General features: G+C 36.6%; 1 protein-coding gene and 3 pseudogenes across 1 annotated transcript; 2 read left to right on the forward strand and 2 right to left on the reverse strand.

Moving 5' to 3' along the window:
- Window positions 1-11,045: 11,045 nt before the first annotated feature.
- LOC101354067 (olfactory receptor 12-like) lies at window positions 11,046-12,127 on the reverse strand. The gene has a single exon (XM_004374058.2). It carries the CDS (start codon window positions 12,125-12,127, stop codon window positions 11,180-11,182), a length of 948 nt encoding a protein of 315 aa, XP_004374115.1. The 3' UTR covers window positions 11,046-11,179.
- An 11,858-nt stretch (window positions 12,128-23,985) lies between these two features.
- Window positions 23,986-24,931, reverse strand: LOC101354324 (olfactory receptor 12-like; annotated as a pseudogene).
- A 37,517-nt stretch (window positions 24,932-62,448) lies between these two features.
- LOC101354574 (olfactory receptor 9K2-like) lies at window positions 62,449-63,533 on the forward strand (annotated as a pseudogene).
- A 2,976-nt stretch (window positions 63,534-66,509) lies between these two features.
- On the forward strand, window positions 66,510-70,427 carry LOC101354823 (olfactory receptor 9K2-like; annotated as a pseudogene).
- Window positions 70,428-72,089: the final 1,662 nt, after the last annotated feature.

Below are 72,089 nucleotides of genomic sequence, written 5' to 3' on the forward strand. Positions count from 1 at the left end.
TGTTTATTATACAACGTCAAGGAAATCATGCTAAAGAATACAATATAGTTGACATTACCAGACTAAGTACTCACAAAAACAGAAAATGAAAATTAGACTTCAACGAAAATAAGATGCTAAGGGGCTTATTTGTTAGTAAAGCAAGGAAATCCATTTACCCATAGTGAGTTAATTAAACAATATTTGATGGTAATACACAAAGAAATGCATCCAAAGAAAATAATCTTTTTTAAGACTATTCAAAATCAACTCGATGTTACCTAACAACATCTTTTAGGTGAGAACAGTTACTCAAAGATCTGAGGACATTGGGAGCAATATCAACAGTCAGTTAAAGAACCAGGCAAATGATTTCCTTGGCTCTCAATAATTTAATAGATACTAACAATACTGCTCGGTTGTTCATTTGAGGAGTCAAAATCAAATTTGAAATAATTGAAGAAAGAGCCTCTATGAACAGTCTAGGTGGAACAACTGCAGGTGAAATTATTTTCAAAGAAATTGGGAAAATACTAATTTAGTACAACCTGAAGTAGAATATGTTATGATTCGCTTGTTACAACTAATGGTAAAAATACGTATGGAGCAGAAAAGAGGTTTCGTTGCACAAATTACTAAGTTTATTATAATGTAAGATGATTAACCAAAAAATCAAACCTTTTCCATCAAGTCAATTTAGACTTCATAGCAACCCTATAGGACAGAGTAGAACTGCCCTGCAGGGTTATCAAAGATTGGCTGGTGGGTTTGAACAGCTGACCTTTTGGTTAGCAGCAGAGCATTTAACCACTGAACCACCAGGGCTCCAAGACAACTAAGCCTATGATTATGCAATGTTTTATACATAAGCAAGTACAGTACTTTGTAGAAAATTTTAATCAGAATTGTCCATAGTAAATTTCATTCACTTTAATGGAATTAGTCATTGCCAGTTCTGTGAATTTTTGTCATAAATAGAAGCTAAATATCTTTACTTGCCCTACCATATAGAAGATTGTTGACTTAGCTGTGGCAACATTTATTGTGATATTTCGGACTCAGGGACAAGACTGATTTTTTTTTTTTTTTTAAATGAGAATAACTGCCCTCAACGACTGTTATCAAATGATGAATGACTTTGGAAATTATCTTTTGCTTTAGACTTAGTAATGTTTCCTAATAAATTCAACCTAAAATTAAAAGACAAAACAGTGTCCATATGCACATACTATACTGCAGTAAAGTCATTTGAATGATAACTAATATCTTCTTTATCTCTTGGCCAGATAATCCTAAAATATTTACTATATGGCCTTATACAAAAAACTTTTGCTGACCCTTGTTTTAAAGGAATAATGGTAGCAATGTATTCTGTGCTATGGCCCACTAAATTGGCTTTACCTTCATTAGTTGGACACAAGCAAGAATTACAAAATCCTTTTTGTAGGTCTAGATGTTAAATTGGACATATATTTCTGATTTTTCTTCCTTCCACAACTCCACACACACAAACACACACACACAGAAGTATTTTACAAGATGAAATAAAAGTTAAAAATGGAGAATAGGAAAAGAAACCACAGCTACAAAACTTCAGTAACCGAAACTGTCAGTTCAGTGGAAATTGACTTTAAATAAGGAAAAAAAAAAAGGTTCAATCCTAAATCCTAAGAATAAAATAAACATGATTTATAGCATGCAATTTTAATAACAAACAAATGCTAATTAAGTGGGGATTAAAATAATAGTTTTTGGAAATAAAATAATAGGTCTTGAAAAGACAATTGAACACGTCTGGATCCTTTCCCCACATTGTGATGCTGGATGAGTACTTCTCCTATACCTCAGAAGATTTGAGATTTATATCCTGGAAAGTATAAATGGATGGTTTTTACACATGGAGACATAAAGCAAAGAAGATGAGTGGATTTTATACCAAAAACTAAGAAATTAAATACCATATTCTAAAGATACCCCAGGACTCTTTCCTCACTTGTCTATCAAAAAGAAAGAATTAAAATATATTGAAATGCAGAATTTATAGCAATAAATGGGCTTCCCAGATTACAATACGTTCTCAAAAGAATAAAAATAATCATGTAATATGTGAAGAGATGAAAATGTGCATTTTAGTCATTCTTTCTTTATTAAGAACTTTCAAGGAGCAATTTATCAAACATATGTAGAAAGAATCAAGAAAAATAGACACACAAGTAAAATGAAAAAGCAAAAAATAAAAATATATGGAAGAAATAGACAATATAGCCCAGAAAAAAATAAAATACCCTTCTAATCCAAACAGAAATTAAACAGAAACTCAATCATTAATAACCTAAAAAAATAAGAGAAGATTTACATTCTAGGAAAGGAACAGGGTGCTATAAAATCAAACATTCAGAGAAATTTTTTTTTAGAAAAAAGCTCATGATGATTAAAAACATAACAGAAATAAGAAATAAATTTAATGAAAACTTGGGAGACAGAGTTGAGTAAATCTCAGACAGACAGAGCCCACCTCTTACCTAAAAAAAGACAGAAAACAGTGAGAAAAGATATAAATGTTAGAGGACAATTCAGTGTGTTCCAACATAAAAAAAAAGATTTCAAAGAAGTGACATGAAAACAACATCATCAACAAAGTACTTCAGAGAGTTTTTCAGAACTAAAGGATTTAACATTTCTAATTTAAAGAGCTCTACCAAAATTCTGGAGCCCTGGTTGCACAGTGGTTAAGCATTCAGCTGCTAACCAAAGGGTCAGCAGTTCAAATCCACCAGCTGCTTCTTGGAAACCCTATGGGGCAGTTCTACTCTGTCCTATAGGGTCCTATAGGTTGGAGTCAACTCTATGGCAGTGGGTTTTGGGTTTTGGTACCATAATTCAGGATCCCTGTTGGTGCAGTGGTTAAAAGCTTGGCTGCTAACCAAAAAGTTCGAAGTTTGAATCCACCAACCACTCCTTGGAAACCCTACGGGACAGTTCTATTCTGTCCTATGGGATTGCTATGAGTCGGAATTGTCTCGACAACAGCAGGTACCATAATTCAGAAAAATGGATGAAAACAGACTTACACAAAGTCACATCATTATAAAATTTTGCAAGTTTTAGAGGAAAAACATGGCATGTATTAGAATGCTTTTGATTCTTCACTGTAATACAGGAACCAAGAATATAAATAAATGAAAGAAAGTTTTCAAAATTCTGAAGTTAAATTATTTCCAACATAGAGTCTTATACCATGTCAAACTATTAATCAAGTATAAGGATAGGATTTTCAACAAAGTTCAAAAATACACATTCCACACACCCTTATCAAGAGGCTTCTGGAAAATAGGCTCCACCAAAAGAGAGACTAAACCAAGAATGTGACAGATGTTTAATACAGCCAACAGGAGAGAGACAAAGGGAATTTCAGTGAGGATGACAAAATGAGATTCCAAGATGACAGCTCTAGGACAGGTGTAGAGGACTGCAATCCAGATTGCATTATTGGGACTTATCATTGTGACTCAAGAAACAGATATATCAAAGGCACGTCTCCAATGTGCATGCTGACGTTATTTTCTTCTTTTTATAGTATTTTATTAAAGTACAATTCATATACAGTAAATTGCAAAGTATTATTGTTTTAACCTGAAGACAGAATGCTCAGATGGACTTAGCCCAGTTTCTTTCTGAACTTGACTTTTCCTGATTGGTACAGATCCTTCTCCCCACTCCACTTCCTTTGGCTTGGATCAGCTGGGTACATTTATTTTACCTCACAGACATAATTTGCTTTCATCTACAGCTAAGAACAAAAGTTAGGAAAAAAGACATAAAAATAAGAAGTGTAAAACAACACACATTCGAGACAGGCTTTGCTTACTATTTCAATTTTTAGTACTAAACAATATATTGTTTAGTAATATACACAGAGATGGTACAATTTTTTAAAAAAAAACAAAAGAATGCTTAACACAACATCAGAATAACGGTTGCTCTATCAATGAGAGAGAAGGATAAAATTAGGGATTGGCAGTGGCTTTCTGATAATAATAATGCATCTAGGTGGTGTAAATGATTAGGTTAAATGCTTGACTACTAACTGTAAGGTTGGCAGTTAAAAAGAAGAAAGAATTGTCTGCCGATCTGCTTTTGAAAGGTCACTGTCTTGAAAATGCTATGGAGTGCAGTTATACCCCACACACATGGGGTCGCCATGAGTCACAGTCGACTAAATGGCAACTGTTTTTGTTTTTTTAATCAGTAACATGAAATTTTCATATATTCTTCCCTTTATATGACAATTTTTATAATTAAAAAGCAAGTAAAATACTATCATAACCAGCATAAATATATTTGATTAATATAAGAGTCTTTATGTCTAAAAGTTGGTTGCTCATATCTTACAAAATGCGGGCAAAGTAAAACAAGGTGGAAATTCAACTTGATGCTGTTGCTGTTAGATGCTGTCCAATCGATTCTGACTCATAACAACCCTATGTACAACAGAATATAAAGCTGCCAGATCCTGCTCCATCCTCACAATCATTGCTGTGTTTGAGCTCACTGTTGCAGCCACTGTGTTACTCCATCTCATTGAAGGACTTCCTCTTTTGCGTGACCATCTACTTTTCCAAGCATGATGCCCTTCTCCAGGGACTGGTCCCTCCCGATAACATGTCCAAAGTAAGTGAGGCCAAGTCTCACCATCTTCGCTTGTAAGGAGCATTCTGGCTGTTCTTCCTCCCAAACAAATTTGTTCCCTCTTCTGGAAGTCCATATTACACAGTAAGTCCCTGATTTAAAAACGTCGGACTCACTTACAGACAGCTAGTACTTAAGAACAGACTGTCATAAAGCCTATTATATTAAAAATTTGAGTAAAATACAATGGTTCATTATAATGAACACAATGCACTACTTTGTTACCCTCGTGAAAACATTGCATGACTTTAGCAATTCTTCGACTGGAGGAAGGAGAACACTGTCTGCCATTTTAAGTCAGATCAAGTTGCCATTAACACTGTGCTGAGTGTGTAACTTAGTATTTGGCTTAAATTTTTCTCTTATTTATCCTAGTAACTATGTCTTCAAAGTGTAAATCCAATGCAAGTTCTGGTGATGCATCAAAGAAAAGGAAAACAATCACGATTGAAAATAAAGTGGAAATAATAAAGCAATCAGAAAGAGGTGAAATGCCATCGGTCATTGGAAAGCATTAGGCTACAGTCGATCAACAACAGGAACAATTTTAAAGGATAAAGTGAGAATAATAACACATGTGAAAGGCTCTGCCACAATGAAATTTACAATTATTACTAAACAATGCAGTCGTTTAGTTATTGAAATGGAAAGACTATTGATAATTTGGTTAGACTATTAATATCACTTGAATATGCCTATTAGCCTTACTTTAGTGCAAGAAAATGCTCGAAGTCTTTTCAAAGATATAATGATTTAACGTATTATTATGTTTAAGATGTTTCAGTGTATTTGTTACCACAAAACGAGGATCTGAGCTACCTGCCGCTAAAGACAATACTGATACAGGAGTGAGGTGAGCAGCAAGAGGGTTTTGTTTTATTGTATATCAATATACAGGAGACAGAAGGGAATGAGCTCCTCCAAAAGATCTGTCTCCCCGACTGGAGACTGGCTGAAGGTTTTATATGGACAGGATTATAGTTTCTCTTCCTAGTAGTCACGATTTTCATGTCTCAGATGAGTTAACCTCTTAGTGGCAATCCTTGAAGGTTATCTGGCACCATTAGTCACGATTGTCATGTTGCAGATGAGTTAATCCTTTTACTGGCAGTCCTTGAGGGTTATCAATTTGTTTTGCCACCCTCCAAGGAGAAACTTTAGTTAATCTTACTGGAATAGGAGGAGGGAGAAGGAAGAAAAAAGAAAATATCATGAGGAAAAGCTGGGACTAGTAACAGTGGGAAGCAATGGTGGTAATTTCTGTTCCATATTTGGAAGTGTTTTCTTAAGTGTTTTACACGATTATAAAGGTAAAATATATACTATATACTAAGACAAACATTTAACTAATGGATACTAAACAAGAGCCTTATGTACCTGTTCTAATTTACCTACAAATTCAACTTAAAGACAGACTTAGGAAAGGATCACGTTTATAACCCAGGGACTGCCTCTATTCAGTATTCTTTGCCAACACTGTAATTCAAAGGCGTCAATTCTTCTTTAATCGTCCTTAATCATTATCCAGCTTTTCCATGCATACAAGGTGATCGAAAATACCATGGCTTGGGTCAGGGGCACCTTAGTCCTCAGAGTGGTATCTTTGCATTTTAACACTTTAAAGAGGTCTTTTACAGCAGGTTTGCCCAATGCAATACGTCGTTTGATTTCTTGACTGCTGCTTGAACTTGTGTATGAGCAATTGATGGTCCATTCCGCAGTCAGCCTCTGGTCTTGTTCTGACTGATGGTATCGAGCTTCTCCACTGTCTCTTTCCACTGATGTAGTCAATTTGATTCCTATAGATTCCATCTAGCCATGTCCACATGTATAGTCATTGTTTATGTTGTTGAAAACATGTATTTCTGATGAATAAGTCGTTGGTCTTGCAAAATTCTTACAAAAAATTTTTTTCAAGTTGATGTATATAAAAAATAAAAACAGTTCAGAATGTGAGATAACACTGTAGCTAATATTGTGAATTTAACCAAATACACATTATTTTATTCTTCTTAGATAGGCACAGACTCTATTACACTATCATCTTTGGACCACATATGGACATCAACTATAACTGATATCTAACGCCATGGTCCCCTCTCATTCCATTCACCTGAAGTCTCTCAAAGCAATGTATTCTATTTCTCTTGCTAATCATTGTGTTGCTAACGTTTAATATATATTGATTGTATACTTATGTTTTCCTAATTATTTTTTGTCTTAGTGGGTTTTATTTTATTAAAAGGGCATCACACACAGAATTCTGAATAATTTATATATATACTCCCTGCTCAAGGAGGTGGACATCAACTCTCCACCCCTTAAGAGTGAGCTATGCTTTATGAACTAGTTTCCAAAGAATACAGTTTGGAAAGTGGAGAAGTAAAGAAATCTGGCAAATACCTCAGTCAGGTTATCAAGTTTAACATCATCAGGGATAAGCCATGTTGATAGCATTTACCCTTGATATGATGTGCTAAGAATGGCTAAGAATGGCACCTCACCTATGTGATCTTACTAAAAAAAAAAAAAAACCAAAAACCATAAACTCAATCTAACCATGAGAAAAACATCAGACAAATCCCACTTGAGAGGCGTTCCACGAAGCATCTGACCACTACTCCTCAAAACTGTCAATGTCATAAAAATCAAGGAAAGTCTAGGAACTATCACAGTTCAGAGGAGGCTAAGGAGGCATGACAATAAAATGTAATGTGGTACCCTGGATGAGATCCTGAAATAGAAAAAGAACATTAAGGAATAACTAATAAAATCATAAGTACAGAAATTAGTTTTAAAAAATTCTGTATGTAATCTTCCTGAAGGAGTCTCTGGGTGGCACAAACAGTTAAGTGCTCAGCTACTAACCAAAAGGATGACCATTCAAATTCACCCAGAGGTGCCTCAGAAGAAAGGTCTGAAGATCTACTTCAGAAAGATCACAGCCATTGAAAACCCAGTGGAGTTCAGTTCTACTCTGTAACACCTGGGGTGACCATACCATGAGGTGGAACTGACTTGATGGCAAATGGTTTGGTTTTGGTTTTTAATCTTCTGGAACTTAATTTTTTTTCCTTTAAGATATTATTACTTAGATTCACTTTTATTGTGGGGGTATTTGTAATTTATTTGTTGCATAATATTCTGTTGTGTGAATGCACAATTTTCTTCTATCAACAATCCTAATGATGAAATTTCATTTGCTTACAGAATATTTATTTTGTTAACTATGCTGTTATGAATATTCTTATACATAACTTTTATTGCACATGCAAGATATTCTCTTGGGTATACATTCAGGAGTGAAATTGCTGGGTCATAAGATACAAAGATATTCAACTATAGGAGATAATGCTAAACTCTTTTCCTGAATTATTTTCACTCATTTACAGTATAACCTGTAATATAAAATAAAACCTGTAGACCATCTGTAATTTCAACTTTATTTTTTTTCATTATCACCCCCAAGAGCCTTATTTCTGGAGCCCTGGTGGCATAGTGGTTAAGAGCTACAGCCGTTAACTAAAGGTCGGCAGTTTGGATCTACCAGCCGATTCTTGGAAACCCTATGGAACAGTTCTACTCTGTCCTATAGGATCTCTAAGAGTTGGAATCGACTCGATGGCAATGGGTTTGGGTTTTTTTTTAAGAGCCTTTTTTAGATTTTTTTTTCTAATAACCATCATGAAATTTTAATACCACAAACATACTGTACATATCTTTAAGTATATGTATATATACATAAAAATATGATACATAAAAAGAATAAGATTTTCTTTGCTCCCTCCAAGAAATAAATTTTCCCCCTTCAGGATATTATTGCCCCCATTTAGAATGCATGCTGTAGACAGACCATTTCCTCTCCAACATTGAATGGGTATAAAATGGAATTTTATTATGGTCTTGATTTGCATTTCTCTCATCACTGTTAATGTAAAATATCCTGATATGTTTTATTGACCATATTGTATGTTCTTCTGTGTTAATATCTTTTACCTATTTCATATCGCTTGGTTTGCCTTTTTCATAGATTTTACAGAAGTTCATTGTATTTTCTTGCTGGTTGTATGTATTGTGAACATATTCTCCCAGCTTTTACCTTGTCATCTTATTTTCCATAAAGCACCTAATAATGGAAAAAAATTAATTTTATTATATTTACATATGCGTATCTTTTCTTAGATAGTAGGTGCTCTTTGTATTTGTTAACAGTATTTCCCTATTGCATGATCTAAAGAATTTTATAATTCTCTACATAGAGGTGTTATACATCTTTGTAAAATTATTCCTAAGTCCTTGCAAATCTCTGATACACATGTAAATGGTGTCATCTTTCTCATTAAATATTATAGTTGTTTACTGTGGTGCATAAACATGAAACTGATTTGTATACATTAATCCACACGTCTTCTAAAACACTTTTCAGATTTTCTTTGTAAATGACCACGCCCCCCTTTTGATTCCTTATACTTTGAATTTCTATCTATTATCATATTGCATTGGCTAGACTTCTAATAGAATGTTGACTGCATTGGTGATAATTGGCATTTTGTATTTTCTCTAATTTTAAAGCAAATGATTATAATAATTTGCCATTTCGAATGATGTTTGTTCATTTAATTTGTATAAACTTTATCAAGTTAATGTAATTTACTTCTTTTCTAAGTTTACTAAGTTAATTTTCATCATAAAATAAAATTTATCGAATAATTTTTATACATCTTTTAATACAAAGTTTATTTTTAATCTTTTTATCAGTTAATGTGATGAAGGTGATTCTGCTTTTTTTAATATTAAACTATTCATGCCTAACTGGGATAATCATAACTTAGTCGTAGTGATTACCTCTGACTATGTTTAATGCATTGTTTAGGATTCAGTTTGTTAATATGCAAAAGAATAGGCCTTTTTGAAATTTATGGCATATTCACAAAAATGTATTATCTTCTCAACTAAACATGATAACTAGATTGTACCAAAGAGATTTTTAGTTAAAATTTTCTGAAATTAAAATAATAAAATTAGACATCAGCAATTAAGATATTGTCTAAATAAATTAACTACATTTAAAAAAGAAACCTTATCTAAATAGTCCTTGCATCAAAGACAAAATAAAAATCTAACATAAAAATTATTTATAAAACAATAAAAATAAGCATCAAATACGAAATTAAAAGTGAACAGAAAAATTATTTCTAAAACAATAAAGGTAAACATAATATTGAAAATTATGCAATAGATTTAAATATAACTTATTAAAATAAAAACTGAAATTAAAGTAGCAAAGCATTAAACATATGAAATCAGAAAAAAGTTAGCTAAATAATAAGGTCATTATTTTCCTCTAAATTTAAACGGACGTTGTCATGGAGTTACCCACAATACTGTTGTAATAATTTAATTATTTCATTGTCTGTGGGTATGTATACTTCCTAGTTTTTAAATATGAGAATGTTTATGCTATTTTGTTCCTTAATTAAATTTGTCAAGGATTTGACTCATACATTAGAGTTTTGAGATCCATTTCATTATTTTCAATCAATACATATGTTGTAAAAATGACCTATGAATACATAAACTGATGAGACCAATAATCATAAGTAACACTGGAAAGATTATCAAATATTTATTATTAAACCGCCAAGACCAGATAGTTTTGCACCAACTATATCACATTTATTTTTTCTTGCTTCTTAATGGAATCATTCATGTTTGGATAATTTAAGGATATTATTGATTCAATAAAGGGGCCCTGGTGGAGAAGTAGTAAAAGCGATCAACTGCTCACTGAAAGGTTGGCAGTTCGAAACCACCAGTGGTTCCGTGGGTGAAAGATGTGGCAGTCTGCTTTCAGAGAGGTTTACAGCCTTGGAAACCCTATAGGGTGGCTATGAGTAGGAATCGACTCAATGGCAGTAGGTTTTGTTTTGTTTTGTTTTTAGTGTATTGATTCAACATGTGGTACCACTCCCTGGTATAGTTATTTGGGCCATGTCAATGATTTACATTACCATAATACTTTCATTTCTCATTTGCAAAGACTGGACAGTGGCAAACTTGATTATGATTTGGATAAAACACAGAGCATAGAACATTCAAAAGTCTTTTCTTCTCTCTCTCTCTCCACACACATACCAGATAGATGGATGGATATGTAGAGATGCAGATCTATATATGCAGATATTATATTAATAAATTTCAAGTGTATTAATGTATTAATTTAGTAGTACTGTATTTATGAGTTGCAACTTTGAATACACTTAGGCAAAACCAAACAAGAACAAAAAAACCTATGGAATACCTAGACATCACATCATAAAATAATTATGCAGGAATAGGAAAAGCTAGTTACATTTTTTTTGTTTTTAAAAGGATCCCTGGTGACAAAAAGAAAATAAACTAATTTCCAAAACTTTTAGATGCCTTTAGTTGAAATAGTTTCTTAACAAATTATTGAAATTATTGTTTTTAGTCAATTATTTTATTCCACATTTTAATAGATGGTGGGAGGTCAATGAAAAGATATTTTTCTCAACAATATCCTTTTCACTGCATTTTTCACCTCTCTGTTCCTTAGGCTATAAATCAGAGGATTTAGCATGGGGGTGATAAGAGTGTAGAACACAGCTATAATCTTGCTTTTCTCTGGTGAGGAGATGGCCCCAGGCTGGGCATACATGAAGAACAGAGTCCCATAGAATAAAATCACCACAGTGATGTGAGAAGTACAAGTGGAGAAGGTCTTACTTCTACCATGGGTTGAGGGGATCTTCAGGACAGTGGAGAGGATGTAAGCATAGGAAACCAGAATGATGGTTGTGGTAGCGATGATAATGAGAACAGAGAGAACAAATAGCACAATCTCATTCACAAAAGTGTCAACACATGAGATCTTGATCAGGGCCGGGACATCACAGAAAAAGTGATCCAGTCTGTTTTCACCACAGAAATGCAAACTGAAGGTGAAACATGTTTGAATCATGGAATTGATGCATCCACAGACATAGGAGCCAACCACCAAACGAACACAAGCCTGCTGAGACATACGTACAGTGTAGAGGAAGGGCGAACAAATGGCTGAGAAGCGATCATATGCCATCACAGCCAGAAGAAAGTTCTCAGTCCCAGCAAACAGAGCAAAGAAAAAGAACTGTGTTGCACATCCTTTGTAAGAAATTTTCTTATCCGTGGACAAGAAATTGGCTAGAGTTTTGGGAGCAATGACTGTGGAGTAGCAAAGGTCTAAATAGGACAAATTTCTGAGAAAGAAATACATAGGCATGTGAAGTCTGGAATCCACCTTAATGACAACTATCATGCTGATATTTCCCACTACAATGACCGGGTAGATTAGCAAGAACACTAGGAATAAGAGGATCTGTAGTTCTGGAGATGTTTTGAATCCCAGAAGAATAAACTCTGTCAACTCTGAATAATTCTTATTCAGCTGACTCTTCATAGCTGAGATCTATCTGAAAAATGAGTGAATGATCGATCATGAAGCCTGTGGAGAAGTTGTCACCTGTTGACTCCTGAAGTTCCCAGGGAGAAAAAAAATGTTACTGGCAGAGGAGATTTTCCTGGCAACACGTCTGACAGCATAGTTTTACATTTGATAACACCAACGTACAATAACAATGTAGCTGTTTAGGTTTTTTATCCTACAGCTCAGTACGATATAGGAGAAATGGATGGGCAGGGCGGGTCTCTGACAATGAAAATTATCGGTAATTTTATGCCATATCCTAACAGCTTCACAATCAGATGGACAGTAACCAAATTTTGCCTCTTTAGAACTAAAAGATCCTACCTACTCTTTCAATGCCTCAAAGTCCTCTTCTGCCATATGTTTTTGTTAGATGTCGTCGAATAAATTTAGATTCAGAGCAACCTCATGTGACAGAGTAGAACTGTCCCATAGAGCTTTCTAGGCTGTAATCTTTACGTGAGCAGATAGCCAGGGCTTTTTCTCCTGTAGAGCAGCTGGTGGGTTCTAACCACTGACCTTTCAGTTAGCAGCAAAGTGCTTAGCCATTGCGCCAGGAGGGCTTCTTTTTTCTGCTTTAAGAATAGAGAATTCGGTGGAAACAAAGTCAGTTCCTTTCCCCACCACAAGATACATTCTTTTATATAAAAAACACTAGGAAAATGAGATTGTTGTTTCTTAAGGTAAAATGGACCACCAATCGTGGAGAAAGTCATCCAAAGGGATAAATCAAATTCTTTCCTCCTATGCTCTTTACTCATACACTTTTCTACCTCTACCTCCTGCTTCATCCACTACTAACTGTTTGCTAGCAGTTTCTAATTTGGCAGCCAAATTTCAGTGCATCTTTTCCTTTTACTATCAAAGGGATAACATCTCAGATATATGAATTATTTTTGCTTATACAAGACAACTGTGGTTGAAGTACAAGATGACTTTCCAGAACAAAAAGTATTTTTCCTGTGTAAGTTGTTAATCAAACAGAAACCATTACTGCAAATCAATTGGGGGAAAAACAAAAACAAAAAACCTGTGCTGCCTATGTTCTGCTTTTTGCTCTTTTTTTATTACTATGAAAGTTTAATTACAAATACCAAAGAAACACACTGATAAAATATTAATAATTTTTAAGATATCTGAAAAATTAAATACAAGTGGGAAAAAAGTAACTTTGTATGTATAATTCTGTGGTTCTATTACTATATTTGTGGAGCCCTGGTGGCGCAGTGGTTAAGAGTTACAGCTGCTAACCGAAAAAGATCGGCAGTTTGAATTCACCAGCTGCTCCTTGGAAACCCTATACGACAGTTCTACCCTGTCCTACAGGGTCGCTATGAGTCGGAATAGACTCGATGGCAACAAGTTATTATTACTATATTTAATTTTGGAACTAACAAAAAATATTTCTTCCTCGGAGGGAGCTTGACATCATACTTGGAGTTACATATTTTCTTTGAAATTTTCATAAAATTGCAGTAGAGTCAGAAGAAGTGAAAGTGAGTTCGCCTCTGTTACTATTTCTTTTATAAAGCCAAAATGTTTTATTGGTCAAAAGCATGGTGTCTGAATTCACATAAATCTGGATTTTAAATCCAAGCTTCATCCCTCACTGAGTAATCTTAGGTAAAACTACCATGAGTCCCTGCTTTCTCATTGGCAAAATATGGCCTAGAAACATCTACTGTATAACATTGTTGTTGTAAGGCTTAAAGTCAATGATGTATGTAAATTAAATAAAATATGTAGCTCCTGGGAAATAAAAATAATAAATAATAGCTATATGAGAGACTGAACATGGAAAAAAAAGAATTTTTGCTAAACTAAGAAAATTATCTTCAGAAAAAGTTATTTTTTAAAAACAAGTACCTTATTTGAGATCCAGCAGATTTCAAAAGAAGCCTCATTGTAGAACTAAGAAAGCTGATTTTGCTTTAAAGAAATTTTTGAAGAAAGAATAGCTTATTATAAAAATGCTTTACAATATATATTCAATATATTTAAGTATCTGAGTACACTCAACAAGTAGACATATTTACTTCTAAATCTCATTTACTTCGTTATTACTTATCAGAACCAAAAGAAAATTCTAGCCTGGACATTCAGTTTGAACCTTGAGAAATGCCTTAACTCTTTATATTGTGAAAAGACAAAACTGAGAATTCCATCTACACGTTATCTGCCATAAGTTCCTTCTGATCTAGCCATAGAGTTACTGTTATAACCAGGAAAGTAAAATTAGAAAATGTATATGAATGTGTGATCTTTTTGAAAAATGAAAAGAGCCCTTGAGATCAATTAGGTCAGTACTTGCCAAACTTCCCCAATACCTCAGCCACCTGGGGAGGTTTTGTTTTGCTCTGTTTTCAATACTGATTCCTGGGTCACATCTCACTGTTAATTAATCTGAAAGCTTTAAAAACATCTCTGAATGAGATGGGGGCCCTGGTGGTACAGTGGGTAAGAGCTACAGCTGCTCATCAAAAGGTTTGCAGTTCAAATCCACCAGCTGCTCCTTGGAAACCCTATAGGGCAGTACTACTCTGTCCTATGGGGTCGCTATGAGTCAGAATCAACTCAGTGGGTTTGGTTCTGGTTTTATGAATGAGATGAGAGTGGGAAGAGTTCTTTTTTTTTTAAGATTCTCAACTGTATTATTATGTTAAAGATGTTTTCATGCATCTGGAAGTGTTTCTTTAATGTTTTTATGCATATAAAGGTACACTATATACAAAGACAAACATTTGACTAACCGACGTTAGATATGAATCATACCTGACTGTTCCGATTTACATGTAAATTTGACTTAAAGATAGATTTAGGAATAAAATATGTTTGTAATCCAGGGACTCCCTGTATTTTGTTACAGAAGCCCTTGGAAACTAAGACAGAGGATGAGACTATTTTTCAAAATAAGCTACAAAAATATAGAACTTCCTTCCTTGAACATCTTGCAGCCTTTGCAAGGACCTGCAAACGGTAGACCAATTTTATCTATGTGAACTTTAGGCTTAAGTGCCATCAGTAACTGTGTTACAGTGATAAGCAATGGGCTTGTGATATTGATCATATCTGTGGAAGTCCCAGGTTAAGTTAATCAGTAAAAAAAACCAATACACACACAAATGAACAAAAAACTAGAAGGTAGGCAAAGGAAAGTACCAGCCTTTCTACAACTCAGACTAAAGAAAAGTTTAATTTGACTTGAAAAATAAAAGACGTACGACCAAATTTCTTATTTTGGCCAAGATAAAGGAATAGGAACCATGTTTGTCACTTGCCTAATCAACAACAACAAAAGGCAGTCTCTCTGTCTGTCTCTCTTAAGTCTCATACTCTCTTTCCTTTCTCCCTTCCCTCCCATCCTTCTTTCCTGTCTCTAACAGGTATCAACACATAGGACATTAGGCAGTGAAGGACAGTGGTTACTGAGAGGTGGGAAACAAATGTGGGGGTGAGCCCAACATTTGTCCCGGTTTATTCCATTGACAGCAATTCAAAGAATTGAAACTGTAGTTAAAAACTTTCCCACCAAGAATAGTCAATACTCATTTGGATTCACTGGTAAATTCTACCAACTATTTAAATACAAATAATAATAATAATTTTACACAATTTCTTTCAAAAATTTGAGGGGATACTTTCTAACTCATTCTATGATGTCAGTGTAATGTTGATATTAAACCAGACAAAATCTGTGCAAGAAAAGAGAGTTACAGGTCAGTATCTGTTGTGGACATAGATGCAATATTTCGAAACAAAATTTTAGTAAATTCAATCAAAAAAGATCAAAAGGAGAATATACTATGATCAAGTGGAATTTAGCCCAGGAATGCAAAGCTGGTTCAACGTTCCAAACTAAATCATTGTGTTTACCATATTAACAAACTAAAAAGTAAAAAAAATAATAATCATAATCTTAGCAGATGCAGAAAAAAAAATTGAGGAAATCAAACATTTATTCCTGATAACAACTCTCAGCAATTCTCCTCAACTTGGTAAAAGACACCTATGAAAAACCTACAGGTAATACCATCCTTAGTGAGGAAAGGCTGAAAACTTTTCCCCTAGGATCAGGAACAAGACAATGATTTCTGTTCTCATCACTTTTATTTAACATTGCAATGGAGTGATTGCCAGTGCAATCAGGAAAGAAACAGAAATAACAGGTATCTAGATTGGAAAGGAAGAAATAAAACTCTTAATTTGTAGACAACATGATTGTCTACATAGAGAATCCTGAAGAATATACAAAATTCTTCTAGGACTAATAAGCGTGTTTAGCAAGGTTATGAGATCAATACAAGATCAACACACAAAAATCAATTCTGGGACTAATAAAAAAAGTTTAGCAAGGTTACAAGATACAAAATCAATATACAAAATATTCTATTTTCAAATACTAACAATAAAGTTAGAAATTGAAATGTAAAATATCATTTAAAATATTGTTAAAATTTTTGAAATATTTAGTGATAAATTTGATGAAAGTTGTGCAAAATTTATGTGCTGAAAACTCCCAAATACTGCTTAGAGAAAGTGATGATTGTGATTTAAATAAATTGAGAGAGAATCATGTTCGTAAGTTAGAAGACTTAATATTGTTACAATATCAATTCTTCTGGAAGTGGCCAATAGATTCAATGCAATCTCAGTTAAATTTTGTAGAAGAAACTATTTTATATTATTGATTGATTGATTTATAAAAGTTTTTGTATATTAGCTGTTAAATATTTTGATTATCATTCCTTCTGGTAACCACTAAACAATTAGATCATTAATCAAAGTTGTTCCCATAGTACAATCTCCACATCCAAACGACATCTTCTGTCCGTTCTTCCAAACCTTCAAGGAGGGAATAATTTCAAAACCATACAATCTCCTCTAAGGAACAGAAAAAGAGGGAAAATTCTCCATTTTTTTTATTTTATTGTTTTGTACTTCAGGTGAAGGCTTACAGAACAAATAGTTTCTCGTGAAACAGTAGTACACATATTGTTCTATGACATTGGTAAACAACCCCACAACGTGTCAATCCTCTAACTTCTCAACCTTTTTTTTTTTTGGTGAAAATACACATAGCCAAAGATACACCATTTCAAAAATTTCTACATGCCCAGTTCAGTGACATCGACTACGCTCTTCCAATTGTGCTGCTATTCTCACTTTAGATGAAGGCTTACAGAACAAAATAGTTTCTCATTTAACAGTTAGTACACATGTTGCCCTATGACAATGGGTAACAACCTCACAACACATCAACACTATCCTTACTCAACCTTCTGTTCCCTATCACCAGCTTCCTTGTCCCCTTCTGCCTTCTGGCCCTTGTCACTGGACTACTGTACCTCATTAGTCCCATTTGGTTTTATGGGGCTGTCCACTCCCAGGCTGAATGGTGAACCTCAGAGATAACTTCACCACTGAGCGAAAGGGGTGTCTGGCGGCCATACTCCCGGGGTTTCTCCAGTCTCCTTTAGGCCAGTAAATCTGGTCTTATTTTTGTGAGTTAGAATTATGTTCTACATCCTTCTCCAGCTCTGTCCAGAACCCTCTGTTGTGATCCCGGTCAGAGCAGTCGGTGGTGGTAGCCGGGCAACATCTAGCTGTACTGGACTCAGTCAGGTGGAGGCCTTGGTAGCTCTGGTCCATTAGTCCTTTGGACTAATCTTTTCCTTGTATCCTGTTCTCTTCATTCTCCCTTGCTCCAGAAGGGATGAGACCAGTGGAGTATCTTAGACGACCGCTCACAGGCTTTTAAGACCCCAGACACTACCCACCAAGGTAGAATGTAGAACATGGTCTTTATAAACTGTGTTATCCCAGTTGAGCTAGATGTTCCCCGAGACCATGGTCCCCACAGCCCTCCGCCCAGCAATTCAGTCCCTCAGGGAGTTTGGATGTGTCTATGGGGCTTCCATGACCTTTCCTTGTACGAGTTGTGCTAGTTTCCCCTGTATTGTGTACTGTCTCACCCTTCACCCAAGATACCACTTATCTATTGCCTATTTAGGATATCCCCCACACCCCTCCCATCCCTGGTAACCAACGAAGATTGTTACATTTTGTGTGTCAACTTTTTCATGGGTTTTTGCAATAGAGGTCTAATACAATATTTGTCCTTTTGTGATCGACTTATTTCACTCAGCATAATGTCCTCCAGTTTCATCCATGTTATGAGATGCTTCACAGATTCATTGTTGTTCTTTCTCGTTGTATAGTACTCCATTGTGTGTATGTACTGTAGTTTGTTTATCCGTTCATCTGTTGATGGGCATCTAGGTTGTTTCCATCGTTTTGCTATTGTGAACAATGCTGCCATGAACATAGGTGTGCATATGTCTATTCGAGTGACGGAGAGTCTTCCCCTTTTTTGCTGACCTTCTACTTTACCAAGTTTGATGTCCTTCTTCAGGGACTGATCCCTCCTAATAACATGTCCAAATTATGTAAGACATAGTCTCTCCATCCTTGCTTCTAAGGAGCATTCTGGTTGTACTTCTTCCAAAACAGATTTGTTCTTTCTTTTGGTAGTCCGTGGGATAGTCAATATTCTTCAGTTTTTGGTTTTAGAACCCCTAGATCCCGACCAGCTCTGCACGTGCTTGCCGAGATCATACCATTCACTTCACAAATAATGGGTCCCATATTTTTAGGATAATAGTAGTTTGCAGCCCCATTTATCATATTAAAGCAGGATTTGGTTTTAAAGCTTTAGGAAATTGCATTCAGCAGTATATAAAAAGTATAGGTTAATATGATAAAGTTCCCAGGAACATAAAGTTGATTATAGAAAACCAATTAATGTAATTCACCACATTAATAGAGCAAAAGAGAAATCACATTGCATCATCTCAATAGATGCAAAAAGCAATTGATAAAATTAGGAAAATACAAAATAAATCCACAATGGGATACTATGAACCATAATTGTCCAAATTTTGTAAAAGTATGACTGCCACACGCTGGCAAGTATGTGAATTACAGTGGCATCTCATATGCTGATGATGGGAGTGTAATTTGTATGACCTTTTTGGAAACAATATATTGTAATCTTCTAGCTAAAAAATACCTTATGCTTCAGGAAATTCAATCATTATAGATGTAGATACCTAAAACCAAACAAACTCATTGCTTTTGAGTCAGTTCTGACTCACAGCAGCCCTATGGTTTCCAAGGCTGTATATCTTTTAATAAGCCGACTGTCGACTCTTTCTCCCACACAGCCACTGGTGAGCTCGAATCGCCGATCTTTTGGTTGGCAGCCAAGCGCTTAACCACTGCACCACCAGGGCTTCGTTCTGTCAAACATTTACCATTTTTTAACAAAACACTTATTTTTGCAACTCTCTTTTCATTTTAGGGTGATTATCCTTCCTCATATGCTTATGTTGGAAGTTCCTTTGGTGAAGGGGGCTTGGTCATAAAGTCTCCTGGTATTTATTTATTCAAAATTATCTTTATTCTTTTTTCTCTGTCTTAAATGCCCTCTCTCTCTCCACTCCCTGAGTGCCGGATATACAATACTTGATTTACAACTATTTAATCTCAGGATATTAACAATATCATCTCACTGTTTTCTGACTCCTATGTTGCCTTTGGGAACTCAGCTATTAGTCTGTTTTTTGTTGTTTTTTTTTTTTTGTCCCCCTCCCTCCAGATGATAGGTAATATTGTTACTGAACCCTAGAAGGTGAGTTCTGCCCAGTGCGCTCAGACCTGCCAATAATCTGGACACCAGTCTGTGAAAAGAGAAAGTAACTTTATTGCAATGTGGAAAGCAAGGAGCCTGGAGGAAGTTCCTCCGATCCGACTCTCCAAGCTATGGGGAAGCAGGGCTTATATGTGATTTGGGCAGCAGGATGGCAGCCACGAAGGCATACTGGGAGGGAAAATTCTAGAAGGTGGCCAGGAAACAGGAGGCGACATGGTTCTTGTTGAACCTCTTGCTTTGGAACAGGGTCCGGGTGAGAATTTTCCTTGTGGTTCATTCCACCTGTTGCTGGGTCCTCTGTTGAGGTCAATTACCAGTTGAAGCTGGCCCTTCTGCTTGCTTGTGGGGGCGGGCCCAATCTGGCTTGGGCAGTTTAAGGACTAATGGAAATTTACTGGCATTTGTACTGGCAGGTTACAGTACGGTGTTGGCGAAGAATATCAAATATACCATGCACTGCCAGAAGAATGAACAGGTCTGTCTTGGAAGAAGTACAGCCAGAAAGCTCCTTGGTAGCAAAGATGCTGAGACTATGTCTCACATACTTTGGACAGGTTATCAGAAGGGGCCAGTCCCTGGAGAAGGACATCATGCTTGGTAAAGTAGAGGGTCAGTGAAAAAGAGCATGGATTGACACAGTGGCTGCAACAATGGGCTCAAACATAGCAATAAGTGTGAGGATGGCACAGGACCAGGAATGTTTCGTTGTGTTGTATATAGGTTCGCTATGAGTTGGAACCAACTCGATGGCACCTAACAACAAGAGATAATAGTCATTTTTGTCTTTCATTGTGGCTTCTTCTCTTTATTTGTAGTATTCTGAATTTTCACTATAACTCTCTGAATATATTTCATGATTATTTATTCTGTTTGGGATGGTTGCACCAGCTTTCTTTTCTTTAATTCTGGTATTCCAACAAGACAAATAATAGACTTTCTTATACTATATATAATCCATATCCTAGACTTCAATCTCATGTCATCTGTCTCTTTGTCGGTCTTTGGTGTGTTTTTATAAATACCCTTATTCTTTCTTCAGTTTTGCCTCATCTGTATTTAGGTTTTCAGCTTTGTTTTAATTTTAAGTTTTAAAGGAAGTTTTTTAACTTCCTCTTTTTCTTCTGCTTTCCATATTACACTCTTTGGATGGAAGTTACTATGCATAACCTATGCTTAAGTATTGGGGAGCTATGTTTAACCTCCTTGGGAGAATCAATGTAAATTATTTGGAATTCTTCTGTAAGGGAGGATTGTCTCTTCTTCATTTATTAAAGTATTCCATTATTTATTTATATTGGTGCGGACTTGTGGCTATTTTGTTATACTTTCTAGAAGTTTTATTTATTGTTGAAATCTGTTTGGTTACAATTTTATAGACTCTTTCTTATTGAATTTAGTGTGTTTAAAGGAAAAGAAAATATTTAAATTGAAGGAAAGAGAGAAACTATAAGCACATGGAAATACTCAGGGAAGTATAAGGCACAGTTTTTGCTAAGGAGGCATTCACTTGTTATTGCAGGACACAGAAATAAATAAATATAACATAATAAATTTTAAACTGCAAAAACAGGAAGAGAAAGCATAAAATAATACATGATTTTAGTAAATGTGATTTACTTTTAATGATTAAAATGAAAAACTATTTTTTCTACATATGGGCATATAAAGTATGCATTTTTAAATATCCATAAAATTGTAATCTCATCTGTTATAATGACACAAAACATTTCCGGGGGAAAAAAAAATCTCACATGCCAGGTTATGTATTTATACTGCAAGGACAACTGAAAGATATGTATAATTTTACAAAGTGTCATGAAAAAGGAGTTATAACAATTTGTTGGGGTATAAAATTTAAATGGTAAAAAATGTAACACTATATGCTAAATATAAATACAAGGGACTTAATATAGGCTTATCCTTGTCAAAGAGTTAAACAGCAGGAAATTATTTTCTCAATAGAAAAATACAAAAAAGAGGAAAACAGAAAGAACAAAAATATTGAAAATGGTAAAATAAAGACAAATAATAATAAATGTAAATAGGGTATGCCAAAGAAACACAGAAGCCAACTAAAAGAACTTGCAGTGGCAAATCTGGAATAATTGGAGCAACAAAACACAAAGTATTGGATTATAACTCAAAGTATAAAATAAATAGCCACAAGTCCACACCAATATAAATAAATGATTGAATACTTTAATAAATGAAGAAGAGACAATCCTCCCTTACAGAAGAATTCCAAATAATGTACATTGATTCTCCCAAGGAGGTTAAACATAGCTCCCCAATACTTAAGCATAGGTTATGCATAGTAACTTCCATCCAAAGAGTGTAATATGGAAAGCAGAAGAAAAAGAGTAACATTACAGTGGAAAAACCTGACAAACACTACCTTAGCTGGGTGATTAAGGTCAACATCAACAGTAATAACTCATGGTGATAGCATTTACTCTTGATATGATGTGATGAAAATGGCACTTACCTCTATGATCTTCCTCCCAACAACCCACAACCTCAGTCTAATCTTGAGAAAAACATGAGATGAATTCCAATAGAAAGACAGTCTATAACATACCTAACAAGTACTCCTGAGTACTGCTAAGGTCTTTGAATGAAACTAAAAAACTAAACCCATTGCTGCCAAGTCAATTCCTACTCATAATGACCCTATAGGACAGAGTAGAACTGCCCCATAGGGTTTCCAAGAAGCAGCTAGTGGATTAAAACTGCCAGCATTTTGATTAGCAGCCTGAGCTCTTAACCACTGTGCCACCAGGGCTCCACCAAATCAAGGGAAGTCTAAAAACTGTCACAACCAGAGGAGCCTAAGGAGACATGATGACCAAATGTAAAATGGTATCCTGGTTGTGATCTTGGAACAGAAAAAGAACATCAGATAAAAAAATAAAGAAATCTGAATAAAGTATGGATTTTAGTTAATATATCTGTATTGTTCTACTAATTGTAACAAATATAGTATACTAATGGAAATGTTAATAATAAAGAAAACTGTGTGTGGAGTATATGGGAACTCTATGTTATCTTCCCAAATTTTCTGGAAATCTCAAATGTTCTAAAAAAAATTTTTTTTAATCAATTATATTTTATATATTGGCAATGAACATATGTACATTGAAAATAAAATATAATACCACATAGAATTGCTAGAAAACAAAATAATAGGAAATATACCAAACATATATAGGATTTATATGGTGAAAGCTAGAGAATTCTGACAAAGCAAATCAAAGAGCTAAATAAATTGGGAGACATACGGTACTCAAGGATTGGAAGAATCAACATGGCAAAGATGTCAATTTTCCCAAGATTTATATACAGGTTTAATGCAATTCCTATCAAAATACAAAAGGTATCTTTTTTAAACGTTTTTATGAAAATATACATGGAAAAGGATATTCCATTTCAACAAATCCTGCATATACAATCTAGTAACATTGTTTACATTCTTCAGGTTGTGTAACCATCCTCACTATCCCTTTGCAAATTACTCCACAACAATCAGCATATAGTAACTGCCTCCTGAGCTTCTCGTCTAACCTTTTGAGATGCTGTTGTCAATTTGATCCCACATAGATAAATCTTTGAATCAATTCATATCCTACTGCAATGCAGAAAACGTGTACTGAGAAGTATTGTTTAGATGAATAATGATACACTTATATTCCATAAAGTTATAAAAACATCAAAATTAATACATTTATAGAATGTTTAATGACACTGGAAAATGTTTTTCTATAAACAAAATGAGTCAAGTGAAAAGATAAGAATGAAAAAAATTCCTAAAGTGTGGTCCCGATTTTAAAATACACATACATGCATGTGTGTATATATAAATGTATACATATATATTAGATTTAATTTACTTAATTTATTTAAATTTAATTAATAGATACATATAATAGAAGAAAGTAGAATAAAATGCTTGAAGTGGCTGTTTCTGGGTTGTAAAACTACATTTTTACAGTATTTCGCATGCCATATACTGAGTACATATTTAGATAATAAAAATTCTGGAACTTGACTGATTTTGAGCTTGAAGTCTTAGAAGACAAATTTTGTCCACTAACTGATGATCTTAAAAACATCAGTAAGAGGATTATTTCCCACATAATAATCTCTTCACAGCATCTTTCACATCTCTATTTCTCACACTGTATATTAGAGGATTGAGCATTGGTATTATAAGTGTGTAGAACACAGCAACGATCTTGTTTTGCTGGGGTGAGGCGATGGCCCCAGGTTGAGCATGCGTGAAGAACACAGTCCCATAGAATAAACTCACCACTGCTATATGGGAACCAGGTGGAGAAAGTCTTACTCCTGCCCTGAGTCGACGGGATCTTCAGGACAGTAGAGAGGATACAGGCATAAGATATCAGAAGAGCCGTTGACGTAGCAATGACAATAAAAGCAGAGAGAACAAACAGCACAATCTCATTCACAAAGGTGTCAACACATGAGATCTTGATCAGGGCTGGGACATCTCAGAAAAAGTGGTCCAATCTGTTTTCTTCACAGAAATGCAAACTGAAGGTGAAACCTGTTTGGACTACGGAGTTAATGGCTCCACAGATATAGCAGCCTATTACCAGCTGAACACAGACCTTCTCGGACATGTGCACGGGGTAAAGGAGAGAAGAGCAAATGGCTGAGAATCGATCAATTGCCGTTACAGCCATAAGAAAGCGTTCAGTTGTGACAAAGAGGGCAAAGAAGAAAAATTGGGCTGCACAGCCATCGTAAGAAATTTTCTTTTCATTAGACAAGAAGTTGGCTAGAGTTTTGGGAGCAATGACTGTGGAGTAGCAGAGGTCTAAATAGGACAAGTTTCTGAGAAAGAAGTACATAGGGGTGTAAAGTCTGGAATCCACCGTAATGACAATTATCATGCTGATATTTCCCACCCCAGTGACCATGTAGATTCGCAAGAACACTAGGGATAAGAGGATCTGTAGTTCTGGAGGGGTTCTGAATCCCAGGAGAATAAACTCAGTCACCTCTGAGTAATTCCTATTCAGCTCCCTCTTCATGTCTGAGGTATAAGTGCAACCGGAGGGATAGAAAAAAAGAAACAAATTACGAGAATATTTCTTTTTTTTTTGGTAAAAATAACACAACTGGTGAACCAGCAGGGAAAAAGGTTTGCTTCATCATAGCATTCCCAATATTTTCCAAAACAGCAATGAATGTTCAAAGACTGGATTACTATGTGAATACGTTTTCCTAGTGAACACTTCAATTTAATTGGTTAGCCGTTCAATATACTTATTTGCAAATGATGTAGATTAGCCCTTTAGGTGTACTCTGGGAAAACAGAGATTCTAGAAAAATATCTGAAACCAACAGTTTCAGATTTTTTTTTTTTTTATTTCTTGCTTCATTCTCAGTTTTCTGCCACTGAAAGTTGCCTCTCTGACAGAAGGATATGTATCACTGACAGCCTGAGTCATTTTAGATTTTTACTGAGTGAAAATCTAGCTCAACTGATAGTCCCATTTTCTTAAAAAAAAAATGTTATTTTAGTTTTATTTATCTGCTATAGGAAACTAATATATAACAATCGTATCTGGAACCCTGGTGGCACAGTGGTTAAGAGCTCGGCTGCTAAATGAAAGGTCAGTGGTTCAAATCCACCACTTCTTGGAAACCCTATGGGGCGGTTCTACTCTGTGGGTTTGGGTTTGGTTTTTTTTTTCTTGTAGTAGAAGAAGTGCATCAGTCATTATAATAAATCATCTTGATAAATCAAAGCTTCGTCTTGTTACACATTAACCTCATATCTTTGTTTCCTCCATTATTTTTGTCCCTATGATTGTATACGGTCTTAGTGGCACAGGACATGTGCTAAAAGCAGAAGTGATTCTTGCTTATATTCACTGAACTTGATGAAATCAGGCTTTTATTGTCTTCTTTTCTTCCGTTCTTCCTCCTTTCTCTCTTCCCTTTGAATTTTGCAGACTGGAATCCAAATGGAGGGTTCCAAGATATTGGTCAGAGAGCTTTCTATCTTTTCATATATAGACAAACCTAATTACAAATACAAAGATCTATGCATGTGAATAACAGAAGGCACACAGGACAATTCAAAGATACTTATAAATGAAAAAATGTGATAAATACATATTAATGAAAACTTGAATTATACTTATTTCAGTTTATGTTATTATGACTATAAAATGTTCTTAAATAAAATACAGTGGAGAGGTAGAGAAAGAAAGTAATTTTTTATTCTAATTTTATGAATGGGGAAACTGAGATAAAAACAGATTTAAGAGACTTGTATGGATCATGAGACTGATCAGCATACCGGTTTACTCTTCAATACTTTACCATTAAACGTAAAAAAAAATAAAAACTTGACAAATTGTAAATTCAATAATTCTCATGCTATGAAAACGTCACATTATAATTTTTGTTATTGTTTTCATCAATATTTTGACATTATTTTAATGCAGTTTGGATCTATGGAAGTATATTAGAATCAACTTGGTTCAGTGATCAATTCTACTTTCTTGAAAAATTAAAGGGTAACATAGACGTTGATTTATTCTAGAAGGCAGAGGAATGGTCAAAAGAACCTCTGGCAGGAAAGATTAGTCCAAAGGACTAACGGACCACAACTACCACAGCCCCCACCAGACTGAGTCTAGTACAACTAGATGGGGCCCAGCTACCACCGCTGACTGCTCTGACAGGGGTCACAATAGAGAGTCCCGGACAGAGCAGGAGAAAAATGTAGAACAAAATTCTAACTCACAAAAAAAGACCAGACTTACTAGCCTGACAGAGACTGCATAAACCCCAAGAGTATGGCCCCTGGACATCCTGTTAGCCCTGTAATGAAGTCACTCCAGAGGTGCACCTTTTAGCCAAAGTTTAGACAGACCCATAGGGCAAAAGGAGACTAAAGGGGTATACCAGCCCAGGGGCAGGGACTAGACGGCAGGAGGGGACAGGAAAGCTGGTAATAGGAAACCCAAGGTTGAGAAAGGAGAGTATTGACATGTTGTGGAGTTGTGAACCAGTGCTGTAAAACAATATATGTACTAACTGTTTAATGAGAGCCTGGTTTGTTCTGTAGACCTTCATCTAAATTTCAATTTTAAAAAAAGAGTTTGTCCTATTGGGAAAAAAAGAAAGAACCTCTGCTGGCAGAGCCCCTCAACTACAAAACTGCATATTTTACATAAAAAGGTTCTGATTTGGACAGCACAAAAGAAAAGGAGAAATGTAACTAATACAATGTAAAAGGAAAGGATGTAGAGAATAAACAGTAGAAAAATATAAAATATGATCAAGAATGAACACTACTTCTTATGTTATTAAAAACTTTCCTATGTGTGAAGTCAAGTACATGCATGAAGAAACAAAAATATGAAAGGAAAGAAAACAAACCTTTGTTTAACAAGAAGTCTTTCTGCATTTCCTCACTGTGCAGATCAGGTTTCAATTTGCTAAGATGAACAAGTACCAGTAAAAGTTGTAGCTTATCTCTTACTTTTTATTTTTAGTTTACTTTTTCATTGATCAGACCAACAAATAGCTGCGGGGCAGATCCTCAGAGAAATTCTCTCATGGGGAGAGAAACTAACGTGGGGGACATTCCCTCTGCAGGATATTCACCAGGGACTCAGGGTTCCTCTTGCCAGCCAAGCATTTTGTGTTATAATGCAGAAAGAAAAATGAGAGAAGAAATATTAATTAGTAAACTTATCAGACATTTGGAAAGTTAGAAGGCTTCTCTGGAGGACAAATGAGCTAATCTACTTATAGACAAGAGTAATAAACACAATTGGTCAAGAAGTACTTGATTCTTCTTTTATCTTTATGATTTACACACAGGGTTACTATTTTTCATTTGAATTAATTACATCCCTTGCTTTGAGTAATTTATTTCTTACCTCTGCTGTAACTAAATCATGCTGTGATAAGTCAGGATTCACTCAGGAACACAGAAACCATTGTAATCCACACAGAAGAAAATTCATACAGGGAACAGGCTAAACAGTCAATGAAGCAAACGAAAAAATTGAAACACGTGATGTGAAAGTGACAGAGATTAGCAAGAGCAGACATTTGTACCAATTATCTATGATTTCAAGGCACAGGAGGAGGTGGTGGAAAAGATCTTCGAAGCCCTGTCATTTCTAAAAGAGTGAGATTCACACTGGGGTTTGGCTAGCAGGAGCTAAGACCAAACAGAAAAAACACCCCAAGAAGCAGATGGAAAGAGAGAGAAATACCCTCTCTTCATCCCTCTTAACTTGCCTTTGTAGTATTAAAGCAGCCATAGACAGTATGTAAACATAGCGGTGCAACTGAATCTGGCTGACCTCTACTCTAAAATAGAAAAAGATTCCTCAACTAAGCTTTTAAGGAAGAAACAACGTTAGAAGAAAAAAAAAAATCCAAACTCTCAACAGTCATGTTCTGTGTCTTCATAGAAGCTTGGTATCTTTGTTGAGTCAGTTTCTCTACTAGTAAAAGAATATATTTGACCAGTTCAGTGTAGATGGTATGTGAAAACATTGCAAAATATCTAAATATCTGGAATAACAGAGCATAGTTCTAAACTGATATACACTGAAAATATTGCAGGTTACCAAAAACTTTATTTACAAGCAAATACTGAGTTTTAATGAAACAACTATAGAGCAAGAGGACAGGAAGTCTCCAAATCATTAAATAAAACATATGTAAGCAACATTTTTATGATTTGAGGATTTTTTGTCAAGTACTGAAGACCTATGCTTTTCTGTCTTTTCACATGTCATTAATTTGCTCATTCCTATGTTAACATGACACTATATAAAATTTCTCACTTCCTTTAATCAGCCATTAAACAATTTCTGCTGCAAAATAACAACAGCGAGTGATACAGCGTGAGTCATTGGATAGTTTGTGATTCCCATCGCCATCAAGTCGACTTCTGACTCATACCAACCCAACAGTACAGAGTAGAACTGCACCATAGGGTTGCCAAGGCTGTAAATGTTAATGGAAGCAGACTGCCACATCTTTCCCCTGCAGAGCGAATGGTGGGTTCAAACGTTTCAGTTAGCAGCCAAGTGCTTTAACCACTGCATCACCAGGGTTCCGACTTGGTAATAACGATGTCTTAAACCCTTTCTGTATCTTTTATACATAAATAATGAAGAAAACCATGGTATCTCTCATTAATTACAGGAAAAGCATTTGAAAATATTCAACATCCACTTATGTTACTTTTTAAAAATCAATGTTAATGTATTGATTAGATTTTTTTCTTTTTTTTTTTTATTGTTCTGCTTTAAGTGAAAGTTTACAATTCAAGTTAGTCTCTCATACAAAAATTTATACGTACATTGTTTTGTGACCCGACTTGCTCTCCCTATACTGTGTCCGCACATTCTTCCTTTCCACCCCGGATTTCCTGTGTCCATTCAACCAGCTCCTGACCCTCTCTGCCTTCTCATCTCGCCTCCAGATGAAAGCTGCTCATTTAATCTCATGTATCTAACTTGAGCTAAGAAGCACACTGTTCACGAGTATCATTTTATGTCCCATAGTCCAGTCTAATCTTTGTCTGAAGAGTTGGGCTTGGGAATGGTTTTAGTTTTGGGCTAACAGAGAGCCCGGGGGCCACGTCTTCCAGGATCCCTCCAGTCTCAATCAAATCGTTAAGTCTGGTCTCTTTACTAGAATTTGAGTTCTGCACCCATCTTTTCTCCTGCTCTGTCAGGGACTCTCTGTCATGAGCCCTGTCAGGACAGTCATTGTCGTAGCTGGGCACTATCTAGTTCTTCTGGTCTCAGGCTGATGAAGTCTCTGGTTTATGTGGCCCTTTCTGTCTCTTGGGCTAATACTTCCCTTGTGTCTTTGGTGTTCTTCATTCTCCTTTGCTCCAGGTGGGTCGGGACCATTCGATGCATCTTAGATGGCCGCTTGCTAGCTTTCAAGACCCCAGATGCCACTCACCAAAGTGGGATGCAGAACATTTTCTTAAAAACCTTTGTTATGCCAATTGCCTTAGATGTCCCCTGAAAGCATGGTCCCCAGACCCGTGCCCCTGCTACTCTGTCCCTTGACGTGTTTCGTTGTATTCAGGAAATAGCTTTGGTTTGGTCCAGTTGTGCTGACTTCCCCTGTAGTGCGTGCTGACCTTCCGTTCACCTAAGAAAATTCTTGTCTACTTTCTAGTTAGTAAATACCCATCTCCCTCCCTTACTACCCTCGTAACCATCAAAGAAAATTGTCTTCTGTGTTTAAACCTTTTCTTGGGTTTCTGTAATAGTGGTTTTATACAATATTTGTCCTTTTGTGACTGACTAAGTTCAGTCAGAATAATACCTTCCAGATTCCTCCATGTTATGTTTCACAGATTCATCATCATTGTTCTTTATCGTTGCATAGTATTCCATTATGTGAATATACCATAATTTGTTTATCCATTCATCCGCTGATGGGAACCTAAGTTGTTTCCATCTTTTTGCTATCATGAACAACGCTGCAGTGAACATGGGTTTGCATATATCTATTTGTGTGACAGCTCTTAATTCTCTAGAATATATTCCAAGGAGTAGGATTGCTGGATAGTATGGTACTTCTATTTCTAGCTGTTTAAGGAAGCCCCAAATCGATTTCCAAAGTGGTTGTACAATTTTACATTTCCACCAATAGTGTGGAAGTGTTCCAGTCTCTCCACAACCTCTCCAACATTTATTATTTTGTGTTTTTTGGATTAATGCTAGCCTTGTTGGGGCAAGATGGGATCTCGTTGTAGTTTTGATTTATGTTTCTCTAATGGCTAACGATCTTGAGCATTTCCTCATGTGTCTGTTAGCCACCTGAATATCTTCTTTGGCAAAGTGCTTGTTCATATCCTTTGCCCATTTTTTAGTTGGGTTGTTTGTCTTTTTGTTGTTGAGGTTTTGCAGTATCTTGTAGATTTTAGAGATCAGACGCTGATCAGATTTGTAGTAGCCAAAAATTTTTTCCCAGTTTGTAGGTTATCTTTTTAGTCTTTTGGTGAAGTCTTTTGATGAGCATAAGTATTTTATTTTTAGGAGCTCCCAGTTATCTAGTTTCTCTTCTGGTTTTTGTGCATTGTTACTTATGGTTCGTATTCTGTTTATGCCATGTATTAGGGCTTCTAGCACTGTCCCTATTTTTTCTTCCATGATCTTTATCGTTTTCAATTTTATATTTAGGTCTTTAATCCATTGTGAGTTAGTTTTTGTGCATGGTGTGAGGTATGGGTCTTGTTTCAGTTTTTGCAGATGGTTATCCAGTTATGCCGGCACTATTTGTTAAAGAGACTGTCTTTTCCCCCATTAATGGACTTTGGGCCTTTGTCAAATATCAGCTGCTCATAGGTGGATGAATTTATGTGTGGATTCTCAATTCTGTTCCACTGGTCTATGTATCTGTTGTTGTACCAGTACCAGGCTGTTTTGACTACCATGGCAGTATAATAGGTTCTAAAATCAGGTAGTGTGAGGCCTCCCACTTTGTTCTTCTTCTTGTGTAATGCTTTACTTATTCGGGGCCTCTTCCCTTTCCATATGAAGTTGGTGATTTGTTTCCCCATCTCATTAAAAAATGCCATTGGAATTTGGATCAGGATTGCATTATATCTGTAGATCATTTTGGGTAAAATTGACATTTTCACAATGTTGAGTCTTCCTATCCATGAGCAAGGTATGTTTTTCTATTTATGCAAGTCTCTTTTTGTTTTTTGCAGTAGTGTCTTGTAAAGTTTTCATTATATAGGTTTTTTATATCTCTGGTTAGATTTATTCCTAAGTATTTTATCTTCTTCGGGGCTATTATAAATGGTATTGATTTAGTGATTTCCTCTTGGAGGTTCTCTTTGTTGGTGTAGAGGAATGCAACTGATTTTTGTATTTTTATCTTGTATCCTGATACTTTGCCGAAATCTTCTATTAGTTCCAGTAGTTTTCTTGTGGATTCTTTGGGGTTTGCTGTGTATAAGATCATATTATCTGCAAGTAGAGATACTTTTACTTCTTCCTTACCAATTTGGATGCCCTTTATTTCTTTTTCTAGGATAATTGCTCTGGCTAGGACTTCCAGCACAATGTTGAATAAGAGTGGTGATAAAGGGCATCCTTGTCTGCTTCCCGTCCTCAAGGGGAATGCTTTCAACCTCTCTCCATTTAGGATGATATTGGCTGTTGGCTTTGTATAAACGCCCTTAATTATGTTGAGGAATTTCCCTTCTATTTCTATTTTGCTGAGAGTTTTTATCATGAATGAGTGTTGGACTTTGTCAAATGCCTTTTCTGCATCAATTGACAAGATTGTATGGTTCTTGTCTTTTGTTTTATTAATGTGAAAGATTACATTCCCTGCATACTTGTTATAAATCCCACTTGGTCATGGTGAATTATTTTTTTGATATGTTGCTTAATTCTATTGGCTAGGATTTTGTTGAGAATTTTTATGTCAATGTTCGTAAGAGATATCAGTCTGTAATTTTCTTTTTTTGTGGTGTCTTTACCTGGTTTTGGTAACAGGGTTATGCTGGCTTCGTAGAATGAATTTGGGAGTATTCCATCCTTTTCTGTGCTCTGAAATACCTTTAGTAGTAGTAGTGGTGTTAACTCTTCTCTGAAAGTTTGGTAGAATTCTACAGTGAAACCGTCTGGGCCAGGGCTTTTTTTGTTGGGAGTTTTTTAATTACCTTTTCAATCTTTTCTTTTGTTATGGGTTTATTTAGTTGTTCTGCCTCTGATTGTGTTAGTTTAGGTAGGGAGTGAGATTCGAGAAATTTGTCCATTCCTCTAGGTTTTCAAATTTGTTAGAGTACAATTTTCCATAGTATTCTGTTATGATTCTTTCAATTTCAGTTGGGTCTGTTGTGATATTACCCATCTCATTTCTTATTTGGGTTATTTGCTTCCTCTCCTGTTTTTCTTTTGTCAGCTTGGCCAATGGTTTATTGATTTTGTTGATCTTTTCAAAGAACCATCTTTTGGACTTGTTAACTCTTTCAATTGTTTTTTCTATTCTCTATTTCATTTAATTCCACTCTAATTCTTATTATTTCCTTTCTTCTGGTGCCTCAGGACTTCTTTTGCTGCTTTCTTTCTACTTGTTCCAGTTACAGGGTTAATGTTTTGATTTTGGCCCTTTCTTCTTTTTGGATGTGTGCATTTATTGCTATAAACTGACCTGTGAGCACTGCTTTTGCTGTGTCCCAGAGGTTCTGGTAGGATGTGTTTTCACTCTCATTTGATTCTATGAATTTATTTATTCCATCCTTAATTTCTTCTATAACCCAGTAGTTTTTGAGCAAGGCATTGTTCAGTTCCATGTGTTTGATTTTTTTTTCCTTGCTTTTTCTGTTGTTGATTTCTACTTTTATGGCTTTATGATCAGAAAAGATTCTTTGTAATATTTCGATGCTTTGGATTTTGTTAAGGCTTGCTTTATGGCCTAATATGTGGTCTATTCTGGAGAATGTTCCATATACATTGGAAAAGAAAGTATACTTAGCTGCTCTTGGGGGGAGTGTTCAGTATATGTCCATGAGATCAAAACAGTTGATTGTAGCATTTAGATCTTCCGTGTCTTTGTTGAGCTTCTTTCTGGATGTTCTGTTCTTCACTGAAAGTGGTGTGTTGAAGTCTCCTACTATTTTTGTGGAGCTATCTCTCTTTCCAATGCTGCTGAAGTTTGTTTTATGTATTTTGGAGCCCTGTCATTGGGTGGGTAAATATTTACTATAGTTATGTCCTCCTGGTGTACTGATCCTTTAATCATTATATAGTGTCCTTCCTTATCCTTTGTGGTGGATTTTACTTTAAAATCTATTTTGTCAGAGATTAATATTGCAACTCCTGCTCTTTTTTGAATGTTGTCTGCTTGATAAATTTTTTTCCATCCGTTGAGTTTTAGTTTGTTTGTGTCTTTAAGTCTAAGGTGTGTCTCTTGTAGGCAGCATATAGATGGATCGTGTTTTTTTTATCCAATCTGCCACTCTTTGTCTCTTTATTCGTGCGTTTAGCCCATTTACATTCAGTGCAATTATTGATAGGTATGAGTTTAATTCTGGCATTTTGATGTCTGTTTTTGTGTGTTGCAGATAGTTTCCTTGTTCCATTAAATATTCTGTATTTTCTTTTCATCTTTTTCATTGTTGTTGATTTTGGATTTGCTGAGTCTTCATATTTTTCTTGTTTTTTATTTTGACGTGTAAGATTGTTAATTTCCTTTGTGGTTACCTTAATATTTACCCCTATTTTTCTAAGTTTAAACCAGTCTTTTACTTCCTTATATTGCCTTGACTTCCTCTCCATATGAAAAATCTATGTGTACATTTTTTAGTCCCTCTATTTTGTTTTAATGTTGTCATCTTTTACATATTGATATCTCTGTTTCCCTATTTTCAGTGTCTTAGCTTTGATTTATTTTTCTGACTTCCCTATCTGAGTTGATATCCCAACTATTCTTAGGGTTTCTTCTTTTTTTTTAATCCTTTTATCTTATTTTTCCTCAAATAAGTTGGTGTCAAGTGCTTTATCTTCAATCTCACTAGTTCTGACTTCTACTGCCTCAATTCTGCTCTTATGACTCTCTATTGAGTCATCTAATTCTGAAATTTTATTGTTCATTCCTGGATTTCTGATTGCTGTCTCTCTATGAATTCTTGCAGCCTATTAAATTTGTCATTATGCTCTTGAATAACCTTTTTAAGTTCTGCTACTGCTTTGTCTGTATGTTCTTATGCTTTCTCTGTCTTTTGATGGATTTCCTTCCTAATTTCTTGAAGAGTTCTGTATGTTAATCTTTTGTATTCTGCCTCTGGTAATTCCAAGAAATTCTCTTCCTCCAGATAATTTACTGATTTTTTATTTTGGGAGCTTGCTGAAGACATCATGGTCTGTCTCTTTATGTGATTTGATATTGACTGTTGTCTCCAAGCCATCGATAAGTTATCATAATTTTTTTGTTTTATATTTGCTTAGTGTGTTCTAGTTTCTTGTTTTGGTATGCCCAAATAGGCTGCTCATGTGCACTAGTTTGATTATTGGCACCTTTGAAGCTCTAACATCCTGTCACCAGGTAGTTAAATCTGTGAGTAAGTATGTGAGCCCAGGAGTCCGTTAAATTTTCCTGTATGGATTCAGCTCAGGTGTCCAGGTAGTCGGTCACCAAGTGTGTGGTGCAGGCTCTCACCTACAGTCCTAGACAGGCATGGGTGATTGGTTTATGTGCAAGTATCTGGCTGCAGTAGGGGGTCACTCACTGAGTAAGGCAGAAGACTGATGGTTACCCCTGGGTATCCGAAAGGAAAGCATATCCCTGTTCCCTAGAATGAGTAGGTAGGTGAGTTTTGCAGCCAGACTATGAGCACCATATGCTGTTGTCTGTAACGACTGGGGGGCACTAATTATTCTTGGACCCCTGTCACAGGTGGCTAGATTACATGGGTTGAGCCACCAGTCCTCAAGCCCTTGATGTGGGCAGGTGAGGAGCCTGCTTAATGGGCAGAGCAGTGTCAAATGTCACAAACCTGCCACTTCACAGCTGAAACAGTTGAAGTTAAACTTCAGGTATATACCCTGTTGTACTGTAGTAGTGAGGCCTTACACTGTTGAAATGGGTCCACATAAGTCTACACAGTGGTGAAAGGCATTCAAAGTCTGTGGACCCCTTACCCCTATGCCTAGGCAAAGGAGCTGTGACAACCCTGAGGTCCTGGCTTAGGGGAGATGGCAGCTTATTTTTTCCCTGTTTGTTAATTTGTTCCCTCTCCAAGTCTGGGAGAATGGCTCAGGGTGACTTCAGGGTCCTAATTCCAGCCCAGAGGACTCAGCAATCGCTGAAGCCGGCTGGGACCCAGTGCAGAGCGAGGAGAGGAGAGGTAATGGGAGAGAGGTTTTTCCCAAATGGGGTGTTTTTTTGTTTTGTTTTGTTTTAATCCCTGTGGTGTGCCACATGCAAGTACTTATCTTTAGCCACTTGAGTGCTGCTTTTCACTTGATCTGGATGACCGAGTAAACTCTTTGCTGCTGGGCCTCTCTCAATGTGGAAAACGCCTCTAAAGCGCCGCTGCTAGCCTCACCGCCCACAGGAGCTGATCCAGCCTGAAGGTTTCAGGCTCCCGCTGGGTCAGGTCTGGCAACTCCTCCCTGCTTCCGAACCATCTCTCCCTCCCCCTGCCACTCAGTCCGATTCCTCAACTTTGCCTTTGATGTTCAGGGCTCCTAGATAGTCATATACAATTGATTCACTTGGTTTTTTTTGGTCTTTGTTGTAAGAGGGACCACCGGAATTGTCTGACTACTCTGCCATCTTGGTCTCCCTGATTAGATTTTGAGGTATAATAATTCGTATTAATTTTTAGCAGTTGTTCTAGGAGTAAACAATATATATTCTTTCTTAACTTTTCATAGGATATTTACTTATTTACTTATCACTTCATGTTAACTCTAGAAACCTTACAACAATGTAGGTGTATTGATCACTTTACTACTGTGTTTAAGCTGTAATTGTCCTATGTATATCTACATAAATTATAAGTCGAAAACATAGCTTTATAATTTTGGCTTCACACAACAGTCGCATGTATTTAAAAGATAGTAAAAGATAGTAAGAGAATAAAAATTGTTTTTATATTTGCTCATATATTTACCAATCTCAGTATTTTTCATGTATCTCTACAGATCCTAGTTTACCATTATCATCTCTCTTTAACATGAAGAACTTCCTTTAACATTTCTTAGAGTGAAAATTTGGCATAATGCGTTCTCGTAGTTTTCCTTTATCAGAAAAGTGCTTAATTTTTCCTGAAATCATAAATTGTATTCTTCCTAGATACAGCATTTTGAACCCCTCCCCAGAATACACAACTTTTAAGCACTTTAAAGACATTATTGCACTACCTTCTGACCCACATAGTTTCTGAAGAGAACTACACAGTTATTAGAATCGTTCTTCCTCAATATATAATGTGACATTTTCTCTGGCAGCTTTTAAAAGTTTTTTATTTTGCTTTGTTTTTCTTTTTTTTTTTTTATTTTCTGATTTCTCTTCGGTTATGGGTATATCATTTTAGTATACCATTTTTATTTACATCATTTTATAAATAATTTTTATTTATCTATTGTGACTACAAGGAGCCCCCGTGGCACAACAGTTAAGCTCTCAGCTGCTAACTGAAAGATTGGTGGTTCAAAGCGACCCAGCAATTCTACGGGAGAAAAGACTTGGCAATCTGCTCCCATAAATATGACAGCCTAGGAAACTATGGAGCAGGTCTACTCTGTCACTTGAGGTCACTATGAGTCAGAATCAACTCAATGGCACCTAACAATAACAAAAAATTGTGACTACATATCTCTGTGTGTGTGTGTATTGGTGGATGCTTTAGGGACTATATATGTATATACTTCTCATAGTCTACCTAGAATCAATATTTTATTACATTTTTAATGTAGTTACCACCTCAGAAGCTTTATATCCTTCCCCCTTTATATTATAGTTGTCCTATATGTCAAATTTACATACATTGAAAACCATATCAGATAATATTATAATTTTTGCTTTCATCAAACAAATGTATTTTTTCTTTTTGTTTGTTTTTTGTGTTTATTTTATTTAATAGACTATCATTTTTACAGTAGTTTTAGATTTAAGAAAAAATTATACAGAAAATACAGAGTTTCCATATACTCCCTCTCCCCCAGCACATTGTTTTTTTCTATTATTAATATCTTGCCTTCATATGGTATATTTCTCCTAGTTGATAAACCAATACTGATACATTATTATTAACTACATCCCACAGTCTACATAGGTCCCTGGATGGTGCAGATGGTTTGTGCTCCACTACTAACCTAAAGATTGGTGGTTTGAACCCATCCAGCAGCACCACAGAAGAAGGGCCTGGTGATCCGCTTCTGTAAAGACTATAATCAAGAAAACCCTATGGAGAACAGTTCTACTCTGTAACACATGGAGCCTCCATGACGTTGGTTTTTTTTTTTTTTTGCTTATAGTTTACACTAGGGCTCATTCTTGTATTGTACAGTCCTATGGATTTTGACAAATGTATAATGTCATATATCCACAATTACAGTGTCATACAGAATAGTCTCACTGCCCTAAAAATGCCCTTTATCCACCTATTTATCCTCCTCCTCTTCCTGAACTCTGGGAATCACTGATCTTTTCAGTGTCTCTATAGATATGCCTTTTCCAGATGCCATATAGTTGGAAATATACAGTATATACCTTTTTCAGATTGGCTTCTTTTATGCTTTTAATATTCCCTCTTGTCTTTTCATAGCTTGATAGCTCATTTCTTTTCATCACTGAAAAATAAATAGTCCATTGTATGGATGTAGCACAGTTTGTTTATCCATTTACCTATTGAAAGACATCTTAGTTGCTTCCAATTTTTGGCAATCATAAACAAAGCTGCTATAAACATTCATATGCAGACTTTTTTGTAGACATGTGTTTTCAACACAACAACAACATGGTAAGCCTATGTTTCGTTTTCTAAAAAACTGCCAGACTATCTTCCAAAGTTGTTGTAACATTTTGCATTCCCACCATCAATGAGTAAGAGTTCCCAAGGATATTTTTTTAAACATCAGGGGACATGAATGGTGTATTATCATTTCCAAAACATTTATCATTTCCATTGTTCTTTCTTCATTTTGATGTTTCAGGTTTCATCTGGTATCACTCCCCACTTGTCCAAAGTTCTTTTTTTTTTTTTTTATTGTACTTCAGGAGAAGGCTTACAGAACAAATAGTTTCTCATGAAACAGTAGTACACATGTTGTTTTATGACATTGGTTAACAACCCCAGAACATATCCCCTCTAACTTATCAACCTTTTTTTTTTTTTTGGTGAAAATACACATAGCCAAAGATACACCATTTCAAAAATTTCTACATGCACAGTTCAGTGACATTGACTACGCTCTTCCAACTGTGCTGTTATTCTCACTTAAGATGAAGGCCTACAGAACAAAATAGTTTCTCATTTAACAGTTACTACAAATGTTGCCCTATGACAATGGTTAACAATCTCACAACACATCAACAATATCCTTACTCAACCTTGGGTTCCCTATCACCAACTTCCTTGTCCCCTTCTGCTCTTTTCTGGCCCTTGTCACTAGAGTCCTCTACCTCGTTAGTCTCATTTGGTTTTACGGGGCTGTCCACTCCCAGGCTGAACAGTGAACCTCGAAGGTAACTTTACCACTGAGCTAAAAGGGTGTCTGGGGGCCACACTCTCGGGGCTTCTCCAGTCTCCTTTAGGCCAGTAAACATGGATTTTTATCCTATGCATATTCAGATTAGTATTCAGCCAAAGATTCAAGGTGACACATTTTCTGATTTCTGGAGTTCTTTCTCAGCATTGCTATTTCCTCTCTTGTAGGTTACTTTACAAATTCTAACAACGTTGCCCTCTCTGAAATTCAACGTCTGACTGTTCAATAAGTTCACCAGGCTCTGCTTTCATGACAGTCTTCTTGCTCTAGAGTCATGGGATATACTTGATTTGTTTTGTATTTCTCAGAGATTATAGGCACTCATGGCTTATTGTACAATACATGAAAATAGTTGGTTTATATATTTTTCTCCAGTTTTCATTTTTTTGTGATGGAGGACAAGTCTAGTAGGAGTTATTCTTTCATGACTGGATGTGAAAGCATCTTAAAATTAATTAATTTTTAAATGTTTAACCATCTTTACATTTGTGGCATAAACAGACACTTCAGTGTGGTTTTATTATCCTTTATATATTGATTTATTCTATTTGTTATTATTGTGTTTAAACCTTTTAAAGTTATGCTTATGAGAGATATTTATCTATTTTCTTTTTCTTTTATGGTGGGCTCAAATACAGTTAGACAGTATTCTTTTTGTAACTATTCCTGAGAGAATTTTTGTAAGATTGATCTCATTTCTTCCTTAAATGTTATAAAATAAACACTGGTGAGGTCATTTGTGCATGGATATTCTTCATGGGAGTGCTATTAATAAAAATTCAATTTCTTTAAGAGATATTTTAAAATTCAGTTTATCTTTTAAATATTCTTTTTAAATATTTTATTTCACAAAGAGTAATTAATTTTATGATTATACATTTTGTTTATTACTTTTTTAATTTTTTAAAATATCTTGAAGTTTTATAGTGATATCCCCTTTTTAATTCCTGGTACTTGTGATTTATAGCTTTGTTGTTTTTCTTTAGTTAAGTGTGCTAGGGTTTTATACGTTTTATAAATCTTTTAAAGAGTTAATATTAATCCTTAAGGATAGTCTCAATTTGTCTGATTTTTTATCTATATTATTTTCTTTATTTGGTTTAGCTTGCTGTTTTTTATTTTACGTTATTAAGATAGATGCTTAATCCATTAATTTTTCTGCTTTTCTCTTTACTGATATTTGTATATAAGACTTTATATACCGCTTTAAGTACTTTTTCTGCTGTATTCCAAAAGTTTAGGTGTACCATAGTTTTATTATCATTTAATTGATGTTAAATTAAAATTTAATTTGATTAATTTTTTACCCATGGATATTTAGAAAGTGTTTATATTTAATGTCTATGCCTATTGATTTTCCTAGTCATCTATTTGTTTTTTACTTTTATATCAAGTTGTTCATGATCAGAGAACATACACTGAAGGATATAAATCCTTGAATTTGTTGAGTGTTTCTTTATTTCCCACTCTATTGTCAATTTTGGTAACTTATGTATGTATTTAAAAGTAGTGCAGTTATTGGAAGTTTAAGTATGGGGAAATTTATGTTGAATTCTGATAAATTTTATAGATTAAATGTCCAATACCCACCTCATGTTCTTTCTAACTGGAGATGTTGATAAGTTACAATGTCTCCTGTTGCTATGATTCTTAACATAGATTTGGTTCTACCGATTAGATCCATACAAACAGAATTTGGAAGACCAAAGTGAAATGGAGAACATCTATCTGTTTCTGTTGATTTTTTCTGCTGATTAGGAAGGTTATGGAAACATGTGGGGTTTTTATTATTTTTTTTTTCTGCAGCAATGTTAAGTATTGTGAATTCTGAGATTGCAACCTCTGTTTGCTTCCATGTATCTGATCACAGTTATGACATTGCATTTTTTAATCATACCTCTATTGGTAGACTCTTTGGGGGAATTAATCCTATATTGATATAGGGATCATTACAAGCTCATCAGCAAAGGTTCCTCCAGTCTTTCCAAATTTTATATGCCTCAATTCTCCTGAATGAATATCTTTGAATTTCTAATACCTAAAGTGTTTTCCCTTCCTACACTGACCAAACTTTACTAACACTGTGTTTTAAAAAAGAGACGCTCTGGTCCTGCATCATTCTGCCATCAGCACACTGAGAAACTTCTAGATTGATTCTAAAAAATTTGTTAACTAAAAACTAGATTTTTTTAAATCATAAGATGACAATTAATTTATGGAGAGATTTAAGAAGAATGACATTCTTATAATACTTAGGTTATGAAAAAGAGGATTGTGTCTCTAAGTGTTAATCTAGCCTTTCAATCACTCAGTAGTCATTATGGATTGAATTGTATCCCCCAAAAATATGTGTTGAAATCTTGACCCTGTACCTGTAAATATGACCCTGTTTGGAAGTAGGGGTATTCTTTTGTTGTTATTGAAGTCACAACAAAGTATGGTGGGTCTTAAACCTAATCACTTTTGAGTTACAAAAAGAGCAGAAGAGACACAGAGACATATAAGTGGAAGACACCACATGAAGACACTCACACATGGCAGATGTATCTACAAGCCCAGGAATGTCAAGGATTGCTGGCAGCTACTAGAAGCTGAAATAGACCAAAAAAAAAAAAAAAGGAACTTCCCCTAGAGCCAAGACATGAATTTGGGCTTTTAGCCACCTGAACTGTGAGAAAATAAGTATCTGTTCTTTAAAGCCACCCATCTGAAGTATTTTTTGTTATGTCAGCAATAGGTGACTAAGTCAGTAATTACTAAGGAATTTTTAAATATAGGTCCTGACCTCTTATAAAGATTTTTACTAGTGATTTTTCTATAATTATGTTGAATGTTATCTAAGGCTGGGTTATCTAAAGAAGCAAAACTACTGAAGAGTATGTATATATATATATATATAGAGAGAGAGAGAGAGAGGGAGCTTTATCTCAAGGAAATGGCTCAGGCAGTTGTAGAGGCTGGCAAGTCCACGTTTCAGCCATCAGGCCAGAAGATTCTCCTGACTCACATAGCTGAAGAGGCTGATGAACCCAAGATCAGCAGGTCAGAATGCAGGCCACTGGCTCATAGTCTGTGGAGGCTGAAAAATCCCACAGTAAGTTGCTAACCCAAGTCCCAAGAACTGGAGGTCAGGTGATGACAAGCTGGATGCAGAATCTAGAACAAGAGCCTTTCTGGAACATCCATTTATATACTGGAGGCAGGCCACATTCCCAAGGGAACTCTCTTTCAACTGATTGGCTGCTCATCACAGATCTCATCACAGTGTTGATTGCATCATTACATAACTGCCAAACTACATCATTATGTAACTGCCAAACCACAGAGAATCAAGGCTCAACCAAGTTGACACATAATCTTAGCCATCACAATCCACCCCTTGTCAACTTGGCACCTAAAAGCACCTCCTTAAACCGTACATAATCTCTAAATAAAGACAATTGCAAAGTCATACTTGTGGATAATATGATACAATTAACACACATATAACCGAAAGCGCCCTAGCTCCATTTACATCTTATATTTTATAAGTGAAGAAAACAAAAATGTTTGATGCACATATACAAGGAAGAAATACTCATAACAATTATAGTCCTCATTTTTGCAACTGGTCACGTGGTCACAGCTGGTATTTAGAACTACCTTCTTCCATCATTTCATATTCCATTTACCCTCAGCAAGCACCTCAGTTGGTCATGGTTCTTTGCCTGGTGGGGTGAGCCAAATCTTCATTTCCGAAGGGTCTGGGACATCAGTAGTCAAGTCAGAATTGGGTTACTGTAGTTTTCCATTGACTTAGTATAGTAGCATAGTAGTACTAAGAGATGCCCTGAGGGATCCCCTTTATTCCAGACATACTTTTCTTTACCTCCATTATGTAATATTGATCCAGTTTCCTCTTGGTAATCAGGATCAATCACACCAGCTAAAATGGTAATTCCTTTCTTTGCATGAAAGCCCAAAATGGCCCAATGACATTCTTAACTTCAAGTTCAAGGGTATCACTGACATTTCTACGAGTGGGAGCACACCTCCCTTTGGAACTAAGATCTCTAGAACCATAGAGCACAGGGTTTCGGGGACAGGAAGCAAAAATTTTGCTGGTGGATCACTAGGGATAATAGTAAGTGGTGCCACTCTCATTTCCACCTCTTGATTCCTGGACTCATGAATTCTGGTTATGGGAGAAACAGCAACATATATTGGACACTAGTTTAGAGCATATACAGCCTCTTGGAGAACATTGCCCCAACCTTGAAAAGTGTTGCCAACTAGTTGGCACCCTAATTGTGTCTTTAGAAGGTCATTCCATCATTCTATCAAGCCAGCTGCTTCAGGATGATGGGGAACATGGTAAGACCAGTGAATTCCATGATCATGGGCCCACTACTGCATTTCATTTGCTGTAAAGTGAGTCCTTTGATCCGAGGCAATGCTGTGTGGGATACCATGATGGTGGATAAGACATTCTGTAAGTACACAGATGGTAGTTTTGGCAGAAGCATCGTGTGCAGAGAATGCAAATCTGTATCCAGAGTAAGTGACTATTCCAGTAAGGACAAATGCTACCCTTTCTATGATGGAAGCTGTTCAATGTAATCAACCTGCCACCAGGTCCTGGCTAATCACCTCCAGGAGTGGTGCCATATTGGGCACTCAGTGTTGGTCTCTGCTACTGGCAGATTGAGTACTCAGCAGTGGCTGTAGCCAAGTAGGCCTTGGAGAGAGGAAATCCATGTTGCTGAGCCCATTCATAGCCTCCATCCCTGCCACTATGGTCACTTTGTTCATGAGCCCATTGGGCAATGACAGGAGTGGCTGGAGAAAGCAGATGACTTGTTTCCACAGAACACATCATCCTATCATTTGATCGTTGAAATTCTCCTCTGCTGAGGCCACTCTTTGGTGAGCTTTCACATGAGACACGAATATATTCACTTCTTTGGCCCAGTCAGAGAGTTCTATCCACATACATCTTCCCCATACCTTCTTGTCACCAATTTTCCAATCATATTCCTTCCAAGTCCCTGACCATTCAGCCAAACAATTAACCACAGCGCATGAATCAGTACATATCTGGCCATTTCTCCTTCCAAGCAAAGTGAACAACCAGGTGCACTGCTCAATGTTCTGCCCATTGGGAGGATTTCCCTTCACCACTGTCCTTCAGGGAGGTCTGAGAAAAGGATTACAGTGCTGCTGGCATCCACTTTCAAGTGGTGCCTGCGTATCGAGCAGACCATCTATAAACCAGGCACAAGTTTCCTCTTCCTCAGTCAACTGATCATAAGGAACACCCCATGAGGCCATAGATCCAGACTGGGAGAGGGCAGGTAATGTGACAGGAGTAGAGATCATGGGTATTTGGGCTGCTTCTTCATGCAACTTACTTGTGCCTTCTGGTCCTCCTCAGGCCCAATCACATATAGACCACTTCCTTTTAATGATGAAGTGTTACTAAGCACATTGGACAATATTACCGTGTAGGTCAAATAACACCCAGCTCATGATGGGAAGCTCAGGGCACATGGTGACTTGGTGGCCCATGGTTAAGCATTCAGTCTCTACTAAGGCCCAGTAACAAAGCAAAAGCTGTTTCTCAAAAGGAGAGTAGTTACCTGCAGAAGATGGCAGGGCTTTGCTCAAAAATCCTAAAAGTCTGTGCTATGAAACACCAACAGGCAACTGCCAAAGACTCCAAGCATCTCTATCTGCCACTAACACTTCAAGCACCCTTGGATCAGCTGGATCATATGCACAAGTAGCAAAGCAGCTTGCACAGCAGTCTGAACCTGATGCAGAGCCTTCTTTTGTTCTGTGCCTCATTCAATGCTAGCAGCTTTTTAAGTCACTTGATAAATAGGTGAGAGTAGCACACTCAGCTTATCAGTCACTTTGCTGTACTGTGGTGACTTGCAGATTGCTATGATACTGGAAGATATGCCACCGGTATTTCAAATACCAGCAGGGTCACCCATGGAGGACAAGTTTCAGCTGAGCTTCCGAACTAAGACAAAGAAGAAGGTCCTAGAGGTCTGCTTCTGAAAAAAAATAGCAAGTGCAAACCTTATGAATATCAGCCAATACATTGCTTGATATAGTGCCAGAAGAAATTTGGAAAAGAGCTACCTGGCTAAGTGAATGGAAGAGATCCATATTTGTGCCTATTCCAAAGAAAGGTGATCCAACAGAATGCAGAAATTATCTAACAATATCATTAATATCACACACAAGTAAAATTTTTCTGAAGATCATTCAAAAGTGGTTGCAGCAGTACATAGACAGGGAAGAGCCAGAAAGTCAAGCTGGATTCAAAAGAGGACATGGAATGAGGGCTATCATCATTAATGTCAGGTGGAAACCTGGCTGAAATCAGAGAATACCAGAAAGATTTTTACCTGTGTTTTATTAACTATACAAAGGCAACTGACTGTGTAGATATAACAAATTACAGATAACATTGCTAAGAATGGAATTCTAGAACACTTTATTGTGCTCATAAGGAACCTGTAGATAGACCAAGAAACAGTCATTTGAACAAAACAAGGGGACACTGCATGGTTTAAAGTCAGGAAAGGTGTGTCATGGCTTTGTCCTTTCACTATACTTATTCAATCTGTATGTTAAGGAAATAATGTGACAAACTGGAGTATATGAAGAAAGCATGGCATCAGGATTAGAAGAATTATTAACCATCTGTGATAGGCAGACGACACACCTTGCTTGCTGAAAGTGAAGAGGACCAGAAGCACTTACTGATGAACATCAAAAACTACAGACCTCAGTATGGATTACACCTCAACATAAAGAAAACAAAAATCCTCACAACCAGACCAATAAGCAACATCATAATAAACGGAGAAAAAATTGAAGTTGTCAACGTTTTCATTTTACTTGTATCCAGAATCAACAGCCATGGACGCAGCAGTTCAGAAATCAAAAGATGCATTGCAGTGGGCAAATCTGCTGCAAAAGATCTCTTTAAAGTGTTAAAAAGCAAAGACATCACTTTCAGGACTAAGGTGCGCTTGATCCATGTGGGCAGAGTAGAACTGCTCCTTAGAGTTTTCAATACTGTGACATTTCGGAAACAGATTTTTAGGACTTTCTTCTGAGGCACTTCTGGGTGGATTCAAACTGCCAACCTTTAGGTTAGTAGCCAAGGGCTTACTCATTTGTGCTACCCAGGGACTCCAGAGAACAAGGATAGAGGCCCATTAAAAGTTGTCACCGTTAGATTCTGGGAGCATGGCACTATAGACAGAAGCACCACACCATCTCTCCACAGCAAAGACCCGAAAAACTAAGTAAAACAGAGACAAACGTCAATCCTGGATTTCTAAGCATCAGTTGAAGGAATAAAGAACTCAACCAAGCACGGAACGGTGTAAGAAACTGAAAGAGACCAAGGAGAGTTACAAGCAGAGGTCCCCTATCAGCTAATACAGTACAAATATACCATCTTGGACTCCTGCTGGAGATCAGGGGACAGGGCATTTGGGAAAGCAGATTCACGGAGCTCCCAGCAGGAGACAGAGCACCCGGTAATCAGTGATACAGGCTTTCCCACCCCCAACACTGCCTCCCCGCTGCTTCACCTTTGTCGCTTCCCGTGCTAGCTGGTCCACAGCTTCCCAGCAGGCGTGGATTCCTGGTTTCCCAGCAGGCCAATTCGCTGCTTCCAGGCACAGATTCCCGGCTTCCCGGCATCCCGGCTTCCCGGAGAGCAGATCTGCCACTCCCCAGCCGGCCACAACTGTGGTGGGAGGCACCTGTCTGTGCCGCCCGAATTCTCCTCGCCCACACTGGCTGGCATCTTCAATGACATTTCTTTGTTGCTGGTATTGTTTTTTGCAGCGTTTTTGGTTTTTTCCCTGTCTTTCACCACATCCCCCTCCTTTCTCTCAAACACCTGACTCCATGTGCCCTCATTGCTTATTCTTGACAGGCTATGAAGCGCTGCTCAGCTGGGAAACTACTTCCCTGGTCCTTTTTCCCGGTCTCGGTCTCGGCGGCCACGCTGGTGGGTTCCCAGGGGGTTTCGTGTGTGTGTGTGTGTGTGTGTGTGTGTGTGTGTGTGTGTGTGTGTGTTTCTCTCTTTCTTTTTCCTTTTTTTTGTTTACTTGTTTTCTCTTTCTTTTTTCCTTTTATTTTTCTTCATCTTTCTGTTTATCATCTCTTTCTACTTACCTTCTTTTACTGTCTCCTGAATACCTGGTGCTGTGCATCATTTCCACCCCTTCAAGCCAGGCTATACTGCCCAGCTTGGGAGCTACTCCTCAGTGTGTACAGCCACACCAGTGAGATTACTGGGGGCATTTTTTTAATTTTTCTTTTCTTTCATTTTTTTTTTTAAATTTAACTATTTACTTTTCTTTTCTTTTTGTTTTTCTCCATTTCTTGGTTTCTTGTCTCTCCATGCCAATGGCAAGTTCCCTCAGCTTTTTTTTTTTTTTTTTGGCTCATCTTTCTCTTGCCTCTCTCCCTTTCCCTACACAACATAGCCCCACACATCACAACCTCACCCTTCCCCTACCTCCTGTTTATCTGCACCGTGTGCTGAACATTGCACTCTCAAGCAGCACAGGCATGACCTACTGGAACCTGCTCTGCACTGACCATGGGCTCATCTTGTTGACCCAAGTATGTGTCACAAACAACCCATCCCAGGCCCTCCCTTTCAGCTGGACCTACCCTGCTACACCATAGCTGAATGACTGGCCAGCCCATTGGACAAGGAAGTGAAAAATATCATGACCGCAGATGAGCAAACAACAAAGAACGCACGGCCCCCCTGCTCAGATGTAACCAAATAAAATGAAAAAGCAGGATGAAACAAACAAATCTACAATCAATAAATGAAGAAAATAACTACTGAATGTCCCAAAGACAGCAGACAATATCAAAACATATGAAAAAAAACAGGACAGGATGATTCCAACAGGCATCCAAAATAAAACACCAGATGACTTTGCAGTAGAAGAAAAGTCACTAGAACTACTTGAAAGGGAATCTCTAATATTCAGAGGTTTCCAAGCATTGAAGCAAAAAACAGACAAAAATGAGGAAAAAATGGATAAATTCAGGGAAAAGGAAGACAAATTCATGAAAAATACAGACAAAATTGGAAAAATTCAGGAAATAATACAGGAACAAAATTCCAAAATAAATTCACAACTAGAAATCATACAAAAACACCAATTAGAAATCCAAAAGATAAACAAGATTTCAGAAATGGACAGTGTCATAGAAGGGCTGAGGAACAGGTGTGAAACGATGGGAGACAGGATTAGCAAAATTGAAGACAAACACTTGGACACAACTTTGAGGAAAAATCAGAAAAAGAAAAATGAAGAAACCCTGAAAATGATGTGGGATACCATCAAAAGCAAAAATTTGCAAGTGATGGGAGTTCCAGAACAGGGGGAGAAAACAGAAAACACAGAGAGGATCATTGAAGAATTACTGACAGAAAACTTCCCTAATATCATGAAAGATGAAAAGCTGACAATCCAAGAAGCTCAACAAACCCCATATAAGATAGACTCCAAAAGAAAATCACCAAGGCATATCATAATCACACTCGCTAAAACCAAAGACAAAGGAAGAATTCTGAGAGCAGGTTGGGAAAAATGAAAAGTCACATACAGAGGGGAAATAATAAGACTAAGCTCTGATTACTCAGAAGAAACCATGCAGGCAAGAAAGCAATGGGATGATATATATAAAACCTTGAAAGAAAAATATTGCCAGCCACGAATAACATACCCTGCAAAACTCTCAAACATACACGATGGTGAAATTAGGACATTTCCAGATAAACAGAAATTAAAGGAATATGTAAAAACAAAACCAAACTTACAAGAATTATTAAAGGGAATCCTTTGGTTTGAGAACAAATATCAGATGACAACCAGAATCTAGGACACAAGATCACACCAGCCATATACCAACCTAGGAAATGAACACTCAAGGACTATTCAAAACCATAAGATTCACAACAGGGAACCAAAGAGGTTAATCTGCAAATAACAACAACGTCAGAACTATAAAAGATGGAATAAATGGTGTAGGTATAGAACTTTCTAATGGAGAGGAAGGCAAGGCAATACTAAGTAATAATAGACTGGTTCAAACATAGGAAGATACAGGTAAATTTCCAGGTAACCACAAAGAAAGTTAACAAACCTATTCTTCAGAGTAAAGAAGAAAAACATGAAGTCCCAGTTAAAACAAAATCTACAAAAACAAAAGAAAGGAAAAAAATCCACAAACAAAAGGAGTTCAGCACAAGAGAGTAAGAGGAAGAAAGAAATCATAAACACCACAAAAAAAGCACTACAAAATGACAGCAATAAACTCACACCTATCAATAATTACTCTGAATGTAAATGATCTAAATGCAACCATAAAGAGACAGACAGTGACAGAATGGATAAAAAAACAGGATCCATCAATATGCCGACTACAAGAGACACACCTTAAAAAAACGACATAAATTTATTAAAAATCGAAGGTTGGAAAAAAAATATATCAAGCAAGCAGCCACCAAAAAAGAGTAGAAATGGCAATACTAATCTCAGATAAAATAGACTTTAAAACAAAATCTACCATAAAAGACAAAGAAGGGCACTACATCATGATTAAAGGGATGATCCAGCATGAAGACATAACTATAATAAACATCTAAGCACCCAATGCCAGGGCTCCAAAATACATAAAACAAACATTAATAGCACTGAAAAGAGAAATTGACAGTTCCACTATAATAGTAGGAAACTTCAACACACTGCTCTTGGTAAAGGATAGAGCGTCTAGAAAGAAACTCAACAAAGTCACAGAAGATCTAAAGGCTGCAATCAACCAACTTGAACTCATAGACATATATAGAACACTCCACCCCACAGCTGCAAAGTACACATTCTTTTCCAAAGCACATGGAACATTCTCCAGAATAGACTACATCTTAGCTCACAAAGCTACCCTCAACAAAATCCAAAACATTGAGATAATACAAAGTATCTTCTCTGATCACAATGCCATGAAAGTAGAAATTAACAACAGGAAGAGCAAGGAAAAAAAATTCATTACATGGAAACTAAATAACATCCTGCTTAAGAACCTCTGGGTAATAGAAGAAATCAGAAATGGAATCAAAAAATTCCTAGAATCAAATGAGAATGAAAACACATCATACCAAAATCTTTGGGACACAGCAAAGGCAGTGATCAGAGGTCAATGTATAGCAATAGATGCACACATCAAAAAAGAAGAAAGGGACAGAATCAAAACATTAGCTACACAACTCAAACAAATAGAAGGAGAACAGAAAAAGAAGCCTACAGCCACCAGAAGAAAGAAAAGAATAAAGATCAGAGCATAAATAAATGAAATAGAGAATAGAAAAAAATAGAAAGAATCAACAAAACCAAAAGTTGGTTCTTTGAAAAGATCAACAAACCACTGGCCAGACTGATAGAAAAAAAGCAGGTGAGGATGCAAATAACCCAAATAAGAAATGAGATGAGGGACATTACAATAGATCCAACTGCAATAAAAAGGATCATAACAGAGTATTATGAAAAACTATACTCCAACAAATTTGAAAATCTAGAGGAAATGGACAAATTTCTAGAAACACACTATCTACCCAAACTATCACAAATTGATGTTGAAAATCTGAACAGACCCATAACAAGAGAAGAGATTGAAAAGGTAATTAAAAAACACTCCCAACAAAAAAAATCCCTGGCCCAGATGGCTTCACTGACAGACCAAACATTCAGAGAAGAGCTTACACCAGTACTACTCAAATAATTTTAGAACATAAAAAAGGAAAGTTTACTTCCAAAGTCATTCTATGAAGCCAGTATAATCCTGATATGAAAACCAGGCAAAGATACGACAAACAAAGAAAAGTACAGACCAATATCTCTCATGAATATAAATGCAACAATTCTCAACAAAATTCTATCCAATAGAATTCAGCATCATATAAAAAATATAATACACCACAACCAAGTAGGATTCATACCAGGTATGCAAGGATGGTTCAACATTGGAAAATCAATCAACATAATCCACCACATAAATAAAAGGAAAAGAATCACATGATCATCTCAATCGACACAGAAAAGGCATTCGACAAAGTCCGACACCCATTCCTGATAAGAGCTCTCAATAAAATAGGTAGAGAAGGGAAATTTCCCAATATAATAAAGGGCATCTATGCAAAACCAACAGCCAACATCATTCTAAATGGAGAGAAGCTTAAAACATTCTCCGTGAGAACAGGAATGAGACAAGGATGTCCTTTATCACCACTCCTATTTAATATTGTGCTGGAAGTCCTAGCTAGAGCAGTAAGGCAAGAAAAAGAAATAAAGGCCATCAAGTTGGTAATAAAGAAGTAAAACTCCCTAACTGCAGATGATATGATACTATATATGGAAATCTCAAAAGACTCCATGAGAAAACTACTGGAACTAATAGAAAGATTCAGCAGAGTAGCAGGATAGAAGATAAACATCCCAAAATCAGTTGGATTCCTATATACCGACAAAGAGAACAATGAAAAGAAAATCAGGAAAGTGATATAGCACCTAAAAAAATAAAATACTTAGGAATAAATCTAACCAGGGATGTAAAAGACCTATACAAAGAAAACTACAAAACATTACAGCAAGAAACCAAAAGAGATCTTACATAAATGGAAAAACATACCATGCTCATGTATAGGTAGACTCAACATAGCGAAAATGACAATTCTACCCAAAACAATCTACAAATACAATACAATCCTGATCCAAATACCAACATTCTTTAAAGAGATGGAAAGAATAATCATTAACTTTATATGGAAAGGAAAGAGACCCAGGATAAGTAAAGAATTATTGAAGGGAAAGAATAAAGTAGAAGGACTCGCACTATTTGACCTCAGAAACTACTATACAGCTACAGTAATCAAAACAGCCTGGTACTGGTATGACAGATACATTGACCAGTGGAACAGAATTGAGAACCCAGATGTAAATCCATCCACCTATGGTCACCTGATCTTTGACAAGGGCCCAAAGTCCATAAAATGGGGAAAAGACAGTCTTTTTAACAAATGATGTCGTCTGCAAAAAAAATGAAACAGGACCCATACCTCACACCATGCACGAAAACTAATTCAAAATGGATCAAAGATCTAAATCTAAAACCAAAAACTATAAAGATCATAGAAGAAAAAATAGGATCAATGCTAGAGACCCTAATACACAGCATTAACAGGATATAAACCATAACTAACAACATACAAACTCCAGAAGATAAGCTAGATAACTGGAATCTTCTAAAAATTAAACATTTATGCTCATCAAAAGACTTCACCAAAAGAGTAAAAAGAGAATCTACAGGCAGGGAAAAAATTTTCAGGTATTACAAATCCGACAAACTTTTAATCTCTAAAAGCTACAGGAAAACACAACACCTCTACTACAAAAAGACAAATAATCCAATTAAAAAATGGGCAACGGAAATGAACAGACACTTCACCAAAGAAGACATTCAAGTGTCTAACAGACATATGAGGAAACGCTCACCATCACTAGTCATTAGGGAAATGCAAACAAGTCAATCACAAAAGGACAAATATTGTATGAGACCACTACTATAAAAATTCATGAAAAGGTTTACACACAAAAAGAAACAGTTTTTGATGGTTATGAGGGAGGGGAGGGGTGGGGGTGGAAAAACACTAAATAGATAGTAGGTAAGTGGTAATTATGGTGAACAGTAAGACAGTACACAATTCTGGGGAAGCCAGCACAACTTGTTCAGGGTAAGGTCATGGAAGTTCCACAGACAAACACAAACTCCCTTAGGGACTGAATTGCTGGGCTGAGAGCTGTGGGAACCATGGTCTTGGGGAACATCTAGCTCAATCTGCATAACATAGTTTATAAAGTAAATGTTCTACCTTCTACTTAGGTGAGTAGCATCTAGGGTCTTAAAAGCCTGTGAGTGACCATCTAAGATACGCCACTAGTCTCACTCATTCAGGAGCAAGGGAAAATGAAGAAAACTAAAGATATGAAGGAAATATTAGTCTAAATGACTAATAGACCATGTCTTAGTCTGGGTTCTCTAGAGAAGCAAAACCAGTAAAGCATATAAATATGTAGAGAGAGAGAGGTTTATATCAAGGAAACAGCTCACGTGATTGTAGAGGCTAGAATGTCCCAAGTCCATGGATCAGGGTAGAGGCCTCTCCCAAGTCACGCAGCCGCAGAAGCTGGTGAGTCCAAGATCGACAAGTTGGAGAGCACAGCTCCCGCTCACAGGCTGTGAAGGTTGATGAATTCCAAGATCGGCAGACAAGACCACAAGGTTTCTCCTGATTCACTTAGCTGCAGGGGCTGGCAAACCCAAGATGGGCAGGTCAGGGAGCAGGGCTCCACTCACAGGCTGCAAAGGTCAATGAATCCCAAGTTCGGCAGATAAACTGACAGCTCAAGTCCCAAGAACCAGAGATGAGATGACAGGAGGCGGCCACAGGATCCAGAGTGAGCAAAAAGTCAGAATGTCTGCTTATAGTCAGATGCAGGCCACACTCCCAAGGAGACTCCCTTTCATCTGATTGGCTACTCACAGTACATTCAATCATGGGAATGATCACATTAAAACACTGAGAGTCATGGTCCAGCCAAGGTGACACACATTCTTAACCATCACAGACCACAACTACTATAGCCTTCACCAGACTGAATCCAGTACAACTAACTGGTGCCCAGCTACCACCACTGACTGCTCTGATAGAGCTCACAATAGAGGGTCCCAGACAGAGCTGGAGAAAAATGTAGAACAAAACTCACAAAAAGAGACCAGACTTACTGGCCTGACAGAGGCTTGAGAAACCCCAAGGGTATGGCCCTCAGACACCATTTTAGCCCAGTAATAATATCACTCCGGACATTCACCTTTTAGCCAAAGATTAGACAGATCCATAGGACAAAACAAGAATAAAGGGGCACACCAGCCCAGGGGCAAGGACTAAAAGGCAGGAGATGAAAGGAAAGCTGCTAATAGGGAACCCAAGTTCGAGAAGGGAGAGTACTGACATGTCAAGGGGTTGTTAGCTCATGCTATAAAGCAATATATGTACTGTTTAAAAAAAAAAAAATTGTCACCATTAGCCAGTGCAGGTAGCGTGTGTTTTTGTGTCAGGTGGAAGGGAGGCAGCGAACAAGGAGCTAGATCTGTGAATTTGATACTTGAAAGAATTAGCATTAAAAGTAACATATTTTAATCTTTTGTACATGTTTCTTTGTCTAACCACTGGTGTTTTAATCAAGTATTGAAGACAGCACATTGTTTTCACTCTGCACAATCTAAATTTTTTCATAGTTTTTACTATGACTATCACATCAATATGCCATCAAATCTTAAACTGATGAAAATGCATTCCTTTTAGAAATTATTAGAGTGGAAGTAATTGTTCTTTATGTTCCCTCCTTTCTTTCATATTCATAGTTATGCCACAAGATCAAGACTGAGAGAGGTGTTGGCTTAGTTTCGTTTTACAAGCAATAAGACATATAAATAGGAACTTGATTTTTAAACTCTGTAAACAAAAGTTATATTAGAAGGTAATATTTTAAGCAACAGTGGTAAATTAACACATAAAGGGAGAGAGTTCAGAGGTATTTTTCATAGTATCAGTAACTTCAGTACACAACTGAAAATAAAGTATTATTTCCCTGAATTCATCTATTGCTCTGTCTGTTTTTCTTGACTTTGGCCATGTTTTTGTTGATTTTGTCTGTTTTCCATGATTTTTTCTATTGTTTTCTTGATTTTGTCTGTGTTTTCCTTGATCTCTTTCCTAATCTCTTGCAGAGCCCTAAATTTTAGTCTTATGAATTCTATATCAGGTAGTTCTGCTGCCTTTTCTTCTATCGAAAGGTTATCTGTCTAAGTCTGTATTTTGGTCACTTGCTGGAGGCATCTTGTCCTGCTTTTTTATGTTTAATATTGTCAGCTGTCTCCAAGACATTAAGGTATTATTTTTTATTGATTGATTGTGTGTTCATTTATTTCATCTGCTTCTTTGTTTTGTTTTGAAATGTCAGGGCGAGTGAGTCAGGCATACTTTGCTATTTGCTCATCCGCGGGCATGATAGCTCTCACCACCTTGTCCAGGTGGGCAGAGCAGCAGCAAGCAGAGTGAGCCCACTTCACTGTACACTGGTTTGGTGAGGTGGCTGAGGATGGACTGGGTCAGCAGTGTCTGCCTCCTGATGTTGGTCCAGCCTTGTGGGAGCATTCGCAGCCCCTCACCAAATAGGTGGAGGTGTCAGATGGGGAGTGGTATGGGCTCACTTACACCATTCAGCAGCTGGTCGAGTGGTGGGAGGGGAGGGGAAGTTTAGGCCTGGTGTGGCAGCGGGCCTGAGCCGGGGACACTCTAGTCGTGGCACTACGGTAAGGGCCAGCATGAAGGAGGGGTGGTAAAGGGAGGTGGCACACAGGGTTAGGGGACAGGAAAAAGAAAAAAAAGAGAGAGAGAGAAAGAAAGGAAAAAAAGAAAGGTGGCAGGTGTGGGCAGGTTGGACCTGGGGGCCAGTGGGAGGCAGGGGAGGTCCCATACTGGGCTAGACAGGAGGTAGAAAGCAGCAAGCCAGCTGCTCTCTAGTGAGGCAATGCAGTGCGGTCCGATGGGAAGGAGTGGAGGTGGTATACGGGGCTCGGTTGGAAGGAGAAAGAAAAAGAAAAGGAAAAAAAGACACAGTGGGAGCCAGTGGTTGGGGGAGGGGCACACTCCATGTGACAGTGGGCCAGTAGCTCTCTACCCAAGGCAGGGCAACATGGCCTGCAGGAAAGAATGGGGTTGGTGAACAGGGCTAAGTGGGAGGGAAAAAGAAAAGGAGGAAAAAAATGGTGTGGCAGAAGCAAGTATGTGGGGGCGGGACAGACTTGTGTTGATAGCAGACTAGTAGCTCTCTAGTCAAGCGGCATGGTGTGGCCCATTGGGAAGGGGTGGTGGTGGCCTATAGGGCTAGGCAAGAGTGAGAAAGAAAAGGAAGAAAGGACAAAGAAAAAAATGGCACGATAGTAGCTGGCAGGTGGGGGAGGTGTGGGGAAGGGATCATGGTGGGCTGGTAGCTCTCTAGCCGAGTTGTGCTGCATGACCCATCAGGAAGGGGTAGAGGTTGCATACCAGCTAGATGGGAGCAAGAAAGAAAAGGAAAAAAAATTGCACATCAGGAGCCAGCATGTGGGAGAAGGGTGGACCCAGAGTGGTGTCAGGCAGTAGCTCTCTAGCCAAGTTGTGTGGCGTGACCTGTCGGGACGGGGTGAAGGTGGCTAATGGGGTTTGATGTGAGGGAGAAATAAAAGGCGGAAAGGGAAAGAAAATGGCACAGCAGGAGCTGATGAATCAGAGCAGGGCAGACCCGGGGTGATGGCGGGCAGGTATTTCTCTAGCTAAACGATGCATCATGGCCCATCAGGAAGGTGTGGGGGTGGCTTACGGGATAGGTGGGTGGGAGAAAGGAAAGGTAGAAAGGGAAAAGAAAAACATGGCAGGGCAGTATCCAGAGGTGAGATGGACCCAGGGTGATGGTGGGCCAGTAGCTCTCTAGCCAAGTGGTGCAGCATGACCCCTCAGGAAGGAGTAGGGTGGCATACTGGGAAGAAGGGTGAGGGGTGGAAAAGCATGTTTCTCTGGTTACCAGGTGCTCTGTCTCCTGTTAGGAGCTCCATGAAGTTGCCTTCCCATACTCTCTGTCTGAGGTCATTGCTCGCTTTGCTCCAAGATGGTGAGGTTATGCCCTGTTAGTTGCCAAGAGACCTCCATTCTGTATCTCTCCTTTTCTCTGTTTTCTTTCAGTTTCTTCTTCCATTCGGTGTTTGATCTAGTCCTTTATCCTTTAATTTTATGCTTAGGAATCCAAGACTGATGTTTGTTTTTCGGGTCTTTGTTGTAGTGGGACTGCTTGATGCATCTGTCTAAGGCACCATCTTGGCTTTGCCTCTGTATCTTTATCTTAATGACATATTTTATAGAGTTTATGAATAAAAGACTTGATTCACAGTGGTTTAACAAGTGTATATTTCTTGAGCTAATTAGTGGATCTTCATAAATCTAGAGTGAGGTTTTATCAAGTAATCTTGAATTATTTCTGTTCAAAAATTCTTTCAGTGATAACTTAAGTCAGCAATAATAATAAAACTTCCATATGATCAAAAACATGAAGGATTCGCTAATACCGGAACATCCACAAACATGCTTAAACTAATTTTTATTACATAGAAATATAGGATAAAACCAAAACCCTAAAATGTAAAAATAAAATAAAATAAAAAGATGTGAAATATAAAATGATGCAAACTGGAGAGGAATAGTCAGAGAGATAAAAGAAGATGAAGGAGAAATACACAGAACAAGAATAGGGGACATCTGGCTTAGTCGCAACTCACGTAGAAATGGAGACCCCTGCTGGTGCAAGTGGTTAATGTGCTCAGCTGCTAAATGGATAGTTGGCAGTTCGAGTCCACCCAAGGCATGGCAATCTACTTCCAGAAAATTCACCATTGAAAACATTACTGATTACTGTTACACTCTGACACACATGGGATCCCACGAGATGACAACTGGTTCATAAGGAAAAAACAACAAAACAAAACTCATGGTTTCTTTTGACTGCAAGATTAAGAGGCATTGTGTAAAAAACCTTCAGACTTACATACCTTAAAAGAAGTATAACTATCAGGTAACTTGGAGGTGATGGCAGCCCTATGTGTTACAAAATAGAACTGCTCCATATGGTTTTCATAGCTGTAATCTTTATGGAAGCAGATCACCAGGCCTTTCTTCCCCAGCACCACACCGCGAGTTAGAACCACCAACCTTTAGGTTAGTAGTCGAGTGCAAACCATTGACTCAAAAATAACAAGTTCATTTTTTGGTTTTTCAGCAGTAGTATTTTAACTGGATAGATCGAATCTAGTCTGATGTAAAATCTTAGCAATGGATTTTTTTTCTTTTTTTTTAAACAGAGACACTAACAAGATAGTGGAACAAGAGAAAGAATGAAATAATAGAATACACATCCCTAGGACTATATTTTAATCACCAGTTCTATCCTATACCCCGTGTAATTTAGCTATGATATTCTTTCAAGGAATGAAATGTGACTTCTCTAGATTTATTCTTACCGTGATAATCTGTAATTTATGGCATAACACATTTTTGAAACTCAAGAAAAAAAGTATACTTCTAAGCATATAACAAATAGTCTTGGCTACCTTATTATATGACTAAAATAGATATGGTTGTTTTGTAATTTTTCTTACCTGAATTTATGTTTCATTTGTTTCTGACTGGAATTTCTAATGAAAAATAAGAATGTTGAATCCAGAAATGAGAAGACTAGGGATAATATTGTATTCACCTTTTTTTTAAATGTTGAAAGGATGCTATTTAGAGGATGAAATAGAGATACTCAGTATAGCAGAATTTTGGGTAGAAGTTCTGACAATCAGGTACTTGTAAATTACAGAGGGAATGATTTTAGTATAATATAAACGAAAAGAAAGTTTTCTAAAAAGAAGTCTCGTCTGAAATAACTTTGTGAGTATCCCAAACGTATGCAACAAGTGAAGAAATCATACTTGGTTTTTGCTCCTCACACGGTCCTCATGGGATGACCCTGGAATTTGCCCGTGTTATGAAATAATAATTGGCTTATTTTCAACCCTTCCTCAGAGGGACCCTTTCCTCCAAAATTCTGAAAAACCTTATGCTGCAATACTCTGTAATAGTTTCATGGGGTTGGAAATAAGCAAGACTACCATGGATTCTGGCTGCTCCTGTTTTTGTTGATCATTGGGGATCAGGAACTCTTGCTGCTCTTCTTAAATTTCCATTTGCTCCTATCTTCATTCTAAGGCCTGTAGAATGCCAGCATGGAGGCAAGAGAATTTCATGCACTTTGATTTCATTGATTTATTGGCACTTATTTCACCTTTGGTAAAGAAATACCCATAATTATCTAAGAGAACTAAAGAGATTCCTAGTCTATCATCCTCACCCTATGTTCAGGAAGACAGATACAACAGCTTTAAAAAATTATATTAAAGAAAGATCAAACTTTCATAACGGGTAAAGGAAACTTATAGACCTATAATGGTCATGCCACTGGGAAGCCCTGGATGCTCATGGTTAAGCACTTGGCTACTAATCAAAAGGTTGGTGGTTTGAAACCACCAGCTGCTCTGCAGGATAAAGATGTGGCAGTCTGCTTCTGTAAAGATTTACAGCCTTGGGAACCAAATGGGGCAGTTCTACTCTATACTATAGGGTCACTATGAGTTGGAATAGACCTGACGGTGATAGGTTTGATAACGCCACTAGCAACGAACATGGGCATACAATGCTTAGGAAGGATGTTATTTTCTTGGGGATTAAACATATTTGACTTTTTAAATTTAGACATAGTTTGTATTTCTTATATATATCTTTTTCCTAGAACAAAATTTTAAAAAAAGGATCTCTCCAGTTTCATGTGAAACAGATTCCCAAGGCAGAAAAATATAAATTCAGGTAAGAAAAATTACAAAACAACCATATCTATTTTAGTCATATAATAAGGCAGCCAAGACTATTTATTATGTGCTCAAAAGTATATTTTTTGTCTTGAGTTTCAAAAATGTGCTGTGCCATAAATTACAGATTATCAGGGTGAGAATAAATCTGGACAATTCACATTTCATTGCATGAAGGAATATCATGGCTAAATCACATGGAGTATAGGACAGAGGTAGTGATTAAAATAGAGTCCTAGGGATGTGTAACGCATTGCCTTTGAGTCGATTACAACTCATGGTGCCCTAAACCCTGGTGGCGCAGTGGTTAAGAGCTACGGCTGCTAACCAAAAAGTTGGCAGTTCGAATCCACCAGGGTTCAAAACTGTATGGGGCAGTTCTACTCTGTCCTATAGGGTCGCTATGAGTTGGAATTGACTCAACGGCAACAGGTATATAGGGATGTGTGTTCCGTTATTTCATTCTTTCTCTCTTGTTCCACTGCTTAGAAAATTTCATAACCAGAAAAGTATTCCATTATTTATAATCAATTATTTCATAAATTATACTATTTATAATTCTTTTATGAATGTATGACTTATGGAAAACTCCTACTTGCCCTTTAACGTTATGTATATTTGTCCTCACTTTGAAGTGATTGAACAAACCCTTAACCGCAACAAATTCTTCATCACAGTCATCTTCACTTGCTGCATGTGCAGATTTTAAATCATTGAAAAGACTTCAAATCTTTTTTTTCCACTAAAATAACACTAAATAAGAACCATAAGCACCTGTTCAGACTTATCGACAAATTCTTGAGGACACTCTCATTTTTCTGAACCAAAAATTGTGACACGATATGGCCAAAATATACGCGGACCATGTAAAATCAGGTTTGTTCTCACAAGCCTGCCTATATGAAAGTTGTCATGCTTATAGACCCCCTAGCTACAAGTTTGATTATCTAAGTTGCTCTTCAAAAGTCTAGCATTTAAAAAAAAAAAAAATTCTGTAAAATGCTGGCATTGGGATCTTTATTTATTCCTGGTGATTTAGGAATGAATTAAAGTAGTTATAATATTGTAATAAAAATTTCATAGCATATATCACAGTATGTCATAAGTAAGCATTCAGTTCTTTTTTGTCTTCATATTCAGTGCCAAACACAACACTGGCACAGAGTAGATAATAAATATTTACAAAGCGTATCAACGGAGGACAGGTGGTGCAGTGGTTAAGAGCTACAGCTGCTAACCAGAAGATCAGCAGTTCAAATCCACCAGCCGCTCCCTGGAAACCCTGTGGGGCAGTTCTATTCTACTCTGTCCTATAGGGTTGCTATGAGTCAACATTGACTCGATGGCAACAAGTTTGGTTTTCTGGTTTTTTCAGCACGTTAGTGGAGGATGAGACAGACGGAAATGGATTATCCTTGAAAAAGTATTGTTAATTTCATTTATGTAAAGTTGAAAAAGTAGCCTTTATTTGATTTAAACCTAAGATTTCATCCTCTTCTTCTTTCTCCTGCTCCAACATCATCGCCTCCTCCTCCTCATTTTCTTTTTAAATAAGATCAACAGACAAGGCCTATTAAGTTTGTGACATGTTACAGAAGTAAGAAATGTGTGTGGAGGGATTTTAGCATATCTTAAAAGACTTTCCTATGACACTTGGTTTAAATGCCACAAAAGAAGAAAAGAAGTGGCAGGGTTGTCCTGCCTTGCTAGACTGACAATGGATATGTTGTTTCATAGGAAAAAACAAAAACATAAACCTAGAAATAATCTAAATAACCGAAATTGTTTTGGTTGTTTAGCATGTCAACCAAAAACAAATACGTTAACTTGTACGCTTCGAGGAAATCGTACTTATTCTTAAAACAACTAAGTTTTTAATCATCAGACGAATAGTTTAATAAAATTTGTTCTCTAATCTTTTATGTACTAAACTTCTTAGATTTGTGCCTTACTTTGAAGCTTCTAGTTTTTTCTCAACTTCAGAATGGTTTGAGATGATGGGGATTTTTTTACACTTTTATTTAGAGAAAAGTAGGATCAATAAACCGTATAGGATAAGGAGAAATATAAAGGTATCACTCACATTTTACTTTCACACTTAAATAAAATTAGACTAATTCCAGAAGCTGAAGATTGGCTCTGCTTTAAAGTAAGACAATTAACTCTTTGGTATTTATTTGTAGCTCTAAGAGTTTTTATTGGTGAAAAGTTCATGTTGCCTCAGAATGTACTTTTAGTTTCATTTTCTTGTATTTATTAATTTTTACTAGTGCATCGGAGCAAAGTGTTATTAGAGAGAAAAATGGATATTAAAATAAGTTAAAATTTAAGAAAGTATCTTCTTAGTGTTAGAAGTTTATTAGATTTTAATTTCAAATTATCATTTCTATCCCAAATGGCAGTCATAAACCATCTCAAATGACGAGATAAAGAGAGCTAAAAATATATCAAACTATGTTTTATTGAAAATAACACTAGACTTGAAAACAATTTGGATTTGACTGACTTTGAGTCCAAATTCCGTCTTTAACTAATTGTATTACCTTACAAAAGTCAAAATACTTCTCATCTTTAATTTGCTCTTGTGAGGCACAAACGGAATGTGAATGGAAGTATTATGTCAACTGTAAAGTCTTCTATAATGTGAAGTGTTACTTGTGAGACTAGGGAAAGAGTGGAAAGTTTATTTGTTGACTTTCTCTTATACTTTCAAGCAAAACTTTGCCATGGGTGACAAGGGAGGGGACAACCCCTTGGAGATGACTGCCTTCATTCTTGTAGGCATCATGTTCCGTCCAGAGCTCCACAGTCTCCTCTTCCCACTGTTCCTGATTGTTTATGGCACGGTCCTTCTGGAGAACCTTACCGTGACTGGCATCATTGTGACTGATCCCTGCCTGAACACACTAACGTATTTCTTTCTTGGCAGCCTCTCTGTTATTGACGTCTCCTACTCCACTGTTGCTGCACCCAAAGCCACGGTCAATATCCTTTCTCACATAAAGACCATATCCTTTACAGGCTGTGTGGCTCAGCTGTTCTTTTATGTTCTCTGTTCTGGCATCCATGGCCAATGACTGCTTCATTGCCATGTGCAACCCATTCCTGTACACTGTCCATATGTCAAGAAGCCTTTGTATTCTGTTGGTGGTTGCTTCCTACCTCTGTGGCTGGGTTAGTTCCATTATTCAAATCAGTGTAGCATTCTCCATGTCTTTCTGTGCTCTGGAGTCATTGATTACTTCTATTGTAATTCTAATCCAGTTGAGAAGATCTATTGTTCCGATATCTTTATCAATAAGATGGCGTCACTTAGTTTGGCTGTAATCATTATTATACCCACAATAATTGTTATTATAGTATCTTACATGCATATTTTGTTCATAGTCTAAAAAATCCACTCCAGTGAAGGAAGGAAGAAAGTCTTCTCTACTTGTAGCTCCAACATGGGTGTTGTGTGTTTGCTCTATGGTACTATCTCCTTTGTGTACATTGTTGTTATTATTTTTGTTAGGTACCATCAAGTAAGTTCTGACTCATAGTGATCCTATGTACAACAGAACGAAACACTGCCCAGTCCTGTGCCATCCTCGCAATTGTTATGTTTGAGCCCATTGTTGTAGCCCCTATGTCAGTCCATCCTGTTGAGGGACTTCTTACACCCCTAAAGAAACCTAAACTTCATAAAGTCGCCTCAGCATGTTACATTTTGTTCAAACTCATGTTGAATACTTTAGTCCACTCTCTAAGAACTAAGAATGTTAAAGATGCCATGAGAAAAGTCCAGTGGAAGAAAAAATTTTTACTCTAAATCCACCTCCATTTATTTTACTGATTCTTACATCAATTGATTTTCGCTGCCTGGTCTTCTAGACTTAGGCTTTTAAAGCTCGGGTTTATTTAAAAACTTCTTAAATTTTCTTTTACACAGCATTAAAAATTTGCTAAAATGCTTCCTCCAAATAATTTATTCACACTTTTTAAAGACAATGTTAAATCTGAAACTTCTAGACACACATGAATACTTGCAGCATTTTTATAAGCAGTTATATATCTCTCAATCTCCAAGTAATAATATTTTATGGAAGTAGGGGAGTATAGAATTTTATTGTTTCTCTTCTCTGTGTGCCTAAGTAAAATTTAGATAGAGAAAACACTTTGTGTAATGATTAACTTGGAAACTGTTTTCCAACTGGTGTATATGCAGTTGACGCTCAGTCTAAATGCTAGCTTTGGGTTGTGTTTTTGACGGCATGTCAAAGATGTGAGAGAATGTGTATATGATAAAGAGGAAATGAGTAGGAAAAATCACCAGGGTTCTCTTTGTTGAATTAAAGGAGCAAAGAAGAAGAAACTTGGGAAAATTGCATTCACTTGGTTAACATTTTGTTTGGTGTTCTTTGAATGGAGAGTCGTGCCTGCTTTGCTCTCATACAGTGAAAACATCTCATAATCTCATGATGTTTTTCAGCTCATGCTCTCTATCTTTTGGATAATGCAAATTGTTGGTAGTGAACATACAGTTAGTGAAAACATCATATTAAAATGAAGTCAGCTAAAAAATCTCAGTTAAAAATATCACCATGCCTTACGATGACCCCTGTAACAGTTGGATCATACCTGCGCGTGTGTTTGTCTTTGTATGTGTGTGTGTATTGATGTGATTACAGGGTAATTTGAAAATGTGTTATTTCTGATAAAACTCAACATCAGTTGAGAGGAGAAGTTGGTTAAGGCAGCATCTTACAGGTTTCAAGGAAAGCCAGGTTCCAGAGAAATTTATGGCAGGGTCACCATTTTTGCAAGTAATGTAGGCAATGCTTCTGTAAACATTACAGTTTACGATGCTTAAGTCTAGATGATATCAACTGTAGACAAAAATTAAATATAAAATATAATTGCCAGTTTTGTCCATACATTTGGCATCGTGAAAACTTAAAGCATAGATCCTCAAATAAGTCTTCTTTTTTTTTTCTTTTTTTCCCCCCATTTTGGTTTAGATAGCAAAGACTCTTGATGAATACGCATTGGCGTATATCTTTGTGGGTTAATATTTATCAGGCTGAGGAATTTCAGGAATAATTATTCTTACTTAAGAGATAGAGATGCTAACTGATTTATTAAATCACAATTATATTTATACCCTTCTCTACAAATATTTCAAGCTACTATTTTTCTTGATACTAACTTAATTCAGTAAAATACCATTTGAGAACAAAACAGAATCCAAGTCAGCTTGGGAAAGTGATCTTTGGTGCTGATTATTATTCCGAAAAATACTTTTTTGAGTGTAAGTGTTACTCTTTTATACTGAATGCCCATTAGTCTTAGACTGTTGCTCTTTGATAACAGCCACCAAGTATGGGTTATTAAGCACTATGGGGAAAAGGCAATAAAATGTCAGATAAGAATACAACCTAACTCCATTTGCTTTAATTTTTTGGTCTGGTGGATTGTATTTTCTATTCCGTAGCCATAACAGATTACATTATTTCAACGTCTAACATCACATGTGGCATTGCTTAAACCACTCCAGATGTCTGAAGGAATCTGAATAAGTTTATAACCAAGGCAGAATGTTCTCAAAGCATCAAAGCTATCTCTTATTTTCTTTTATAATTGCATAAACCTTTCCCTTGGTAAATAGTTTCTTCACTCACAATCTCTGTTTGGAATCTAGTGCCTAATTTATAACATACTTGTTACTTGTGCCATCAAGATTCCATCTTTCCAGCCCTTTGTTGGCCTTCTTGACAAAGTGTTTTTCTTTTCAGTGATGCATGAGTTGCTTTTGAAAGGCTGCTACATTAAAGAGAGTTTGAAGATTACATTCTGCATCATGTATATACCATAAACTGTTGTTTATAAGGGACCTTAAAAACTTCACACAAAAGTCCATGGGGAAAAGCTGTTTTAGTAAAGTGATGTGATCTTGAGAGGCCAAAGATTTCACCAGATATCTCAAACACTCTTAACTTATTTGTCCTACATTGTTTCATCTTCCCATTACAATTTTTGGACTTGCACATATATGAATTGTTCTGTAATATCGTATGCTTTATATTTTAATTGTATGTATTCTTGGTATTTACCTAATATTTGGATATTGATGCACAACTTTGTTGAGGTCTTTTATAATAATATTTGTTACTTCTAGGATGCTAAGATTCTCTGAAGAAGCCCTGGGAGGGGTTTCTTAAGGCTAACATAAGGACTGGTTGTCTAAACCCACAAGTAGCTCCATGGGAAAAAAGGCCTGGCAATTTGCTCCCATAAAGATTACAGCCTAGGAAACTATAGCAGCTGTTGCACACTGTCCTATAGTGCACTATAAGTTGGAACTGCCTTGATGGCACACAAAACAAAAAGTAGTTTTTAAATTCAGTTATGTTCTTTATATTCATTGGTACTCAATTATTCCTCACCTAGACTAGTGAAGGCCCCCATATCGCCAAACTGAGATAACCTGAATTGTTAACCAAATATCAATTATTTGTGCTCACTTCCAACCACTGCTTCATGATATTGAAGTTATTCTGTAAATCATGGGTGGGAAATGTATAGAGAAATGGTACTTGTAAATGTGGGAATGCATTGGGGTGGAAAGACATTGCAATAGACTCAAAGACAAAAGACCTGATTCTACTAAGTGATGGAATTAGGAAATGAAACTAACCTTTGAATTCATTATCAGTTGAAATTGGCTTCAATTTATTTACAGTATCTCAATAAGGCTAACATTAGTAACAATTACAAAAAGATTTAAATCCTAACACTGTATGGGATTATGTGTAACATTAGGCTCAAAGCCAAGAGTTTGTTTATTTTGCCTTGTGCCTCTCAGCAGGTCTCTGCCGTGGGTGACAGGGAAACAAGCAATCACTCAGAAGTGACTGACTTCATTCTTGTAGGCTTCAGGGTCCGCCCAGAGCTGCATATCTCCTCTTCCTGCTATTTCTGCTTGTATATTCCATGATCCTTCTAGGGAACATTGGGATGATGGTCATTATCATGACTGATCCCTGGCTGAACACACCAATGTATTTTTTCCTAGGCAACCTCTCCTTCATTGATCTCTTCTATTCATCTGTGATTGCACCCAAGGCTATGATCAACTTCTGGTCTGAGAGCAAGTCTATCTTCTTTGCAGGCTGTGCGACTCAGCTCTTTCTCTTTGCCCTCTTTATTGTGACTGAGGGATTTCTCCTGGCAGCCATGGCTTATGACCGCTTCATTGCCATCTGCAATCCACTCCTCTACTCTGTTCAGATGTCAACACATCTCTGCACTCAGTTGGTGGCTGGTTCCTATTTCTGTGGCTGCATCAGCTCAGTTCTTCTGACCAGCATAACTTTCACCTTGCCCTTTGGTACTTCTCAAGCCATTGACCATTTCTACTGTGATAGTCGCCCACTTCAGAGGATTTTGTGTTCTGATCTCTATTTCTATAAAATAGTGTTTTTTTCTTTATCCAGCAGCATCGTCTTGCCTACCATCATAGTCATTATTGTTTCTTACATGTATATTGTGTCTACAGTTCTCAAGATTCGCTCTACTGAGGGACGTAAGAAGGCCTTGTCCACTTGCAGCTCTCACCTGGGAGTCGTGAGTGTGCTGTATGGTGCTGTCTTTTTTATGTATCTCACTCCTGACAGATTTCCTGAGCTGAGTAAAGTGGCCTCTTTATGTTACACCCTAGTCACCCCTATGTTGAATCCTTTGATTTACTCTCTGAGAAACAAAGATGTCAAAGAAGTTCTGAGAAAGATCCTGAAGAAAAAAATAGTTGTATTTAATTCTTTTTTAACAGTGATATAGATGAAAGTTTTGGATAGTGACAATAATTTAGTGAAGCACTGAGGCAAAGAATGTTCCCATTGATGTTGGAAATATTTAGGTTAAAGAGTTTATTTATTTTGATTCTGTGTGCTTACCTCTGAGAAATATATTTGGGCTATATTTTCTGTAGTTATTGATTTTGAAGTGACTTTCTATGTATTTCATAATTTTGGGTAAAGATAATAATTGTCATTTTTTTAATGAAAATATATTTTCTACATTGCACCTATCTTCCTGATGATGTTTGAGATGTATTAATTTTCTTGAGTTAGAAATATGTAATGTGTTTGAAATGTTATAGGCAGAGGCAACAAAAGTTGATGTAATAAGCAAAGGAAACAAAATCTTAGCTTTATTTAATAAATATTTTTCAGTGTGTAGTGAGAACTTGATACTTTTCACTGAACAGAGTCATAAAGGTGACTTGGTGAGTCTCCCTTATTTCCAGAAGCTGAATGACTGACACTATTTATTTCATGGTTTCTCTGGCTTCATTTGTCATTATTTTGTCCCCCATCTAAATATTTATTAGATCAATAAAATATTCAATAAATATAAAAAAATAAATAGCCAATAAAATGAAAGCTACTTTGAAAATAAACAGAAAGTCAAGATAATCAATTTTTGTTATATATGCCTTTGTGAGTATTTATCCATCAAATTAATATTTATTGAATTCTAATACCTTCTTGGCCCTATGATAAATAGGTATATAGGTATATAGGCCCTAAAACCAAACCAAACTTGTTGCCATCGAGTCAATTCCAACTCATAGCGACCCTACAGGGCAGAGTAGAACTGCCTCATAGGGTTTCCAAGGAGTGACTGGTGGATTGGAATGGCTGACCTTTTGGTTAGCGGCCATATGCTTAACCACTGAGCCACCGGGGCCTCATATAGGCCCTGGGTATAAATAATTTCCATACTTATGAAACTCACAGTCAAATAAGAGAGACAACTTGTTAAACAGAGACCTAAAATGTTGTGTAGTTAACACAGTGAATAAAGACATGTATAGAGATACAAACGGAGCCTCTAAATGCAAGTGGTCATAATGGTCAGCGAAAACTTCCTAAGCACATTTTTTTAAATGGATAGAAATGAGTCAGATGAAACAGGTTTTCCATGCAAAGAGAAATAAAGGATTATGTGATGTACTGCATGAAGTTTAATAACTTATTTTTAATGGACAAGGCAGGGAGTGACCGATGAGATTTAAAAGGAAAACCTTGGAAATTATGGATGCCTACATGTCAAGCAATGGATGATAGCCTTTATTCTGACGAAAGCAGAAAATAATGGCGATTTTTTTTTTAAAGTAGTAATTAGAGCTATTTGGCATTTACAAAAATTACACTGGTAGCTCTGTAGAAAATAAATATTAATAGATGAGAGACCTAGAAAATGTTGTGGGAGTCCAAGAAAGAGGTGAGAATGGCTTTAACGGTGGAAGTTGTGTTAGAGGTAAATGAAGGGGGAGAATATGTTAAAAATAGCAAGTAAACTAACTGAATATATTAATTGATTATCTGATGAAATAAGAATAAGGTTAAAGTAAATAGTGACTTCTAATGTTTGAGCACCAATGACAAAGGAAATGCTACCCTATAAATTGGGAGAGAAAACATAAGAGTAATAAAAGTTAATAGTTGAGAGAACAAGCTCAGCAGCCAGACTATTTTTAAATTTGTTTTGGCTCATGTCATTTTGGGAGAGTTACATAATATACTTACTTGTTGATTTCCTCATAGAAAATGGGATGCATAATAGTGTCTACCACATAAGAAATATTTGAAGGATTAAACGATATAAATTTCTTACAAACTTGTTAAATTCATATATTTAACTAATACCGGATTTGTTCTTTCCTCACTCCTTGATACTATATCATGTCCACAAAATCTGAAAGATGCTTACAATAATTTCCTTAGCCCACTTCACTTGATTCTCTACCACGGAGCATCCTCAGTTCTCCAGACTTACTTATGTTTTCATTTCAATAGATAAATCTTGAGAAACTATTTACTGTATTATTTCAGGGTTTATCTTTTTAAGCTGAGAAGTACCATAGTTTTACCCAAATAAAGTATACCTTGCCAGCTGCTCCCTCCCCCCAGGGGTTTTTTCATAAGCACTGCTATGCCAATTTTTAAAAATATATTACAGTAAAGAAAAAAAATTAGGATAGAGTGCTTATGAAAATACCTTGTGGAGGAGAGAGTGGTTGGCAAACACACACAGAAGGTGCCTGTTATTTGCATAAAAATACTGTATTAGAATAGATTGAAAGTGAGAAAAAAGGAACAGTGCCCCAATTAGATGGAAAATAGCATCTTATCATCAAACACTATATCTATTTATCTCTCAACTCATTTTTTAAAGAATAACCCTCTCTTTTACCTTAACTAATTTCTAGTCCTTCATTCATGTTTTAATACAGAATACTAGAGAAAATGGAGGACTCACTAGGTTACAAATAAAGCATTGGTCATGACACAACATTTGAGAAGATTTTCAGGTAAGTGGTCACTGTGCTAAGGTGGTGTATTTTCTTTCACCTAAGATGGAGAAAAAAGATGTTTAGGTTAGAAAGAGACATATTTCCTAATTTGCCTCCAGGAGATAAAATGCAGACCCCTTCACCCAACACTCTGAGACCTAGAATGAAGCAAGCATTCAACAAAAGAAACTCCTAATTCTGTATAATTCCAGTCCACCCGAGTCCCAAGCACAGGTCTTTATCCACCGGATATTAGCAGTCTTACATTAAACCAAGAAAAAAGGAATTTAACAATGGGATGACTATTGGGAAGAAAAATATTCTTCTATATTTTCCTTTAACCATGTGCTGCAAACCCCCATCTGACAAACACCACACACACACACACACACACACACATATAAATACAAACACAGTTTCTTTCTCTCTCTCTCACACACACACACACACACACACACACATCAAGAACACGGGACTTACTCTCCCCCGTTTTCAGCCAAGGGATACAATATCTCCCCAAGAGAAACAGACCACCAGCATTTCTTATTCTCTCTAGCTCTGTGTTGCAGGAGCTCTATTCCAGGCAAAAGTACCCAAAAGGTATGGGGATCTCTTACCCTACCCAGCCCTCGTTTGTAAGTTGGAAGCTCTACTTGAGGCATGACAGGCCAAGAGTACTGGAGCTCCATTCACTCTTACCCCAGCTCAGTCATAAGGTAGAGGTTCCATGCCAAGAGAGGCAAGGTGAGATGATTAGAGGCTACCTATCCCATCTAGCAACTACATCTTATAGCAGGGGTGTGCTAAATACAGGGCAATGTGGCTTAATCATAATTTTAGCAATGGTTAAAACCATGAGGCAGGAGATCGACAGGGAGATAGAAGACTTGAACGACACTATAAACCTACTAAGCCTAACAGACACCTATAAAACATTTCACCCAACAACACCATAATACATATTCTTCTCAAGTGAACTTGGGACATTCTCCAGAGTAGTCAATATGCTAGGACCTAAAACAGGCCTTAGCAAATTTCAAAGGATTAAATTCATATAAAGTATACTATCCAGACACATGAAGTTAGAAATCAGTAACAACAACAACAACAACAAAAAAGTGGGTAATTCATGAATATGTGGAAAGTAACGCACTTTTAAATGAATGGATCAAGTGGTTCAAATTTGGGTGGAACAGGTCAAGGGATCCCAAATGGGATGAATAAGTCAGAAGAGAAATAAGAAAACACTTTCATAGGAATGAAAATGAAGACACTACATACTAAAATTTATAGGATGCAGCTAAATCAGTGCTAAGAGGGAAATCTACGATAGTAAATGCCTGCACGAAAAAAGAACAAAACACAACTCTACAACCTAAACTCCAACAATAAGATACTGAAAAGATAAGATCAAAACTAAATCTAAAGCAACCAGAAGGAAGGAAATAATAAAGATTATATTGGAAATTAGTAACATAAAGAAGAGAAATACAATAGAAGTAATCAATGAAACCAACAGTTGGTTCTTTGAAAAAATTACAAAAACTGACAAATCTTTAGCTAGTCTGACCAAGAAAAAGAGAAAGACAACTCAAATTACTGTAATCTGCAATGAAAGAAGAGACTTCACTGCCAAGCTTAGAAAAATAAATAGAATTAAAAGTAATACTATGAACACCAATATGCCAACAAATTAGATAACTTAGACACATTTCTAGAGAGACACGAACTACTGAAACTGACTCAAGAGGAAATAGAAAATCTGAAAAGACATATAACAAGTATAGAGATTGAATTAATAATTGACAAACATCCCACAAAGAATAGCTCAGGCAAGATGGTTTTACTGGTAAATTTTCGCAAACGTTTAAAGAAGAATTAACACCAATCAACAAATTCTTCCAAAAAGTAAAGAAAGAAGGCACCCTCCCAACTCAATCTATGAGAGCTGTATTACCCTGATACTCAGAACAGACAAAAAATCACAAAAAAGAAAACTATGGATCAATATTACTTATGACTATAGAT

This window comes from Trichechus manatus, unplaced genomic scaffold (genome assembly GCF_000243295.1).
Source record: "Trichechus manatus latirostris isolate Lorelei unplaced genomic scaffold, TriManLat1.0 scaffold00027, whole genome shotgun sequence".
Classification (NCBI taxonomy): domain Eukaryota; kingdom Metazoa; phylum Chordata; class Mammalia; order Sirenia; family Trichechidae; genus Trichechus; species Trichechus manatus.

Excerpts from the sequence above, each read along its gene's own strand:
- LOC101354067 (XM_004374058.2), bottom strand. The coding sequence starts at position 12,127 with ATGAAGAGTCAGCTGAATAAGAATTATTCAGAGTTGACAGAGTTTATT.